The sequence below is a fragment of the Salvelinus namaycush genome, chromosome 37 (assembly GCF_016432855.1).
Source record: "Salvelinus namaycush isolate Seneca chromosome 37, SaNama_1.0, whole genome shotgun sequence".
Taxonomy (NCBI): domain Eukaryota; kingdom Metazoa; phylum Chordata; class Actinopteri; order Salmoniformes; family Salmonidae; genus Salvelinus; species Salvelinus namaycush.
In genome coordinates this window covers 24,231,387-24,289,253 of record NC_052343.1, presented here as the reverse complement: position 1 = coordinate 24,289,253, position 57,867 = coordinate 24,231,387, and the positions used below count along the sequence as shown (strand labels likewise).

The 57,867-nt window shown below is 43.4% G+C and overlaps 1 protein-coding gene across 1 annotated transcript; it reads right to left on the bottom strand.

Moving 5' to 3' along the window:
• Nucleotides 1-9,042: 9,042 nt before the first annotated feature.
• Nucleotides 9,043-34,785, bottom strand: LOC120031421 (solute carrier family 2, facilitated glucose transporter member 3-like). The gene is made up of 11 exons (XM_038977162.1): nt 34,658-34,785; nt 33,962-34,136; nt 14,043-14,147; nt 13,499-13,659; nt 12,742-12,982; nt 12,336-12,498; nt 11,151-11,338; nt 10,071-10,175; nt 9,831-9,932; nt 9,480-9,683; nt 9,043-9,295 (listed from the first exon to the last, which is right to left on the bottom strand). The coding sequence occupies exons 2-11, from the start codon at nt 33,983-33,985 to the stop codon at nt 9,062-9,064; spliced, it is 1,527 nt and encodes a 508-aa protein (XP_038833090.1). The 5' UTR covers nt 33,986-34,136; nt 34,658-34,785; the 3' UTR covers nt 9,043-9,061.
• Between the last annotated feature and the right edge of the window lie 23,082 nt (nt 34,786-57,867).

Below are 57,867 nucleotides of genomic sequence, written 5' to 3'. Positions count from 1 at the left end.
ACGCCTGCTGGTCAGGACTGGTTACTACAGCTTGTTGACGCCTGCTGGTCAGGACTGGTTACTACAGCTTGTTGACGCCTGCTGGTCAGGACTGGTTACTACAGCTTGTTGACGCCTGCTAGTCAGGACTGGTTACTACAGCTTGTTGACGCCTGCTGGTCAGGACTGGTTACTACAGCTTGTTGACGCCTGCTGGTCAGGACTGGTTACTACAGCTTGTTGACGCCTGCTAGTCAGGACTGGTTACTACAGCTTGTTGACGCCTGCTGGTCAGGACTGGTTACTACAGCTTGTTGACGCCTGCTGGTCAGGACTGGTTACTACAGCTTGTTGACGCCTGCTGGTCAGGACTGGTTACTACAGCTAGCTTGGGTACTACAGCTTGTTGACGCCTGCGTGTCAGGACTGGTTACTACAGCTTGTTGACGCCTGCTGGTCAGGACTGGTTACTACAGCTTGTTGACGCCTGCGTGTCAGGACTGGTTACTACAGCTTGTTGACGCCTGCTGGTCAGGACTGGTTACTACAGCTTGTTGACGCCTGCTGGTCAGGACTGGTTACTACAGCTTGTTGACGCCTGCTGGTCAGGACTGGTTACTACAGCTTGTTGACGCCTGCTGGTCAGGACTGGTTACTACAGCTTGTTGACGCCTGCGTGTCAGGCCTGGTTACTACAGCTTGTTGACGCCTGCTGGTCAGGACTGGTTACTACAGCTTGTTGACACCTGCTGGTCAGGACTGGTTACTACAGCTTGTTGACGCCTGCGTGTCAGGCCTGGTTACTACAGCCTGTTGATGCTCAAATCAAATCACATTTTAATGGTCACATACATGTGATTAGCTGATGTTATTCCAGGTGTAGCAAAATGCTTGTGCTTCTAGCTCCGACAGTGTAGTAATATCTAACAAGTAATATCTAACAAATTACACAACATATACCCAATACACACAAATCTAAGTAGGAATGAATTAAGACTACATACATATGGATGAGCGATGTCAGAGCGGGACGGAGTAAGATATCGTAGAATAGTATAGAATACAGTATATACATATGAGATGACTAACGCCAGATATGTAAACATTATTAAAGTGACTAGTGTTCTATTCCTTAAAGTAGTTAGTGATTCCAAGTCTATGCCTATAGGCAGCAGCCTCTCTATGTTAGTGATGGCTGTTTAACAGTCTGGTGGCCTTGAGATAGAAGTTGTTTTTCAGTCTCTCGGTCCCAGCTTTGATGCACCTGTACTGACCTCGCCTTCTGGATGATAGCGGGTGAACAGGAAGTGGCTCGGGTGGTTTATGTCCTTGATGATTTTTTTGGCCTTATTGTGACATCGGGTGCTGTAGGTGTCTTGGAGGACGGGTAGTTTGCGTTGGGAAGACCGCACCACCCTCTGGAGAGCCTTGCGGTTGTGGGCGGTGCAGTTGCCGTACCAGGCGGTGATACAGCCCGACAGGATGCTTTCAATTGTGCATCTGACTTTCATGCGACAATTCTCTGCAGTGACTAAACGTTCAGTAGATTTTCCATGGAAAGGAAAGGGAAAGGGGGATAAGCATTCAACTGAAATGTGTCTTCCGCATTTAACCCAACCCCTCAGAGAGTGGAGAAGTATCTGCTGAACTGTGATCCTCATTAAGGGAGGCAGAGACAGGAAGAAATGTAATCCATCTAACCTAGGCTACAGTAACAGTAGACCTCTGACTAATGCAACGGCTTGGCACTGTTGTAAATGTGTGTACTAAACCAGAACATGCAGACACTGTATCAGGAGAATCAGGAGTATCAGGAGAAAATTACAAATAATTGAATGAGGACTGGTGATGTGCACTGCACTTATCACATGTGCTGCACTAACTGGGAGTTGAGTGTTGGACTGTACAAGGAATCAGCACTCACCACTTGGTATGGTCACTAGTGGCTTTATTTCCAGGTCAAACGTCAAACATCATTACGTTGTTACAGTGTTCAGTGAGTTCTACAAGGCAGAGGAGGTTTTGTGTTGTATCGTGGGAAATATAGTTTCCACCAGGCAGCATGTGTTACCAAGATATAGTGTTACATAAACACAGAAAGAACCACAGAATAAACCACACAGAATACATACAGTGAGGTTGATATACACACATAGAATACATACAGTGAGGTTGATATACACACACAGAATACATACAGTGAGGTTGATATACACACACAGAATACATACAGTGAGGTTGATATACACACAGAATACATACAGTGAGGTTGATATACACACACAGAATACATACAGTGAGGTTGATATACACACACAGAATACATACAGTGAGGTTGATATACACACACAGATACATACAGTGAGGTTGATATACACACACAGAATACATACAGTGAGGTTGATATACACACACAGAATACATACAGTGAGGTTGATATACACACACAGAATACATACAGTGAGGTTGATATACACACACAGATACATACAGTGAGGTTGATATACACACACAGAATACATACAGTGAGGTTGATATACACACACAGAATACATACAGTGAGGTTGATATACACACACAGATACATACAGTGAGGTTGATATACACACACAGAATACATACAGTGAGGTTGATATACACACACAGAATACATACAGTAAGGTTGATATACACACACAGAATACATACAGTGAGGTTGATATACACACACAGAATACATACAGTGAGGTTGATATACACACACAGAATACATACAGTGAGGTTGATATACACACACAGAATACATACAGTGAGGTTGATATACACACACAGAATACATACAGTGAGGTTGATATACACACACAGAATACATACAGTGAGGTTGATATACACACACAGATACATACAGTGAGGTTGATATACACACACAGAATACATACAGTGAGGTTGATATACACACACAGAATACATACAGTGAGGTTGATATACACACACAGAATACATACAGTGAGGTTGATATACACACACAGAATACATACAGTGAGGTTGATATACACACACAGAATACATACAGTGAGGTTGATATACACACACAGAATACATACAGTGAGGTTGATATACACACACAGAATACATACAGTGAGGTTGATATACACACACAGAATACATACAGTGAGGTTGATATACACACACAGAATACATACAGTGAGGTTGATATACACACACAGAATACATACAGTGAGGTTGATATACACACACAGAATACATACAGTGAGGTTGATATACACACACAGAATACATACAGTGAGGTTGATATACACACACAGAATACATACAGTGAGGTTGATATACACACACAGAATACATACAGTGAGGTTGATATACACACACAGAATACATACAGTGAGGTTGATATACACACACAGAATACATACAGTGTGGTTGATATACACACACAGAATACATACAGTGAGGTTGATATACACACACAGAATACATACAGTGAGGTTGATATACACACACAGAATACATACAGTGAGGTTGATATACACACACAGAATACATACAGTGAGGTTGATATACACACACAGATACATACAGTGAGGTTGATATACACACACAGAATACATACAGTGAGGTTGATATACACACACAGAATACATACAGTGAGGTTGATATACACACACAGAATACATACAGTGAGGTTGATATACACACACAGAATACATACAGTGAGGTTGATATACACACACAGATACATACAGTGAGGTTGATATACACACACAGAATACATACAGTGAGGTTGATATACACACACAGAATACATACAGTGAGGTTGATATACACACAGAATACATACAGTGAGGTTGATATACACACAGAATACATACAGTGAGGTTGATATACACACACAGAATACATACAGTGAGGTTGATATACACACACAGATACATACAGTGAGGTTGATATACACACACAGAATACATACAGTGAGGTTGATATACACACACAGAATACATACAGTGAGGTTGATATACACACACAGAATACATACAGTGAGGTTGATATACACACACAGAATACATACAGTGAGGTTGATATACACACACAGAATACATACAGTGAGGTTGATATACACACACAGAATACATACAGTGAGGTTGATATACACACACAGAATACATACAGTGAGGTTGATATACACACACAGAATACATACAGTGAGGTTGATATACACACACAAAATACATACAGTGAGGTTGATATACACACACAGAATACATACAGTGAGGTTGATATACACACACAGAATACATACAGTGAGGTTGATATACACACACAGAATACATACAGTGAGGTTGATATACACACACAGAATACATACAGTGAGGTTGATATACACACACAGAATACATACAGTGAGGTTGATATACACACACAGAATACATACAGTGAGGTTGATATACACACACAGAATACATACAGTGAGGTTGATATACACACACAAAATACATACAGTGAGGTTGATATACACACACAGAATACATACAGTGAGGTTGATATACACACACAGAATACATACAGTGAGGTTGATATACACACACAGAATACATACAGTGAGGTTGATATACACACACAGAATACATACAGTGAGGTTGATATACACACACAGAATACATACAGTGAGGTTGATATACACACACAGAATACATACAGTGAGGTTGATATACACACACAGATACATACAGTGAGGTTGATAGACACACACAGAATACATACAGTGAGGTTGATATACACACACAGAATACATACAGTGAGGTTGATATACACACACAGAATACATACAGTGAGGTTGATATACACACACAGATACATACAGTGAGGTTGATATACACACACAGATACATACAGTGAGGTTGATATACACACACAGATACATACAGTGAGGTTGATATACACACACAGAATACATACAGTGAGGTTGATATACACACACAGATACAAGGAAAGTGTAAAGACGAATGTTGTTGTTTTATGACGAGCATTACAAAGACAGAGCACAAAACATTCTCGAAAAAAACCTACTGAGAATATCAGACTTCTGGTTTTTCAATGGTACAAAAATTCACAGATTCCCTTTAAAATAAAAACATATTTATAGGGCTTGAGTGACTCTTTATTACAACATAATAGAACAATAATTATACAGTAGTCTCTCTCTCTCTCTCTCCTCTCTCCCCTCTCTCTTCTCTCTCTCTCTCTCTCTCTCTCTCTCTCTCTCTCTCTCTCTCTCTCTCTCTCTCTCTCTCTCTCTCTCTCTCTCTCTCTCTCTCTCTCTCTCTCTGGGGGTTTTGTAGGGGTGTGGGGCGTCAGGTTTTTTTATGTACAGTGGATGAGGAGGGCGGCTTGTCTTTAACTATCTAGGTTGTTAAAATGAAAAGAATGTTGTAATGATTAATTATTGGGCCAATAAAGGTCATTTTTAAAGAAATAAAAATCTCCTGTACAGTGGAACATTTACATACTAAATTTTTTTATTAATACACAAGAGCGCCCATTGAACCACTGCATTCATAATATACACATTAACATCATGTTAGCACAATATGTATGGCAGAGAATGGTAGAGTACATCACCATAGCAACATTCAGTAGTATGTGCAGAGTGCAAGCAGCAGTGCCAGAAACATTATGAAATGAGTTATGAAAGCTATGAGGAAAGCTATCATAACAGGAATGTATTTTGTAACAGACACATATTAACATACTGTATATGTACACACCACATTCACAACCGACAAAGAAAAGCCAGATTGCCAAAGTGATGATAGGTCAAATGTTGTTTTAGGCCAAAAGGTAGAAAAGTGCTCAGTTATCAATGAGTAACAACATCACATGAGTAATAATACAACAGAAAAGTATTAGTAGATACTGTATGAGACACAGAGAAGATATTTGCCACCATTATGGAATGTACACTAGCTACAATATAGTAGAAATAACTTACAGCCATGTATAACAACAACTAACCTGGTCAAAACCTACACAAGACTCCACAATCACAATACTATATTACACCACTGAAGTTTCAAGATTTTTAGACACTTTTAGCATGTTGTTGTCACAATAAATACTATTACTTTAGGGTTGGTATATACTCTCATTTAACGGTAGACACCTTGTTGGAACAACTATTTTCAGGATGTTCCTAACAAATCTATGTTCCTAGAAAATCATATATCGTCTTCTACTGTGATCATATACTTCACACTTGGTAAGTTGTGAAAATGACTAGAAATTCACTCTTAGAAACGGTCTGATTAAAAATATAAAGGTTAGATCTAGTCTATGATAAATTCTATTTGGTAGAGGGCTTAATTCTATGATATATAGAATATATAGAAGTCTTCACACACAAAGCAATCACAGCTCATGTTACACACAGTTGTCTTTAGTAGATTGTGAGATCTCACTCCAAAAACTGTGTAGCCACTATACATCATACTGAGGTCAATGTAGACTTTCCAAGTACTAGTAGTGGATGAATGTCATTGTTCCATAGAGGTCGAATGGCTTTGCTCCATATATTGCCTCTACCCCTATCTGATACATGAATTAGAGTACATCTGAGATTCTTCAAAGTTCCTCCACACATTCTCTCAATCTAACTGTCTTGAAGAAACTGTTATCATGCTGTCAAATAATTCTACTATCATACTGGCCAAACCCAGAATCTATGTTTCATGTACTATTTGGAGACTTGAAGAAATGTTACTACTGAACTCCTCATTAGCATAGCTATGATAGGCCAGCCAGGCATTGTGAGCCTGTACTGTATGTAGTCTGATGAGGCAGACAGAAGCCACAGATGTGGGTGAGCCATGCCAGTGTTCTAGCTGACTCAGTGTTCAGGGAGAGACACGTCCGTGCTGCTGAGTCTCTGTGACAGTTCAAGGTCAGTCTCCAGAGACGTAAAAGCTAGGTTAGGATACACCAGGCAGAAAGACAGATAGGCTAGGTTAGGATACACCAGGCAGAGAGACAGATAGGCTAGGTTAGGATACACCAGGCAAAGAGACAGATAGACTAGGTTAGGGTACACCAGGCAGAGAGACAGATAGGTTAGGTTAGGATACACCAGGCAGAGAGACAGTTAGGCTAGGTTAGGATACACCAGGCAGAAAGACAGATAGGCTAGGTTAGGATACACCAGGCAAAGAGACAGATAGGCTAGTTTAGGATACACCAGGAAGAGAGACAGATAGGCCAGGTTAGGATACACCAGGAAGAGAGACAGATAGCCTAGGTTAGGATACACCAGGCAGAAAGACAGATAGGCCAGGTTAGGATACACCAGGCAGAAAGACAGATAGGCTAGGTTAGGATACACCAGGAAGAGAGACAGATAGGCTAGGTTAGGATACACCAGGAAGAGAGACAGATAGGCTAGGTTAGGATACACCAGGAAGAGAGACAGATAGGCTAGGTTAGGATACACCAGGCAGAAAGACAGATAGGCCAGGTTAGGATACACCAGGCAGAGAGACAGATAGACTAGGTTAGGATACACCAGGCAGAAAGACAGATAGGCCAGGTTAGGATACACCAGGAAGAGAGACAGATAGGCTAGGTTAGGATACACCAGGAAGAGAGACAGATAGGCTAGGTTAGGATACACCAGGCAGAAAGACAGATAGGTTAGGTTAGGATACACCAGGAAGAGAGACAGATAGGCTAGGTTAGGATACACCAGGAAGAGAGACAGATAGGCCAGGTTAGGATACACCAGGCAGAAAGACAGATAGGCTAGGTTAGGATACACCAGGCAGAAAGACAGATAGGTTAGGTTAGGATACACCAGGAAGAGAGACAGATAGGCTAGGTTAGGATACACCAGGAAGAGAGACAGATAGGCCAGGTTAGGATACACCAGGCAGAAAGACAGATAGGCCAGGTTAGGATACACCAGGAAGAGAGACAGATAGACTAGGTTAGGATACACCAGGAAGAGAGACAGATAGGCTAGGTTAGGATACACCAGGAAGAGAGACAGATAGGCTAGGTTAGGATACACCAGGAAGAGAGACAGATAGGCCAGGTTAGGATACACCAGGAAGAGAGACAGATAGGCCAGGTTAGGATACACCAGGAAGAGAGACAGATAGGCCAGGTTAGGATACACCAGGAAGAGAGACAGATAGGCTAGGTTAGGATACACCAGGAAGAGAGACAGATAGGCTAGGTTAGGATACACCAGGAAGAGAGACAGATAGGCTAGGTTAGGATACACCAGGAAGAGAGACAGATAGGCTAGGTTAGGATACACCAGGCAGAGAGACAGATAGGCCAGGTTAGGATACACCAGGAAGAGAGACAGATAGGCCAGCTTAGGATACACCAGGCAGAGAGGATTTTTAGGTTCCCGTACTGTACTACCAAACCCACTGACCTCAGTACACATCAACCCAAATCCTATTCCCATTTTAACCCAAGTGAAGGACAATACGGGAAGTTTATTACTGAACATATTTGTTGGAATGTTTATCCTCATAAATGCTAATATTATAAAGGTTTTTACTTGTAATGTCAATCATTAAAAAGTAGTAGTAAAAATGGTCATTGATTAACTAATGATTGGCGTCTATGAGTTAAGTCAGCTAAAAATAAATGTCATAAATTACTTGGGCATTGCTAAAAGCTAATTACAAATGATCATTAATAACTTACAGTAATAAATACTTTAGGCAGTTTAAATGAAAATGACTGAAGGCACACACACATGCACACACTGACACACAGTAAACATAACTCCTCTTTGACACGCACTCTCATGATGCCTGCATGATCATCCCCAACCCTATTCCCAACACACACTATACACACACCCAAACACCAAGCTGCTATTTCATATGGAAGCTCCTCTCCACAACAGTGCATATCTCTAGTCCTGCACTTTAAAAGTCCAATTCAACCTCAAATGGACAATAAAGTTTTGTTTTAAACTCCCTACACTACAGTATCTATGCACAAGGGGCTTGTCTAACCCTGTAACCCTGTTCTCTAACTGTTACACTATCTACGGATTCGCTGACGATCACTTCTTTTATTTCTCTTCCGTCGGAAACTCAACCATTGGGACTTTCTCCGTCGTCGGGGAGACGGGCAGGGTGACCATGCCCTCTGGGGGAGGAGATTGTGCTCCTGCAGTGCCGGCGAATCCTTTGGCAATGTCGTCAAAGGTCCGCCCCTTGGTCTCCGGAACTTTGAAGTAGGTGAAGACGAAGAAGAATATGAGGAAGATCATGAAGATGATGAAGACGTAAGGACCACACAGCTCCTGTAAAGGAGAGAGAGAGAGGAGGTTAGAGAGTAACACAATCTAAGCTGTAAAGTTTGTCTGATGTTTTGGTCTTATAACGGTGCCAATCCCATTCATTCAGCTTTGAGGCCTGCAAATTTATCTTGATACATATACATAGGTGTCTGTAGTAAGAGGGGTAGGATGAGGAAGAAGAACCAACCTCCAGTTTGGGGAAGCCCAGCCCGACCAGGAAGTTGGCGGTCCAGTTGGAGCAGCCGGCGACGGCCATAGCTGCAGGCCGAGGCCCCTGGGAGAACAACTCAGCAACTATGAACCATGGGATAGGACCTGGACCCATCTCAAAACTGGCCACGAAGGCAAACACCGCCACGATGGCCAGGTAGCTCAGAGACGGGTTGGTCTTCTACTCAGAGAGGAGGGAAGGAATGGAGGGATCAAACATATTAAGCAGTGGAATAAAATCCAGTCAAGGATATTTATGGTGTGAAAAGAATAGTTATTGTCGGGTTCTTGACAATTGAAATGATGGACAGCCGAGATTGAAACTCACCACCAATGAGAGAGAGATGGTCATGAGCAGAGCACTGACAGCCATTCCAGCCAATCCGATGAGGTGCAGGGTCCTTCGTCCCGCCCTCTCCACCAGGAAGAGCTGTGAATCAAACAAGGAAGTGCTTAGAATGTGTCCAAGGGTATCACATTTCATATAGTCTGGTCCAAGGTAGTGCACTATCAAACTGTACTATTTCTGTATTATTATACGTGACCAGATATGTGTTAAAATACTTACAGATACCACTGTGAATAGAGTGTTGACCACCCCAGCTCCTATAGTGGCGTAGATGGGCTGGGTCACCCCGGCAGTGTCAAATATACCTGTCGAATAGTAGAATACCTGAGGAGGAAGTAGGAGAGAGGGAGAGGTTGCTTACTACATTCATAACCAATATGAGGATATGCATCTAGTTAAATCTAGTTGTTGTTGACCCATGTTTACTCCTACAGACAGAGAGAGGGCTGTTGTTTCACTGTGTTCTGTGGCCATCTGGGTTTGATTGATGCTGGATTTATAATTGTTTTATGTAACCTTTATTTAAGAAGGGAGTCATGCTGAGACCACTGTCTCTTTAGCAGATGAGCCCTGCATGAACACATCAATAAACAACAGTTTCACTATACATATCTATATACACATCAATTACAAAATACATGAAAAGCAAACAAAACACGAAAAGCAAAACACAATCATATGAAACAAACACATTGTTCAGTAAAAGTGCCCTCTAACATCCATCTGAATTAGGCCCAGTCTAAAGACCATTGCGCCATCTCCATTAGATCTTAGGGTGATCATCTCGCTAGCCAATCATGTTATTATGCTACATCCATTCCACTTAATCAAACGCTTCCTTCCTCAGCCTCTGGGCTGAAGAGGAGGTGGTGCCTTGACAGTCTCTGTATGTTGGCATCTCTTCACTGAATCATTTAGTTTCAGTATTCTAACGTTGAACTGTAACTTCTGTAGAACTGTGAGAGTTGCAACATTACACGTCCTACTACATATGCCTATACTCAATAACTTTATCTAGAAAGGCGCATTGTGAACTTATTATTTTGAAATCTGTGGCTATGCTTCTCTTTCCTCATCTCCTTTCCTTCATTACTAATTTATAAAAGGGCTGGATAGGTTTCCACCATATTGCTTCCACCTGTCATGTATTGTTAGATCAGGGGTCATGGATTAAGAGAAGGAAAAACTCTCTGTCCTTCTTAAAGGCTTTTCCCTGATGTTTTACTTAGTTCAATTATGTAGTATGGAATAACTCCTGGCCCTAATTATGTTGCATTGTGGGAGTTGTAGTCTACTCACCGCGTTGATGCCAGAAAGCTGCTGGGAGAGCTGCAAGATGATGGCAATGATAATTGGTTGACGGTAGGATGGTGAGCGGAAGAGTTCTGGAATAGTGACCTTCTTCTCCATGGCCATCTTCATCCCTTCTTCCTTCATCTCCTGGATGTCATCACTTACGTCCTCACAGCCACGCAGACGCACCAGGGCTGGAGGGAGGGAGAGAGATTTTTTAAATACTAGGTACTTTCGGATACTAATGAATCCCAAATAAACAACAGAGTAATTGTCATGTAATTACTTTTACACCACATAGTTTCTAAGTAAACAGTCAAATAAAAAAGTCCCCTAAATGAGTGCTGTGCAATATGATCAGTAACATCTCCTTTATTTAATATGATCAGTAACATCTCCTTTATTTAATATGATCAGTAACATATCCTTTATTTAATATGATCAGTAACATATCTTATGTGTAATATGATCAGTAACATATCTTATGTGTAATATGATCAGTAACATATCCTAGGTTTAATATGATCAGTAACATCTCCTTTATTTATAATGATCAATAACATATCCTATGTGTAATATGATCAGTAGCATCTCCTATGTGTAATATGATCAGTTACACCTCCTATGTGTAATATGATCAGTAACATATCCTATGTGTAATATGATCAGTAACATCTCCTGTGTAATATGATCAGTAACATCTCCTGTGTAATATGATCAGTAACATATCCTATGTGTAATATGATCAGTAACATATCCTATGTGTAATATGATCAGTAACATCTCCTATGTGTAATATGATCAGTAACACCTCCTATGTGTAATATGATCAGTAACACCTCCTATGTGTAATATGATCAGTAACATCTTCTTTATTTAATATGATCAGTAACATCTCCTTTATTTAATATTATCAGTAACATCTCCTATGTGTAATATGATCAGTAACATCTCATATGTGTAATATGATCAGTAACATCTCCTATGTGTAATATGATCAGTAACATCTCCTATGTGTAATATGATCAATAACATCTCATATGTGTAATATGATCAGTAACATCTCCTATGTGTAATATGATCAGTAATATCTCCTTTATTTAATATGATCAGTAACACCTCCTATGTGTAATATGATCAGTAACATCTCCTATGTGTAATATGATCAGTAACATGTCTCCTCTCCCTGACCTTTGCGAGCCTCCTCCTCCTGGTTGAGGCTGATGAGGAGGTAGCGGGGGCTCTCTGGGCAGAAGGGCAACATGATGCTCTGCACCACAGCAGGGATGGCCGTCAGGGACAGCAGGAGGGGCCACAGGGAGTCTGACCCCAGCAGAAACTCCAGACCAAAGACCTACAGAGCAGAGAGAGGGACAACAGGATGGCCAGGGTTAAAGCTTAAGGTAGTAGAAAAGTCATGCTCAAACTAAAACAGATTTAACTGACTTGATTGTACAGAAAAAGGAGATCGGTCAATTACATTCAGTGAAATGAACAGCATCAATAACATAACCTCATTAACATTAAGTTCAATTAATTACAATAAACAAAATAGCCTAAATGAAAGTGAACCAGTGCCTGGTCCTCTCTGTGGTACCTGTGCCACCAGGATGCCAATGACCACTCCCAGCTGGTGGAGGGTGCCGAAGGCCCCCCTGAGGTGCGTGGGGGCCAGCTCTCCCACGTACATGGGCGTCAGTCCCGTACACAGGCCACAGAACACGCCAATGACCAGCCTGCCAATGATGACCATCTCAAAGGACTTACACAGGCTGGACAGACCCATCAGAGTTCCACCCAGAAGGGCCAGCACGTTGGCCAGGAGCATGGACTTACGCCTGGGGGGGGGGGGGGGGGGGGGGGGGGGGGGGGGGGAGAGAGAGAGAGAGAGAGAGAGAGAGAGAGAGAGAGAGAGAGAGAGAGAGAGAGAGAGAGAGAGAGAGAGAGAGAGAGAGAGAGGAGGATAGGAAAAGGGGAAAGAAAAGAAAGAAAGTGGGAGGGAAAAAAATGTGTGGTGGTTAGAAAGATGGAGGGAAGCCATTTAGTCCAGTGCCCTGCCAGAGACCATGAATTGCCTGCTAAATAAACAGTGATGAAGTGAGGTGAGAGTAGGCCAGGTTAGGAGGTAAGACCTCAATTAAAATTACAGCCTCAATTAACATTACAGCACCGAATCGACTAAGGGCCCTTGGTTGATCTTTGAGAGCAGATATTTACATGCCGCACACCTCTCATTGTGGTGCTGGGAATAAAATAAAATAAAACACTACAAAGTCATTACAGATACAAAACCACTTCCACACACACATTTACTGTACATCTGCATTGCTTTGTATCATTAGTCCTTAACTCACCTCCCAAACTTGTCCACCATGACCCCCACAGACAAGGACCCAACCATGCCCCCCACACTGAAGATGGCCACAGCGAAGCTCCAAACCATGGTGTTAGTCCCAGAGGAGAAGGGGTCTCCATAACGATCCATAGACACATTCTGGAAGAACCGTCGCAGTTTCTGAGAGTGGAGATGACAGACTTAGAACCTTCAGAGGTTAAAGGGTGGGAATATCACTGAGGATTTAGACAAGTGGTCTAAAATCCTAGTCCTGGAGATGTACAGAGGGTGCAGGCATTTGTTCCAGCACCGTTCCAGCCCTGACTGTTATAGTCAATACACATGAGTACTGCCACTGACTGTCCACAAGAGGGAGACAAAGTTGAAAACAGCAGCACATCCATCCAACTCACACACACACACACACACACACACACACACACACACACACACACACACACACACACACACACACACACACACACACACACACACACACACACACACACACACACACACACACACACACACACACACACACACACACACACACACACACACACCTGCTCAGGGGCATTGATGACTCCAGTGTTGTATCCGAACTGCAGGGAGCCGATGACCGCTGTAGTGATGCAGTAGAGGAGGTAACAGGTCACTCCCTTCTTCTTCTGGGGATGGAGGAGATAGAGGGAGGAAGAGAGAGAGGGAGAGGGAAATCAGGGAGAGAAAAGGGGGTGATGGAGGGAGAGGGGTGTTAAAATAATAGAAAGAGAGAACAGATAAGAACAAGAAAGTGACAGAGAAAGGGATAGCGCGCGCGCGCGAGAGAGAGAGAGAGAGAGAGAAACAGGAAATTAGATATCCACTGGTCTAATGCATATGGATGGAGATGTAGTGTACAATAATTCTGTCATTGTCATCATAGCCAGTGTCTTAGCCCACAAAGCTCTTGTTGTTCCCAGTGACAGTAGAAAATACACAATGAACCATTCTGTTTGTGATTGTTCTCCCTCTCTTCTGCTTTCTCTCTGAGCATTCACAAGCTGTCACTGTCTACACTGCCACGCTAGCCTAAGTGTTACAAAACAGTGGAAATGGAACCATCTTTCACAATCCTGATCGACCCGGAGTCGATCAGGATTGTGAGGATGGACTGTGAGAAGAATAGAGACTCTATGCTACTATGGATTTATGCTACTTTATTCTACTGTTGAGGCCTATTGTATGGGGTTCGGCTGTTATACCAGTCCAATATGCGTTAATATGCTAATACTAACTACTACTTAAACAAATACCAAGTGAAATCATCTGGCATGAAGATTTTTTCTTTTTAGCTGTGGCTTTTTGGTGAATGCTAGTCAGTTGTCCTTCCAGACATTAAGCATCTCCAATCCAAAATTACATCTAGAATCGGCTTCCTATTTCGCAACAAAGCATCCTTCACTCATGCTGCCAAACATACCCTCATAAAACTGACTATCCTACCGATCCTTGACTTCGGCGATGTAATTTACAAAATAGCCTCCAACACTACTCAATAAATTGGATGCAGTCTATCACAGTGCCATCTGTTTTGTCACCAAAGCCCCATATACTACCCACCACTGCGACCTGTATGCTCCCGTTGGCTGGCCCTCACTACATATTCATCGCCAAACCCACTGGCTCCAGGTCATCTATACGTTTTTGATAGGTAAAGCCCCGCCTTATCTCAGCTCACTGGTCACCATAGCAACACCCACCCATAGCACGCGCTCCAGCAGGTATATCTCACTGGTCATCCCCAAAGCCAATTCCTCCTTTGACTGCCTTTCCTTCCAGTTCTCTGCTGCCAATGACTGGAACAAATTGCAAAAATCACTTCTATCTCCCTCTCTAACTTTAAGCATCAGCTGTCAGAGCAGCTTACCAATCACTGTACCTGTACACAGCCAATCTGTAAATAGTGCACCCAACTACCTCATCCCCATATTGTTATTTATCCTCTTGCTCTTTCGCACCCCGGTATCTCTACTTGCACATCATCATCTACACATCTATCACTCCAGTGTTAATGCTAAATTGTAATTATTTCACCTCTATGGCCTATTTATTTCCTTACCTCCCTACTCTTCTACATTTGCACACACTGTACATAGATTTTTCTATTGTGTTATTGACTGTACGTTTGTTTATGTGTAACTCTGTGTTGTTGTTTTTGTCACACTGCTTTGCTTTATCTTGGCCAGGTCGCAGTTGCAAAGGCCTACCTGGTTAAATAAATGTTAAATATTTATTTAATTTAAAGCTGGGCAACATAGCAGCACCAAGCTGATTGGTTATAATGAAAGTCTGCTATACAAAGCCCTGGGCCAGACCAGTGAAAGAAACCCTGTTTGATGTGGTCTCTTTTAAAGGACCAAAACCTACTCATCTGAAATACCACATCACTTTACAGAGAATGTAGGCTATAGGAAAGTGACATGACAGTATCAGTTATTATTACACAAAGGTAGGCTACTCTTTATGACACACACTATTACACATAGATGGGTCAAAGACGAGACATTTACATTTGGTGTCCGAAGGCCATTCATTCAACATAAAAAGAGAAATATGTATAAATATAATATTAAATCACTCAACTCTTACCCTTCTTTTGACCCATAAATATTTGTGTTGCAAACTATTAAACTAAGGGAGTTGTGTCAAAATGTCCTTCAGTGTAACTTTCCGGGTTCAAATTCTAATGACAATAGTGTTTTTAAAATTTAGAAATTCATTCTAAAAATATAAATGAACACCCATGGCATAATTGTTTTTGTGTTTGCAACAATATATAGAATAATGGGCAACATACAGTATCTAAAAAATATTTTAAAACTTGAATAACCTTTGTCTGGACTTTTGCCCTTCATCAATGTCATTCAGTATCACAAAGGTAAAAAGCAATTTTAAAGCATATCACATGATGGTAATCATGTGACAGTGTGTGACATCACAAAGAAGACCTATTGAAGACCCTCTATCAATGTGATGAGGTGAGTAAATCTCTCTGAAATATTTGATGATTTCACCTTTTCAACCTCTAGTAACCTTTGTACCAAAAACGCATGTCTTTCAGTACAACACAGAAAACATACTTTTAATGTTACTATTTTATAAAAAAGCTATATTAAATATGAAAAGTAAGGATAATCTTTATAGGTCAAGGTCATTACTTTATATACAGTTGAAGTCGGAAGTTTAGATACTCCTAAGCCAAATACATTTAAACTCAGTTTCTCACAATTCCTGACATTTAATCCTAGTAAAAATTCCCTGTCTTAGGTCAGTTAGGAGCACTTTATTTTAAGATTGTGAAATGTCAGAATAATAGTAGAGAGAATGATTTATTTCAGCTTTATTTCTTTCATCACATTCCCAGTGGGTCAGAAGTTTACATACACTCAATTAGTATTTGGTAGCATTGCCTTTAAATTGTTTAACTTGGGTCAAACGTTTTGGGTAGCCTTCCACAAGCTTCCCACAATAAGTTGAATTTTGGCCCATTCCTCCTGACAGAGCTGGTATAAATGAGTCAGGTTTGTAGGACTCCTTGCTCGCACACGCTTTTTAAGTTCTGCCCACACATTTTCTATAGGATTGAGGTCAGGGCTTTGTGATGGCCACTCCACTACCTTTGTTGTCCTTAAGCCATTTTGCCACAACTTTGGAAGTATGCTTGGGGTCATTGTCCATTTGGAAGACCTCATTTGCGACCAAGCTTTAACTCCCTGACTGATGTCTTGAGATGTTGCTTCAATATAGCCACAAAATGTTCTATCTAATTTTCCTGCCTCATGATGCCATCTATTTTGTGAAGTGCACCAGCCCCTCCTGCAGCAAAGCACCCCATAACATGATGCTGCCACCCCCGTGCTTCATGGTTGGGATGGTGTTCTTCGGCTTGCAAGCATCCCTCTTTTTCCTCCAAACATAACGATGGTCATTATGGCCAAACAGTTCTATTTTTGTTTCATCAGACCAGAGGGCATTTCTCCAAAAAGTACAATCTTTGTCCCCATGTGCAGTTGCAAACCGTAGTCTGGCTTATTTATTGCGGTTTTGAAGCAGTGGCTTCTTCCTTGCTGAGCGGCCTTTCAGGTTAGGTTTCCTCCAGCATCTTCACAAGGTCCTTTGCTGTTGTTCTGCGATTGATTTGCACTTTTCGCACCAAAGTACGTGTCAGAGTCGTGTGTATAGGTGGCAGGGAAGTCAGGCGCAGGAGAGTCAAACGGAGTGTAAAATGGAGTCTTTTAATGAAAGTCCAAATACATGCTCCATAACACTAATAAGAAACGAACAAACAAATATGGGTACGAAGACCCGTTGCGCACCTATACACATAAAAAACAATACTAACAAGAATCAATCTCTGACAAAGACATGAGGGGAAACAGAGGGTTAAATACACAAGAGGTAATGGATGGGATTGAAAACAGGTGTGTGGGAAGACAAGACAAAACCAATGGAAAATGAAAAATGGATCGATGATGGCTAGAAGACCGGTGACGTCGACCGCCGAACACCGCCCGAACAAGGAGAGGCAACGACTTCGGCAGAAGTCGTGACAGTACCCCCCCTGACGCGCGGCTCCAGCAGCGCGTCGACACCGGCCTCGGGGACGACCTGGAGGGCGAGGTGCAGGGCGATCCGGATGGAGGCGGTGGAATTCTTTTAACATAGAAGGATCTAAAACGTCCTCCACCGGAACCCAGCATCTCTCCTCCGGCCCGTACCCCTCCCAGTCCACGAGGTACTGAAGGCCCCTCGCCCGACGTCTCGAATCCAAAATGGATCGAACAGAGTACGCCTGGACCCCCTCGATGTCAAGAGGAGGCGGAGGAACTTCACGCACTTCAGCCTCCTGGAGCGGGCCAGCCACCACCGGCCTGAGGAGAGACACATGGAACGAGGGGTTAATACGGTAATTAGTGGGCAGTTGTAACCTATAACATACCTCGTTCACTCTCCTCAGGACTTTAAACGGCCCCACAAACCGCGGACCCAGCTTCCGGCAGAGCAGGCGGAGGGGCAGGTTTCGGGTCGAGAGCCAGACCCTGTCCCCTGGTGCGAACACCGGGGCCTCACTGCGGCGACGGTCTGCGCCAATTTTCTGGCGCCTTATGGCGCGCTGAAGGTGGACGTGGGCTGCCTCCCAGGTTTCCTCAGCGCGCCGAAACCAATTGTCCACCGCAGGAGCCTCGGTCTGGCTCTGATGCCAAGGAGCCAGAACCGGCTGATACCCTAATACACATTGAAAAGGAGTGAGGTTAGTGGAGGAGTGACGTAGCGAGTTCTGGGCCATCTCTGCCCAGGGCAGAGTGTGTGCCCACTCCCCCGGCCGGTCCTGGCAATAGGACCGCAAAAACCTGCCCACATCCTGGTTAACTCTCTCCACCTGCCCATTACTCTCGGGGTGAAAACCTGAGGTAAGACTAACCGAGATCCCCAGACGTTCCATGAACGCCTTCCAGACCCTTGATGTGAACTGGGGACCCCGATCAGACACTATATCCTCAGGCACCCCATAGTGCCGGAAAACGTGTGTAAACAGGGCCTCTGCAGTTTGTAAGGCCGTAGGGAGACCGGGCAAAGGGAGGAGACGACAGGACTTCGAAAACCGATCCACAACGACCAGGATCGTGGTGTAACCCTGTGAAGGTGGAAGATCAGTCAAAAAATCCACCGACAGGTGCGACCACGGCCGTTGAGGAACGGGTAAAGGTTGAAGCTTACCTCTGGGCAGGTGTCTAGGAGCCTTGCACTGGGCGCACACCGAGCAGGAGGAAACGTAAATCCTCACGTCCTTGGCTAAAGTGGGCCACCAGTACCTCCCATCAAGACAGCGCATCGTCCGACCTATCCCAGGATGACCAGAGGAGGGTGACGTGTGAGCCCAATAGATCAATCGGTCGCGGACAGCAGACGGAACGTACAGACGACCAGCTGGACACTCAGGAGGAGAGGGCTCTGCACGTGACGCCCGCTCAATGTCCGCGTCCAGCTCCCACACTACTGGCGCCACCAAACACGAAGCTGGGAGTATGGGAGTGGGATCCATGGACTGCTCCTCTGTGTCATACAGCCGAGACAATGCGTCTGCCTTGACGTTCTGGGAGCCTGGTCTGTAAGTAAGGGTAAACACAAAACGAGTGAAAAACATGGCCCACCTTGCCTGGCGAGGATTCAGTCTCTTCGCCTGCCGGATGTACTCCAGATTGCGGTGGTCAGTCCAGATGAGAAAAGGGTGTTTAGCCCCCTCAAGCCAATGCCTCCACGCCTTCAAGGCTTGTACGACAGCTAACAGCTCTCGGTCCCCCACATCATAGTTTCGCTCCGCCGAGCTGAGCTTCTTCGAAAAGAAAGCACAGGGGCGAAGCTTCAGTGGCACACCCGAACGCTGAGAGAGCACTGCTCCTATCCCAGCTTCGGATGCGTCCACCTCCACTATGAATGGCAAAGAGGGATCCGGATGAGCCAACACAGGCACCGAGGTAAACAGAGTCTTCAGGTGTCCAAAAGCCGTGTCGCCTCAGCCGACCACTGCAAGCGCACCGGGCCCCCCTTTAGCAGTGAGGTAATGGGAGCAGCCACCTGACCAAAACCCCGGATAAACCTCCGGTAGTAATTGGCAAACCCTAAAAAACGCTGCACCTCCTTTACCGTGGTTGGAGTCGGCCAATTACGCACGGCTGTAATGCGGTCGCTCTCCATTTCCACTCCTGAAGTGGAAATCCGATGCCCTAGGAAGGAGATGGATTGTTGGAAGAACAAGCATTTCTCAGCCTTGACATATAGATCATGCTCCAACAGGCGACCAAGCACCCTGCGCACCAGGGACACATGCTCGGCGCGTGTAGCGGAGTATATCAGAATATCATCGATATACACCACTACACCCTGCCCATGCAGGTCCCTGAAGATCTCATCTACAAATGATTGGAAGACTGATGGAGCATTCATCAACCCATATGGCATGACAAGGTACTCATAATGACCTGAGGTGGTGCTAAATGCCGTCTTCCACTCATCACCCTTCCGAATACGCACCAGATTGTACGCACTCCTGAGATCCAATTTTGTGAAGAAGCGTGCCCCGTTCATTGACTCAATAACTGTATTTATCAGAGGTAACGGGTAACTATATTTCACCGTGATTTTATTGAGACATCGATAATCAATGCACGGGCGTAAACCGCCATCCTTCTTCTTCACAAAAAAGAAACTCGAAGAGGCTGGTGAAATGGATGGCTGAATGAACCCCTGACGCAGGGATTCAGAGATATATGTATCCATAGCCACCGTCTCCGCTTGCGACAGGGGATACACGTGACTCCTGGGATATGCAGCGTCTACCAGGAGGTCTATCGCACAATCCCCCCGTCGATGGGGTGGTAATTGAGTCGCCTTCTTTTTACAGAAGGCGAGAGCCAAATCGGCATATTCGGGGGGAATGCGCACGGTGGAGACCTGGTCTGGACTTTCCACCGTAGTAGCACCAACGGAAACCCCTAAACACCTACCTGAGCACTCTCGCGACCACCCTGTGAGAGCCCTCTGTGGCCAAGAAACAGTGGGGTTATGACAAGTTAACCAGGGTAGGCCTAGCACCACAGAATACGCAGGAGAATCAATAAGGAAAAGACTAATCTTCTCCTTGTGACCCTCCTGCGTTATCATACACAAAGGTGCGGTGACCTCCCTGATAAACCCTGAACCTAATGGTCGACTATCTAAGGCATGAATAGGGAAAGGCATATCCACAGAAACAATAGGGATCCTAAATCTTTATTAATGAAATTCCCAGCTGCCCCTGAATCTACTAGCGCCTTATACTGGGAATGCAGGGAAAAATCCGGAAAAGTGACAGAGACAAACATTAGTGCAACAGAGGGCTCTGGATGAGAATGGTGCCTACTCACCTGGGGTGATGCCAGAGTGCCCTGCCTGCCTTCTCTATTCCCAGAGGAACCAACCCGGCACCGACCAGCAGTGTGATCTCTGCGACCAGAGATGGTGCTCGAGCGGGAGCCCCCTCCGGTCTCCCTGCGCACCATCCCTCCCAATTCCATAGGTTCGGGAGAGAGGGTGCGGGAGGATGGAACAACCAGACCCCGATCTAGACGTCCACGAGTAGCCAGCATGTTGTCCAGCCTGATGGACATGTCCACCAGCTGGTCGAAGTTGAGGGTGGTGTCTCTACAGGCCAGCTCCCGACGGACGTCCTCGCGTAGACTACAGCGGTAATGGTCGATCAGGGCCCTGTCGCTCCATCCAGCGCCGGCAGCCAAGGTTCTAAACTCCAAAGCAAACTCCTGTGCACTCCTCGTCTCCTGCCTCAGATGATAGAGGTGCTCACCCGCCGCTTTGTCTTCGGATGGGTGGTCGAATACCATCCGGAAATGGCGGATGAACTCCTCAAAATGGTCCAACGCCGCATCCTCCTCTCTACACACAGCGCTGGCCCACTCCCGGGCTTTCCTGGTGAGGCATGAGACGAGGGCGCAACTCTTCTCACGGTCCGATGGTACTGGGGAGACCGTGGCCAGATACAACTTAAGTTTAAGGAGGAAACCCTGGCAGCCGGCAGTATCTCCGTTGTATCCAATGGGTAGGCAGTATCTCCGTTGTATCCAATGGGTAGGGGTAAATGGATTTTGTTCGGTTCAGGAGGGGAAAAAGTGTTCAAGGAATACCCTGGTTGTGGGAGTGGAGGCGCTGGAGAAACTCCCTGTCTCTCCCAGCGGTCCATATTCTGGACAATGCGATCCATGACTGCGGTCAAACATTCAATCTCCTCCGTTTGTTTCCGGACGCGTTCCTCCACCTCCATGAGCGTAGTGTCCTCTCCTGCTGACTTCATATTATGGTCAGAGATTCTGTCTGAGTCGTGTGTATAGGTGGCAGGGAAGTCAGGCGCAGGAGAGTCAAATGGAGTGTAAAATGGAGTCTTTTAATGAAAGTCCAAATACATGCTCCATAACACTAATAAGAAACGAACAAACAAATATGGGTACGAAGACCCGTCGCGCACCTATACACATAAAAAACAATACTAACAAGAAACAATCTCTGACAAAGACATGAGGGGAAACAGAGGGTTAAATACACAAGAGGTAATGGATGGGATTGAAAACAGGTGTGTGGGAAGACAAGACAAAACCAATGGAAAATGAAAAATGGATCGATGATGGCTAGAAGACCGGTGACGTCGACCGCCGAACACCGCCCGAACAAGGAGAGGCAACGACTTCGGCAGAAGTCGTGACAGTACGTTCATCTCTAGGAGACAGAACGTGTCTCCTTCCTGAGCGGTATGATGGCTGCGTGGTCCCATTGTGTTTATACTTGTGTACTATTGTTTGTACAGATGGATGATGTCAATTAGCCTATCAGAAGCTTCTAAAGCCATGACATAATTTTCTGGAATTTTCCAAGCTGTTTAAAGGCACAGTCAACTTAGCGTATGCAAACTTCTGACCCACTGGAATTGTGATACAGTGAATTATAAGTGAAATAATCTGTCTGTAAACAATTGTTGGAAATTTTACTTGTGTCATGCACAAAGTAGATGTCCTAACCGACTTGCCAAAACTATAGTTTGTTAACAATAAATTTGTGGAGTGGTTGAAAAATTAGTTTTAATGACTCCATCCTAAGTGCATGTAAACTTCTGACTTCAACTGTAGGTGGCTAAGGAACTGCTTGTTAAATATGTTTATGTATGAAATCCATCCTTCAGTATCATGCTCTTGTCCTTCAGCACAACAAAAGTTTCATGTTATACCACAATATCACCGGTTATTCTGAATGACAGTAGCTTTGTTACCCCATGTTTTCACTAGTTTACAACATTGAATCATTTAATTGAATTAATATTTAATTAATATTTACTTGTTGTATTAATACTGAATATTATCATTTTAAACTATTTTACGGCATTTTAAGGTATTTTCAAGGCACATTATCTTTATACTGTAGATGCCGTTGTCTAATAAGGAGAAGACTGCACGACACAGACAAAAGATTAACGCAGACCCAGTTGCTAGGGAGGAAAGACTAGCCAGAAGAAAAGCAAGGTATTGTTTTCATGGTTTCATGCTACTGTCAGCAACACTGTAGTTAATGTTATATTGCACTGCAGTTAAGGTAATACTGATGGATTATATTAGTTCATATAATATTACACACACACACACAATTATGGATTAAAAATGGATTATGATTTCTATTAGTTAATAGCTGCTTCATATTTGGGGCACTTTATGAAAAATCAAGACCGTACAAGTTTGAATTGAAGTAGTTTGATGGGCATTTTATGTAGCTATTTTGTGTAGGCATCTTGAAATTGCATTTGTGTACCTGCATTGAATAGAAATGTACCAGTTACAGTGTAACAATGCATAAATACAACATTAACTATCATGTAATAATCGTGTAATAATGTAACTTAATGCAACGTAAAGTGTTGCCGCAGGCTCAAATTATAGTTAAGTGATTATTATTAACATTAGCAAGGAAATAGTAACAAAACATGTTTGAGAGAGAAAGGGAGAGGGAGTTAATTTAACTTTTAAACTTTGATTAAGTGTTATCATTGTATAGCCTACTATTAATAGACTACTAATAACATTTAATGGATGCGAATCCTATTCTGTTCCAGTGTATTCAGGATAACAAAATATTGTCATACCGTATAACACCAGTATTTCATATTAAAATACAATAACTTTGTTTTGTTGACTCAGGGAGACAAAAACTAATCTCAAAGGATGAAGTTAAAGGTATTTTCATCGATTTTAGAATATGATTTTAGAATTTGTCCAATGAACATAAAAAAGCCTTTTAGGGAATTTGTAATTGCTGTTTAATTTTTTTGCTACTTTGAAAAACCTTATACGTCTTTGAACCAGACACTAATATATCAATTTCCTACATAAACATTTACATTTACATTTACATTTAAGTCATTTAGCAGACGCTCTTATCCAGAGCGACTTACAAATTGGTGCATTCACCTTATGATATCCAGTGGAACAGCCACTTTACAATAGTGCATCTAACTCTTTTAAGGGGGGGGGGGGGGGGGGGGGGTTAGAAGGATTACTTTATCCTATCCTAGGTATTCCTTAAAGAGGTGGGGTTTCAGGTGTCTCCGGAAGGTGGTGATTGACTCCGCTGACCTGGCGTCGTGAGGGAGTTTGTTCCACCATTGGGGTGCCAGAGCAGCGAACAGTTTTGACTGGGCTGAGCGGGAACTGTACTTCCTCAGAGGTAGGGAGGTGAGCAGGCCAGAGGTGGATGAACGCAGTGCCCTTGTTTGGGTGTAGGGCCTGATCAGAGCCTGAAGGTACGGAGGTGCCGTTCCCCTCACAGCTCCGTAGGCAAGCACCATGGTCTTGTAGCGGATGCGAGCTTCAACTGGAAGCCAGTGGAGAGAGCGGAGGAGCGGGGTGACGTGAGAGAACTTGGGAAGGTTGAACACCAGACGGGCTGCGGCGTTCTGGATGAGTTGTAGGGGTTTAATGGCACAGGCAGGGAGCCCAGCCAACAGTGAGTTGCAGTAATCCAGACGGGAGATGACAAGTGCCTGGATTAGGACCTGCGCCGCTTCCTGTGTGAGGCAGGGTCGTACTCTGCGAATGTTGTAGAGCATGAACCTACAGGAACGGGCCACCGCCTTGATGTTAGTTGAGAACGACAGGGTGTTGTCCAGGATCACGCCAAGGTTCTTAGCGCTCTGGGAGGAGGACACAATGGAGTTGTCAACCGTGAACACATAAACACAGCATAAGGCAGTGATGTCAAATATCCAGCGGCTCCACATAACAGACTTTCATTATAACCAATCAATGGGTGTTGTTTAGTCCAGTGATTCTCAACTGGTGGGTCCTGACCCAAATTTGGGTCACGGGAGATTGGGTTGTGGGTGTCTGAGTGGGTTGCGGGTGGTTTTTTTAAATGAAGAAATTCTCCAGTCTAAAATTAAACAACTTAAACCAGATGTAGGCTGTAGAAATTATAATGAATTTACATTTGTAAATAATTTCATCTCCTAACCTAACTTTCTTCAATCACAGTATTATCAATATACAGATTAGCAGCACTATTTTGGTTGATTTTATGGTCTCAAGCCAGTGAGTTTATTAACATTCTTCATCAAGAATTTGTGCAAAATGTAATTAATGACAATGAAAGAGGTGGGAATATTGTTCTCTTGTCATATACAAGATATACTTGTCATATACATTTACCTTTAATATAGCATTAAAAAAGTTATAGATTATATATTGCCGATTCTTTTTTGCGATGCAAATATTGGGTCGCAACTGAGACAACCTGGTTCAATTTGGGTTCCGAGGTAGCATCAGTTGAGAACCCCTGGTTTAGTCTGTATGTCTGCTACAGGAGACACAGTGAGCTTCCTCTCAGGAGAGCAGTATTATGTCATATGGTCTCTGTCCACCACGTCACCAGACTTAATATCTACATATTTCACCAAAATGACACAATAACACGGCATGGCAGTATCAATTACATTATCACACACAGGCTCAGTGAACCTGCACAGGACATTGATAGATTGATATGAGGGAACAGTGGGCATACTGGTAACTGCCAAAATAAAGGAAACACTTCAGTAAATTAAGGTTCTGGGCTGGCGGCTCTGTTATGGTGTGGAGGTGCATTTTCCTAGCATGGTTTAGGTCCACTCAATCCCATAGAGGGCAAGGTAAACACCAATAAATACCCAGCCTTTCTGAGTGATCACCTTCAACCTACGGTGAATCATTTCTAACCTGATGGGAGTGGTCTCTTCCAGGATGACAGTACCCCCATCCAATTGAACACTTACGGGAGGTTCTGGAGAGGTGCCTGAGTTTTTCTCCACCATCAGCAAAACACCAAATTATGGAATTTTTCGTGGAAGAATGGTGTCCAGACACTTGTAGAATATATGCCAAGGTTCATTGAAACTGTTCTGGCTTGAGGTGACCCAATGCCTTGTTAAGACACTTTATGTTGGTGTTTCCTTTATTTTGGCAGTTCCCTTTATATCACAGTGTGAAAGCAGTGTCACCAAGACAGAGTGCTTTGTGTTGTATTGTCCTGGACTGAACAGTCTGTTCTTGTACTGATATGTGTAACTCTGGTTCTTTGACTGGCCAGACTGTTTCTGTCAGGCAATAGAATTGTCATAGTTTAACACAATGGGTACAAATAAAACAATTAGTTTTGAAGATTGAAAACAGTCTTGTAATCAACTCAATTCAAATCAAATTGTATTTGTCACATGTGCCGAATACAACCTTACAGTGAAATGCTTAGTTACAAGACCTTAACCAACAATAAAGTGTTAAGAAAGTATTTACTCAAATAAACTGAAGTAAAAAATGTAGAAATAAAACAATAAATACAAATTTAAAGAGAAAAAAAAAGAATAATTAAAGAGCAACAATAAAATAACAGTAGAGAGGCTATATACAGAGGGTACCGGTACAGAGTCAATGTGTGGGGGCACAGGTTAGTTGAGATAATTGAGGTAGTATGTACATGAAGGTAGAGGTCAATGCAAGTAGTCCGGATAGCCATTTGATTAGCTGTTCAGCAGTCTTATGGCTTGGGGGTAGAAGCTGTTAAGAAGCCTTTTGGACCTAGACTTGGCGCTCCGGTACCGCTTGCCTTGCTGTAGCAGAGAGAACAGTCTATGACTAGGGTGGCTGGAGTCTTTGACCATTTTTAGGTCCTTCCTCTGACACCGCCTGGCATAGAGGTCCTGGATGGCAGGAAGCTTGGCCCCAGTGATGTACTGGGCCGTACGCACTATCCACTGTAGTGCCTTGCGGTCGGAAGCCAAGAAGTTGCCATACCAGGCAGTGATGTAACCAGTAAGGATGCTGTTGATGGTGCAGCTGTATAACTTTTTGAAGATCTGAGGACCCATGCCAAATATTTTCAGTCTCCTGAGGGGGAATAGGCTTTATTGTGCCCTCTTCACGACTGTCTTGGTGTGTTTAGACCATGATAGTTCGTTGGTGATGTGGACACCAAGGAACTTGAAGCTCTCAATCTGCTCCACTACAGCCCTATCGATGAGAATTCTCAGCCCTCCTTTTCTTGTAGTCCACGATCATCTCCTTTGTCTTAATGTTATGAGCTATAGGCTACGTGTGTACAGGAACGTAAAATCATAACGGTCCTAATATACAGTACCAGTCAAAAGTTTGGACAAAAGTTTGCATTTTTGCTATTTTCTACATTGTAGAATAATAGTGAAGACATCAAAACTATGAAATAACACATGGAATCATGTAGTAACCAAAAAAACAAATCTATTTTATATTTTAGATTCTACAAAGTAGCCACCCTTTGCCTCGATGACAGCTTTGAACACTCTTGACATTTTTTCAACCAGCTTCACCTGGAATGCTTTTCCAACAGTCTTGAAGGAGTTCCCACATTTGCCGAGCACTTGTTGGCTGCTTTTCCTTTACTATGCGGTCCTACTCATCCCAAACCATCTCAATTGGGTTGAGGTCGGGTGATTGTGGAGGCCAGGTCATCTGATGCAGCACTCCATCACTCTCCTTCTTAGTCAAATAGCCCTTACACAGCCTGGAGGAGTGTTGGGTCATTGTCCAACTAAGCGCAAACCAGGGATGGCGTATCGCTGCAGAATGCTGTGGTAGCCATGCTGGTTAAGTGTGCCTTGAATTCTAAATAAATCACAGACAGTGTCACCAGCAAAGCACCCCCACACCATCCCACCTCCTCCATGCTTCACGGTGAGACAGTGTGTGGAGATCATCTGTTTACCTACTCTGCGTCTCACAAAGACCAAGCGGTTGGAATCAAAAATCTCAAATTTGGAGTCATCAGACCCAAGGACAGATTTCCACCGGTCTAATGTCCATTGCTCATGTTTCTTGGCCCAAGCAAGTCTCTTATTATTATTGGTGTCCTTTAGTTGTGGTTTCTTTGCAGGAATTCAACCATGAAGGCTTGATTCACGCAGTCTATTCTGAACAGTTGATGTTGAGATGTGTCTGTTACTTGAACTCTGTGAAGCATTTATTTGGGCTGCAATCTGAGGTGCAGTTAACTCTAATGAATTCATCCTCCTCAGCAGAGGTATCTCTGGGTCTTCCTTTCCTGTGGCGGTCATCATGAGAGCCAGTTTCATCATAGCGCTTGATGGTTTTTGTGACTGCACTTGAAGAAACTTTAAAAGTTCTTGAAATTTTCCAGATTGACTAACCTTCAGGTCTTAAAGTAATGATGGACTGTTGTTTCTCTTTGCTTATTTGAGCTGTTCTTACCATAATATGGACTTTTACCAAACTAGGCTATCTTCTGGATACCACCACTACCTTGTCACAACACAACTGATTGGCTCAAACGCATTAAGAAGGAAAGAAATTCCACAAATTAACTTTTACCAAGGCACACCTGTTAATTGAAATTCATTCCAGGTGAATGATTATGATTATAGTACAAATAGAACAAATAAAATAGTACAAAATAGTACAAATACATTTAAAAAACTGAATGAGTAGGTGTGTCCAAACTTTTGACTGGTACTGTATGTGTAGGAGGCAGAACTTAAAGGCCTTGTTCTGGAACATATTTCAAATCAAAGACCAACTGACACAGAATGACTACATACGGAGGTAACCTGGGCTAACACTAAAAACACAGATGCCGGTGCCATAAGAATAAAATGCTCTAAGGGTTTCATTACCCAAGTTACACTGATAAAAGTGTTATGTTCTGTGATAGTACTAATCAGGCATATTGTATATCTCTAGGAAGGACACTCTGGCCTTGTGACATTACAATACCCAGTCATCTAAAACAAGCTGAAAACTGAATAAATAGGCCTACTACAAGTGAAGTAAGATATGTAAAGACGGTGAAACAGGGTCCCCTTCAAAATAATAATCCCCATGAGATTATGTAAATCTTTATAGATTTGTGTAAAACAGATGTTGTGTAAGTCACCAAGTTTTGACTGTCTCCATAGGTACGGTCTGGAGGACAGACTGGTGAGTGTGTTTTGACTGTCTCCAGAGGTACGGGCTAGAGGACAGGCTGGTGAGTGTGTTTTGACTGTCTCCAGAGGTACGGTCTGGGGGACAGGCTGGTGAGTGTGTTTTGACTGTCTCCAGAGGTACGGTCTGGAGGACAGGCTGGTGAGTGTGTTTTGGACCGTCTCCAGAGGTACGGTCTGGGGGACAGGCTGGTGAGTGTGTTTTGGACCGTCTCCAGAGGTACGGGCTGGAGGACAGGCTGGTGAGTGTGTTTTGACTGTTGCCAGAGGTATGGGCTGGAGGACAGGCTGGTGAGTGTGCTTTGACTGTTGCCAGAGGTATGGGCTGGAGGACAGGCTGGGGGGTGTTTTGACTGTTGCCAGAGGTACAGACTGGAGGACAGGATGGTGAGTGTGTTTTGACTGACGCCAGAGGTACGGACTGGTTGACATATTGTGTTTCTACCATGCTGTGTTGTCATGTGTTGCTGCTATGCTGTGTTGTTGTCTTAGGTCTCTCTTTATGTAGTGTTGTGGTGTCTCTCTTGTCGTGATGTATGTTTTGTCCTACATTTTTATTTTTAATCCCAGTCCCCGTACCCTGCAGGAGGCCTTATGCCTTTTTGTAGGCCGTCATCATAAATAAGAATTTGTTCTTAATTTACTTTCTAGTTAAATAAAAGTTAAATAAAAATAAATAAAAAGGGGCATCGCCCAACGTGGTAAAAACATTTAAGTACCTAATCTGCTGTTCTATCACTGCAATGATGTCTGAGGGAAAAAATACAGTGTTCGTTGTTTCCAGTAACTTCTTTGTTGTTGTGATAGCCCAAACTGACGTGGCAGTTTGACCATTAAGGATTCCAGCTTTAATGTTGAGTGTCACGCCCTGATCTGTTTCACCTGTCCTTGTGAATGTCTCCACCCCCTCCAGGTGTCGCTGATTTTCCCCAGTGTATTTATCCCTGTGTTTCCTGTCTCTCTGTGCCAGTTTGTCTTGTATGTTTTTCCAAGTCAACCAGCGGTTTTCCCGTTCTCCTGCTTTTTGCTATTCTCCTTTTTCTAGTCCTCCCGGTTTTGACCCTTGCCTGTTTCTGGACTTTGTACCCGCCTGCCTGACCATTCTGCCTGACTTGACCCCGAGCCTGTCTGCCACTCTGTACCTCCTGGACTCTGATCTGGTTTAGACCTTTTTGCCTGTCCACGACCATTCTCTTGCCTACCCCTTTGGAACACTGTAAGACTCCAACCGTCTGCATCTGGGTCTCGCCTTGTGTCATGATAGTTGAGTAAGATAGCAAGAAAGAGTGTGTGAGCACATCATTTACCGTACTGAATACCGTCACAGTTCATAACATGACTAAATAAGGGAGTGGCTGAGTGAGTAAGGAGCACAGTGTGTGACAGTACATAATACTACAGTATGTGTGTGTCTAATCAAATGTATTTGTCACATGCGCTGAATACAATAGGTGTAGACCTTACTGTGAAATGCTTACTTACAAGCCCTTAACCAACAATGCAGTTTTAAGAGAAAAGAATTGTTAAGAAAAGATTTACTAAATAAACTAAAGTAAAAAATAAAAGAGCAACAATAAAATAACAGTAACAAGGCTATATACAGGGGGTAACGGTACCGAGTCAATGTGTGGGGGTATAGGTTAGTCGAGGTAATTGAGGTAATATGTACATGTAGGTTGGGGTAAAGTGACTCATAGATAATAAACAGCAAGTAGCATGGTTGAGTGTGTGTATACCATACATACTGTACTATACTAAAAAGCCTGTAAAGCTTGTTGACAAGCACAACATGTCTTACACAAACCATATATCAACATGTGCATTTATGTCAATGTGTGCCTGCCTGCTGTGTGTGTGCATGTGTGTGTGTGTTTGTCACATGACCGGAAAAATGATTTCTGATGTATAATGAAGTCCTTCTGTTTCTCATCCTATTATCTGTCCATCTGATTCTCTGTCTCTCTATTCCTCATTTCATCTTTCTGCAAGTGCTGGATTTTCACCCACAGTGGCCAATCCACCATTCATTCTGATTTTAACTCCAACCCTCCAATGTCCACAGACTAACACTTCTTTCCCAGTATAATACCGTTTTGCTATTTCCTTTTGCAATACATCCCTCCATTTTACTGTGATGTCTTACGAGAGTCTTGAACCTCCCTATTTGTAACATTTCTCATTTCCCATCAGTGCTGTTAGTCAATATACACTACATATACAAAAGTATGTGGACACCCCTTCAAATGAGTATATTTGGCTATTTCAGCCACACTCGTTGCTGACAGGTGTATAAAATCGAGCACATCGCCATGCAATCTCTGTAGACAAACATTGGCAGTAGAATGTCCTTACTGAAGAGCTCAGTGACATTCAACGTGGCACCGTCATAAGATGCCACTTTTCCAACAAGTCAGTTTGTCAAATTTCTGCCCTACTAGAGCTGTCAACTGTAAGTGCTGTTATTGTGAAGTGGAAACGTCTAGGAGCAACAAGGGCTCAGCCGCGAAGTGGTAGGCCACACAAGCTCACAGAACGGGACCGCTGAGTGCTGAAGCTCCTAGCATGTAAAAATTGTCTGTCCTCGGTTGCCACACTCACTACCGAGTTCCAAACTGCCTCTGAAAGCAACGTCAGCACAATAACTGATCGTCGGGAGCTTCATGAAATGGGTTTCCATGGCGGAGCAGTCACACACGCCTAAGATCACCATGCGCAATGCCAAGTGTCGGCTGGAGTGGTGTGAAGCTAGCAGCCATTGGACTCTGGAGCAGTGGAAACACGTTCTCTGGAGTGATGAATCATGCTTTACCATCTGCCAGTCCAACGGATTAATCTGGGTTTGGCGCATGCCAGGAGAACGCTACCTGCCTGAATGCAGAGTGCCAACTGTAAAGTTTGGTGGAGGACGAATAATGGTCTGGGGCTGTTTTTCATGGTTCGGGCTAGGCCCCTTAGTTCCAGAGAAGGGAAATCTTAACACTACAGCATACAATGACATTCTAGACGATTCTATGCTTTCAACTTTGTGGTAACAGTTTGGGGAAGGCCCTTTCCTGTTTCAGAATTTCACATCAACGGTTGGTAGGAAAGTCTCATTGCCTAACAGCCACAAAGAAGAGAAAGACAACCAACAGTGTGCAACCTGTTTCAAAAGACAAGCCATGTTGTAGATAGACAACCATATGAAGAAGCATCTGGTAACAATAAGCATCCAATCCATCTGTATTTTAGAGTGGTTAAGAGTGTAATCATGACTAGGTTAGCAGTGTTGTTAGGGGCTCTTTATGTAAGTGACAGAGAGTAAGAAAGCCTTGTGTTGCTAAGTCAATGTATGGAGATCTGTCACAGGGTTCATCATTGGGTGTCTGATGGCCAATCTAGGCCTAATGGATAATCTCCACATAGCTACTGTTTACAAGGGCTTATAACTCTATCCCTCTGTCACACTATTACTATTACTATTGCTCCCTCTATCATATGACTCTTTCTCTCACCTCACACATAATTTCCTAAACCCCCCCTTACTACATATCACTCTCTCTTCCCTCATTCTGTCTGTCTCTCCTAGTCCTACATGCAGGTACAGGCCAGAGAATAAAACAGACCCGCTCAAGTTCAGACACGCCACCTGTATCTGTAGCATCCGCCAATCCCCTTTCTCCTTCTCTATCCCCCCTCTCTCTCTTTCCTCTCTCTCCCTCTTTCCTCTCTCCTCTCCCACTTCCCTTCCACCCCAGCCCCTGTTCTTCTACATGCCAGAGAGGAAAAGTAGTGTTCACCCGTCTCCTTCTCGTAAATACCATTCTCTGACTGACTCATTAAAGGTAGGGAGACAAAGACAGGGAGGGAAAAAAACATTGCTCTACTCTTCCCCAGGAAACAGTGCTGGTGGATGAGGATTGTTTATGAAATAGTCACCAGAGATAAATTAATGTATAATGTACAAAGAGGTGGAGGAGAAGAGTAGTAGTAGAAATACTGTTGCACAACTGGTGTGACGGTAGAGTAACTAATGTGGTTCAAATGGTGATGTAATTCAATTGCATTGTTATGTTGTGGAAGGAAACATTAACTGTAATTGCAACAACAACAAAAAGAAGCAACATGAATAAATGAATAAAATCATATGATGTAATCAGTAACTCTGTGAGAAGACCAGTACTCGACTTGGGCAGTAGCTCACCAGAGCTGAGTACCAGCATCTCAAAATTACTACTGCTTGAGTTCCTGCACCTTTTATAGAATATTAGCTCAAAAGTATTGTGGAGTTCCTGCATCTAAATATAAATAGTACCAGCACCAAAAATGAGTACCGGCACCTATTTCAGTCCAAGTCAAGCACGGGAGAATACTAGATGTGAGAAGATGTGAGAAAAGAGATGATGACAGACCTAATGTGTTGCTTACCTTCCCATCTTCCATATTCTCCATCTTGAATTATGTTTCACTGTCTGACTTCCTCAGGAAAGATCAAATAACTCCAAGTTAAATACTTTGTTAGAGTTTCTCCTTCCAAAACTAGGCTCTCATTTGCAAGGTAAACAATGTAGGCAGTCCAAACAGCAGTTTGCAGAGGAACCACCTGCAGAGAAAGATAAAAACAGAAGCATTCTAATACATTACAAGTGATGAACTAAAACACCTGAAACACATCAAGCCTAGCAGCTGCACAGACAGCAGAGTATATTTTACCTGTGGATGCACAAATTCAACCTCTACTGCACAGTAGACTATCTGGCTTGAGCAGCAAAAGATATGATGATAAAACCCTCCCTCTTCTTCTTCCTTCCTCCCTCATCTCACTATCAGTTTCAACTCAAATTTTCAAATGAGAAAGAAATCAACGTTTCCCTAGATTGATATTGACATTATGATGTATTTTAGAAAGTGGTGATGATACAGGTTTCATTTTCATGCATACATTACATTTCATCCTATTCTATTCTATACCCCACTAATTCTGACAGAGCGTCCTCCTGTTGACTACTATTGACTAACGTCTATAAATAAATATATGTCTACAAACACATCCCTTCTCATTCTAAATGAACAAATACAAATGTTGGCTAACTTCACAATAGTAAAATGATATAGGCTATTTACCGTAATTCCTGTTTGGTGCCAAATAGGTTATCGTATCTCCCTTTGGTGTCGAACTGAACTGTATGCTAAGAAGAATGTTCAGCACTTGTTCCCCTCCCTCTCTCGTCGCCGATTTATATACGATAGTGGCACAAGTCTGTCCGCACGTTCCCTAGCTTTGCCGACATCCTACGCGCCCTGGTCATCTCTGGTCATGCTTGCTCCTACACGTAAAAGCGCACGCAGTTTTTTACCAAATCATTGCGCTCGTGGGGCATTTAAGCCCTGAACAGCGCCTGGCAGGCAATTTGATCCTTTCTGAAAGAACATTCGAAGAGAGTAGGCTGGTTGGGAGTTGTGCAACTGCTCATTCTCTCAAAATGTCGGCGCCTGTAGAAGACACGTTTTCGAGTTGAACAGGATGATTATGAGATGGAGTTACATCGGGATGCCACCGGGCCGCTAGCAAAGCCAGGAGGAGAAAAATATTGGGACAGGGACACGGAAAGGTGGATTTCGAAGGAGGAATGGAGGAGGAAAAAGAGGAAGAAGAGGTCGAAGAGAATGAGGAAAGCAGAGGCTGAATTGGAATTTGATGAAGATGAAGATGGTGTGTAGAAGAAATCTGGGGTCAAGTACAAACAGGGTGCGCTGTCCACCAGACCGAGTTCTGGAGGTGAAATGCTGGCCTTGCTGCTGTTCCAGTTTCAACTGTTCTGCCTGCGGCCATTTTATTTTATTTTTTTATTTTTTTATTTATCCTTTATTTTACCAGGTAAGTTGACTGAGAACACGTTCTCATTTGCAGCAACGACCTGGGGAATAGTTACAGGGGACAGGAGGGGGATGAATGAGCCAATTGTAAACTGGGGATTATTAGGTGACCGTGATGGTTTGAGGGCCAGATTGGGAAATTAGCTATGGAACCCTGACCTGTTCACCGGACGTGCTACCTGTCCCAGACCTGCTGTTTTCAACTCTCTGGAGACAGCAGGAGCGGTAGAGATACTCTGAATGATCGGCTATGAAAAGCCTACTGACATTTACTCCTGAGGTGCTGACTTGTTGCACCCTCAACAACCACTGTGATTATTATTATTTGACCCTGCTGGTCATCTATGAACATTTGAACATCTTGGCCATGTTCTGTTATAATCTCCATCCGGGACAGCCAGAAGAGGACTGGCCACCCCTCATAGCCTGGTTCCTCTCTAGGTTTCTTCCTAAGTTCTGACCTTTCTAGGGAGTTTTTCTTAGCCACCGTGCTTCTACACCTGCATTGCTTGCTGTTTGGGGTTTTAGGCTGGGTTTCTGTACAGCACTTTGTGACATCAGCTGATGTAAGAAGGGCTTTATAAATAAATTTGATTTGATTTGAAATGGAAGTGAACGAGGGAGATTTAAGTGAGGTGGAAGGTGTGGTGAGGATCTCGGAACCTGAGCCTTGTATTGATGGACATGGTTATGATAAAGATGAGTTTCGACAGTTTTTCTCACACTGGTACTGCAGATGGATATATCCTCCAATACAGGACTATTAAAGGCCCTGTGCACAAATTTTGTGGACCAAAAAAAAGTTACATGCCTGTGAGTAGTAGATCTGTGCCAGCACAGAGGAATAGGCCAATGAGTAATATATGCTTCAGTAAGGTGGGCTTCTTAGCGTTCATAGCAATGGTTATCAACTGTACCTCAGAAATGGAATGTCAATCACAGAAAATAGATGTTGTGTTGGCAGCAGCAGTATTTGGGTGTACGTGATTTGACTTCTGAAGAGTTAGAGAGTGTGTTGAGAGATGATGTCCTGTCCTCCCAGACCGTTGGCATGGTGCAGGAGCAGATAGGGTCAAATTAGTAGAATTGGGTAGTCAGAAGGGTGTATTATTATAAAAATGTTGGTATATATCTTTGGGGTATCACAAAGTATAATGGATTTATACTATAGTCCAGTTGGGGGCATTAATGCAACATATTAGATGCCTACAGCCGTTAAACCCCACCGAAGAAGATGAAGAAGAAGACATGCAGCACTCTCTCACAGGCTGCATGTCGCCCCCAAGACCAGAACCAATCGCATGCAGGGAACAATGAGTCATCAAAGCCACATTCAAACAGAGCCAGAAAGCTGAAGCCTAGAGGAAAAAGGTAATATAGCTAGCATCTTTCAAAATGAAGGCAACTTTATACTGATATATCACTGATATATCAGACTGGTTTGTTATAGATTAGCAATCTTTTTATATTTGTTAGCTAGCTTGCTAGTAGGGCTGCTTAGCAAGCTCATTTAGCTAGGTAGTATTTTTAGCTAGCTAGCTAGTCATCTGTGCTGGTTGTTAGCTTGTATAACTGATATGTGTATACTTATAAGGGACACATCATGTTTTGTGGATAATATAAAAATATACAGTGCTCCATTCCTGACAGGCTGATCAGATTATCTTTCAGCCTCAGAGCTTGATCAGATTCAATAGCAGCCTCAGAGGCTGATAAATCAGGATGCTGTCTTGTAGGCTGTTTCATGAGCAATTCTCCTTGCAGGCATATTAGTGGTCAAGGTGCCTTATAGGCTGATACATATGATCCAGTGGGTGAGCTCTACTCCTACCAGGCTGATCAGATTCAATAGCAACCTCAGAGACTCAGTCAAGATGCTGCCTTTAAATTGGTTTCATGAGCACATTTTGTCTACAGTATCAATATGAATCGGGTTAAGAATGCTACCTGACCTTAATTGTAGTCATTCTTCAATCAATGATTGGGTGCACTATTTTGTTTCACAACATATTTTGTCTTATAGATGTGTGATGTTTGACGGTGACATGAAAGGAATAAAGACAAATCAGTTGTCCCTCATTCTGCAGTGTTACTTTTCTGGTTCCATGTGCTACAAGTAAGTTTAATGAAAGTATCTGACAGCCTCCTTTCAAAATTCAGTGCCACAATGATTAATTGACATATTTACATATATATGCTTGCCAGGCTAATTGGTTTACATAGGACTACAGTGATTGCAAGTTGAAAGCAATTGGAACGGTCATTTAGTCCAAAGAAAGGTAGGAATAACAAGAAAAAGTAAGAAGAGTCTAAAATAACAGAAAAGTAATTTTCTCTCTCAGGTAGTACATCATTGGCTAATAAGACAAGATGTAGGAAATCTTAGTGATTCATCAGCAAGGAACGCTGTGATAAGAGGAATGGTGTCTCTGAAGCATTGCAGTTACGCATCTGATATTGTGTAACATAATATTGTTTCAACTTAATGGTGCACTCCATAGTCCTAATGGAAACATAAATGGTAGCCTTGCCACATAATGCTGAAGAATGACGTAGGAGAAATGTTTACTCTCTCAAATTCATAGTCATAGTACCCTCTCATGATCATGCTGAACTCACGAGCTTCCACTCTGGTTCACTTGTGGATTCAAACTGTAGGCAGAACGGTGGAAGCTCTGGAGATTTCAGGATGGTCTCACGAGGCTATAGACACCCCCCCCCCCCCCCTCCCATATTTCAGTTTTAAAGCAAGTTTGCTGCACATCTACAGATTTTGCCATGGGGCAGAGAGAAAGGTTTTGCAATTTTATAACTAATTTCCTGCAATTCTACTAATTTTGCTATGGGACGGAGAGGAACATTTGCAGTTTTACAGCTAATTACCTGCAATTCTATACAAATTTACAATAGGATGGAGAGAAATGTCTTGCAGTTTTTTTATTTGATATCTGAGTGAGACGAACAAAATCAACAGAGGCCCCCTGGCTGGTAATTCAACCATGTTAACAAGTTTATATAGCTGGCCGCTAAACTACAGTCGTGGCCAAAAGTTTTGAGAATGACACAAATATTAATTTTCACAAAGTCTGCTGCCTCAGTTTGTATGATGGCAATTTGCATATACTCCAGAATGTTATGAAGGGTGATGAGATGAATTTCAATTAATTGCAAAGTCCCTATTTGCCATGCAAATGAACTGAATCCCCCAAAAACATTTCCACTGCATTTCAACCCTGCCACTGTAACAGTATAACTTTAAACCGTCCCCTCGCCCCGACCCGGGCGCGAACCAGGGACCCTCTGCACACATCAACAACTGACACCCACGAAGCGTCGTTACCCATCGCTCCACAAAAGCAGCGGCCCTTGCAGAGCAAGGTGCAACACTACTTCTAGGTTTCAGAGCAAGTGACGTAACTGATTGAAACGCTAGTAGCGCGTACCCGCTAACTAGCTAGCCATTTCACATCCGTTACACTCACCCCCCTTTCAACCTCCTCCTTTTCCGCAGCAACCAGTGATCCGGGTCAACAGCATCAATGTAACAGTATAACTTTAGACCGTCCCCTCGCCCCGACCTCGGGCGCGAACCAGGGACCTTCTGCACACATCAACAACTGACACCCACGAAGCATCGTTACCCATCGCTCCACAAAAGCCGCGGCCCTTGCAGAGCAAGGTGCAACACTACTTCTAGGTTTCAGAGCAAGTGACGTAACTGATTGAAACGCTAGTAGCGCGTACCCGCTAACTAGCTAGCCATTTCACATCCGTTACACCACAAAAGGATCAGCTGACATCATGTCAGTGATTCTCTCATTAACACAGGTGTGAGTGTTGACGAGGACAAGGCTGGAGATCACTCTGTCATGCTGATTGAGTTCGAATAACATACTGGAAGCTTCAAAAGGAGGGTGGTGCTTGGAATCATTGTTCTTCCTCTGTCAACCATGGTTACCTGCGAAACACATGCCGTCATCATTGCTTTGCACAAAAAGGGCTTCACAGGCAAGGATATTGCTGCCAGTAAGATTGCACCTAAATCAACCATTTATCGGATCATCAAGAACTTCAAGGAGAGCGGTTCAATTGTTGTGAAGAAGGCATCAGGGCGCCCAAGAAAGTCCAGCAAGCGCCAGGACCGTCTCCTAAAGTTGATTCAGCTGCGGGATCGGGGCACCACCAGTACAGAGCTTGCTCAGGAATGGCAGCAGGCAGGTGTGAGTGCATCTGTACGCACAGTGAGGCGAAGACTTTTGGAGGATGGCCTGGTGTCAAGAAGGGCAGCAAAGAAGCCACTTCTCTCCAGGAAAAACATCAGGGACAGACTGATATTCTGCAAAAGGTACAGGGATTGGACTGCTGAGGACTGGGGTAAAGTCATTTTCTCTGATGAATTCCCTTTCCGATTGTTTGGGGCATCCGGAAAAAAGCACTTTTACTTTCACTTTGTTTTGCATTATTTAAACCAAATTAAACAAACATGTTTCATTATTTTATTTGAGACTATATTTTATTGATGTGTTCATTGTTCATTCAGTATTGTTGTAATTGTCATTATTACAAATATATATATAAAAATCGGACGATTAATCGGTATCGGCTTTTTTGGTCCTCCAATAATCGGTATTGGCGTTGAAAAATCATAGTCGGTCGACCTCTACTTTAAAGTATACAAAACATTAAGAACACCTGCTCTTTCCATGACATATACAGACCAGGTGAACACAGGTAAAAGCTATGATCCCTTATTGATGTCACTTGTTAAATCCACTTCAATCAGTGTAGATGTGGGGGGGGTCCAGGTTGTCTCTGTATGAGTAGAAGGCCCTGCAGGAGCTGAGTCGGCCCTGCAGGAGCTGAGTCGGCCCTGCAGGAGCTGAGTCGGCCCTGCAGGAGCTGAGTCGGCCCTGCAGGAGCTGAGTCGGCCCTGCAGGAGCTGAGTCGGCCCTGCAGGAGCTGAGTCGGCCCTGCAGGAGCTGAGTCACAGCAAGGTGCCCTCCTATCCCCTAACACCACTTACTGTATGTCTGTTGTGATTCTCTCCAGGATTATGTCCCAAACCCAAACCACCCTGCGGACTTCCTGCCTTAGCTGTGGAGACATGAGTTCTCTTACCAAGACTACAAACGATTCCCCCTGTTTACATTTGCCTCCTGGTGAAATGGGTTGCACTTTAACTCTTATTTAAGCACTGCTGTTTGTTGTTTTGCTATTATATTCCAACACACAGGTTCTCTTCCCGGCGTGCGTTCTGATAGAAGCACTGTGGAGGCAATGTTCAATTAGACCAGTGACAATCAATGCGCTGTTGAAGATGATGGCTTGTCTCGTCTTACTTTGTTCCTTATTAAGGACACGACAGACCAACACTAACGTCGACCTTGCACAGCCTCAGACCATAGAATATTGTGATAAAAAAAAAAAATCCCAATGATTCTAAATGTTGGATGGCCACCGTTCGTCGACACCAAGCAGGTGATCTAGTGCGCACGGCTGACGTTAGTGTTGGTCTGGTTTGTCATTTACACGCTTGAGTCTTACCAGTTACAGTTAGGGGTGTTCTACATTACATCCTTCAGTGGTGACTTCATATGCAGTACATCGAGCTCCAAAAGTATTGGGACAGTGACAGAAATTTTGATGTTTTGACTCCGTACTCTAGCACTTTTGGATTTGAAATGATACAGCTTTCATTTGAGGGTATTTTCATTCATATCAGGTGAACCGTTTAGAAATTACAGAACTTTTGCACATATTCACCCCATTTTAGGGGACCAAAAGTATTGGGACAAATGCATTCGGAAAGTACTCAGACCCCTTGACTTTTTCCACATTTTGTTACTTTACAGCCTTATTCTATAATGGATTAAATATTTTTTCCCCTCATCAGTCTACACACAATCCCCATAACGACAAAGCGAAAACTGTAAATAAATAAATAATTATAAAACAGAAATATCTTATTTACATAAGTATTCAGACCCTTTGCTATGAGACTCAAAATTGAGCTCAGGTGCCTCCTGTTTCCTTTGATCACCCTTGAGATGTTTCTACAACTGTATCCATCTGTGGTAAATTCAATTGATTGGACATGATTTGGAAAGGCACACACCTGTCTATATAAGGTCCTAAGCCATGAGGTCGAAGGAATTTTCTGTAGAGCTCCGAGACAGGATTGTGTCGAGGCACAGATCTGGGGAAGGGTACCAAAAACTTTCTGCAGCATTTAACGGCCCCAAGAACACAGTGGCCTCCGTCATTCTTGAATGGAAGAAGTTTAAAACCACCAAGAATCTTCCTAGATCTGGCCGCCTAGCCAAACTGAGCAATCGGGGGAGAAGAGCCTTGGTCAGGGAGATGACCAAGAACCCGATGGTCACTCTGACAGAGCTCCAGAGTTTCTCTGTGGAGATGGGAGAACATTCCAGAAGGACAACCATATCTGAAGCACTCCACCAATCAGGCCTTTATGGTAGAGTGGCCAGACAGAAGCCACTCCTCAGTAAAACACACATGACAACCCACTTGGAGTTTGCCAAAAGGCACCTAAAGGACTCTCAGACCTTGAGAAAAAAGATCACGTCACATCTGGAGGAAACCTGGCACCATCCCTACAGTGAAGAATGGTGGTGGCAGGATCATGCTGTGGGGATGTTCTTCAGTGGCAAGGACTGGGAGACTAGTCAGGATTGAGGGAAAGATGAACGGAGCAGACTACAGAGAGATCCTTGATAAAAACCTGCTCCACAGCGCTCAGGACCACAGACTGGGGGTGAAGGTTCACCTTCCAACAGGACAATGACCCTAAGCACACAGCCAAGAGTGACAGGACAAGTGTCTGAATGTCCTTGAGTGGCCCAGCCAAAGCCCGGACTTGAACCAGATCGAACATCTCTGGAAAGACCTGAATGTACTGTAGCTGTGCAGCGACGCTCCCCATCCAACCTGACAGAGCTTGAGAGGATCTGCAGAGAAGAATGGGAGAAACTCCCCAAATACAGGTGTGCCAAGCTTGTAGCGCCATACCCAAGAGGACTCAAGGCTGTAATCGCTGCCAACGGTGCTTCAACATAGTACTGAGTAAAGGGTCTGAAAACTTATTTAAATGTGACATTTCAGTTTTGTGTTTTTAATAAGTTTGCAAAATAAAATAAAAAAATGTTTTTTCTTTGTCATTATGGGGTATTGTGTGTCGATTGATGAGGGCAAAAAAACACAATTTAATCAATTTTAGAATAAGACTGTAACGTAACAAAATGTGGAAAAGTCAATGGGTGCGAATGTACTGTATGAGCATGTACTACATGCTACATTAATGTGGATGCTACCATGACTATGGATAGTCCTGAATGAATCGTGAATAATGATGAGTGAGCGTTAGACGCACAAATAGCATACTCCCAAGACATGCTAACCCAAACATTTTTGGGTGGTATAATAATTATGCATATGTAACTTTCTCACTCATCATTATTCAGGATTCATTCAGGACTACCCGTAAAGAAATTGCCCACGCTACAGACGGCTATATCTGTCCTCTAGTAAAGGCAGGACTAGTAAAGGCCCAGTGCACTACTTTTGTGTAAAATGTTTTTCTTATTCTGAATTCTCAGCAGGTGATGCAGTACCCTCAGCACCCCTACTTCCTGCAGCTATGCTGCTATAGTCCATAGCTATTTAGTGCATGATAATCATGAATGAGATGAGGTCCCTTTAGGATCATCTGGTATGTAAGACGGATTACTATCTGACAGTATGGTTTATCAAAACAAGTACAAAAATATTTACAAAGCACAAATTAATTAGGGCATATTAAGTGAAACACAACATGCAGAATGCCGATAGAAATACTGTAAGAATGTACAATGTGGACTAACCATCTATTATTCAAGAGGGTGGCATCGTATATTATTCTATGCATTACATTTCTATCTGCAACATTCTGAAAGCATACCCCCTAGAGTAGACATCGAGCTTGTTCTAGAGGGCTGACTTGAGATGGACTTTTCATGGTTTCATCTGCAAAACACCTCAACTCCCAAACAACTGGGCTTGACCTGATTAAGACATCTGAGCGGTGCCTATCTCAGAAGGACCTTCATCAACAATGACCTGATTAAGACATCTGAGCGGTGCCTATCTCAGAAGGACCTTCATCAACAATGACCTGATTAAGACATCTGAGCGGTGCCTATCTCAGAAGGACCTTCATCAACAATGACCTGATTAAGACATCTGAGCGGTGCCTATCTCAGAAGGACCTTCATCAACAATGACCTGATTAAGACATCTGAGCGGTGCCTATCTCAGAAGGACCTTCATCAACAATGACCTGATTAAGACATCTGAGCGGTGCCTATCTCAGAAGGACCTTCATCAACAAGCAGATTGACATGTTAGTCTTCCGGTTCAGGATCAGTCTTGGTTGTCATGGCATCCTTCTACTACATAAACATGCCGGCAATGAGTATGTACATCTGAAATGGCACTCTATTCCCACTAACAATGGCCAGGACTAGCAGTGAAATATGCAGGGAATGTTATACTTTTGTTAAATGATATAAACAGGGAAATATATTTTTTTTGAAGTGTGTTATGATAAAAAGGGTTGGCAGATTAATTCCAAAATAACCGAACATGGTTTACATCTTAATCTGTTATGTGGAGTGGAACAGGGGAACCTAAGAGCAGACTGAGATGAGGTATTGATTGAAACACAGGGAAGATGGAAGGCAGGTCAGCGGAATCTCGGGCGGGTTGCTGGAAACCAGGTGTGGCGGCTGAGGCTGGAGCGAGAGGGGTTGAGACAGGGTGAGCAGGTCCGGAGGGGAATCCAACGGATTAGTAGAGTGGGGAATCCAGGACAGAGTAGCAGGATGACAAGACGTGGGACTGGAGACAGGGACCAGAGTCAGAGTGGGCAGAACTGTAGTGGAAAACAGCATCAGGCAAGGAAAACAGGCACAACAGGATAACAGGATCTGAATAGTAACAAATGGCTAGAAACATTGACTGAGCAGAAATTACGATCTGGCAGTGTGGAAGAGGCATGACTGAGTATTTGTAGAGGTCTTGATTATGGAACATGTTGCAGCTGGTGGGGATCTGTTCTGACTCCAGCACGCCTGTCTCCGCCCACACAATCTCACACACACACACACACACGGAGAGGGAGAGAGCACTGGGGGAGTGGCAGCAGGTCAAGGAGACACCGGATGAGCACTAGAGGGCGTGGCAGGAGCAGATGTGACATAATCATCAGATTTCCTCATCAACATCATCCGTAAATCAACAATTGACTGGACTGGTTCAAATAAAATGAACCCAGTCCCTCTTTTAGGAAATGAAAACAAAATCTAATTTTGCAAGAGCTGTAAATAGATTGGATTCCCGTAGGACTCCTTTAGAATTCCGGAACCCCAGACTCAGTGAAGTAGAGGAGCTCTAGCTTTTGGTATGGAGTGACTGAAGGGACAAAATGCACACAGTTACACCCAGGCAGAGAGAAATGGGACATACAGGTCATACACAGCTAAACCTAAATAATAATACTACGTTGTCTTTTCATTAACTTCTTTGATATAGGGGGCAGCATTTTCACTTTTGGATGAATTGCATGCCCATAGTGAACTGCATCCTACTCTGTCCCAGATGCTAATATATGCATATTATTATTACTATTGGATAGAAAACACTCTGAAGTTTCTAAAACTGTTTGAATGATGTCTGTGAGTATAACAGAACTCATATGGCAGGCAAAAACCTGAGAAGAAATCCAAACAGGCAGTGAGAATTCTGAGACTGGTCGATGTTAAAGTCATCGCCTATTCAATTCCCTGTAATATATGGATCTGTTTGCACTTCCTACGCCTTTCACTAGATGTCAACAGTCTGTAGAACGCTGAATGAAGCCTCTAGTGTGATGTGGGGCCGGATGGGAGGTGTTTCAGTCATTGATCTGGCAGATTACCAGTTCTTGGTCACGTGCTTTCCTCATGATATCGCCTTGCGTTCCATAACTTCTACAGACATGAAGGAATGCTCCGGTTGGAACGTTATTGGATATATATGATAACAACATCCTGAAGATTGATTCTCTACTAAGTTTGACCAGTTTATTCGACTTGTAATATAACTTTTTGAAGTTTTCGTCCAACGTTTGCCTGCATCTGCGCGAGCGTTTGGACACGTGTACTACACATGCTAGCAAAAGTAGCTAATTGGACATAAGTAATGGACATTATCGAACAAAACAACGATTTATTGTGGAACTAGGATTCCTGGCAGTGCATTCTGATGAACATAATCAAAGGTAAGGGAATATTTATGATGTAATTTCGTATTTCTGTTGACTCCAACATGGCGGAGAAAGGTTGTTAAATCTGAGCGCTGTCTCAGATTATTGCATGGTGTGCTTTTTACGTAAAGTTTTTTTTCAATCTGACACAGTGGTTGCATTAAGAACAAGTGTATCTTTAGTTCTGTGTAAAACATGTATCTTTCATCAAAGTTTATGATGAGTATTTCTGTTATTTGACATGGCTCTCTGCAATTACTCCGGATATTTTGGAGGCATTTCTGAACATGGCGCCAATGTAAACCGAGATTTGTGGATATAAATATGCACATTATCGAACAAAACATAAATGTATTGTGTAACATGATGTCCTATGAGTGTCATCTGATGAAGATCATCAAAGGTTAGTGAATAATTTTATCTCTATTTCTGCTTTTTGTGACTACTATCTTTTGCTGAGAAATGGCTGTGTTTCTCTGTGGCTATGTACTGAGCTAACATAATTGTTTGGTATACTTTCCCCGTAAATCCTTTTTGAAATCAGACATGTTGGCTGGATTCACAACATGTGTAGCTTTAAGTTGGTGTCTTTCATGTGTGATTTCAGGAAAGATTGATTTTTATAGTAATATATTTGAATTTGGCGCGCTACATTTTTTCTGGATTTTGGCCAAGTGGGACGCTATCGTCCCACCTATCCCAGAGAAGTTAAAGACCCTAAAGAGGGATTAAGAATGACACAATATCCAAGAGTTTACTACGGCAGAGAGGAGGGATGTGGTTGATTGAGTCAACATGAAACCATAAATGGCAGCATCATGATTTATGAGCCTCTGAGGCTGCTATTGAATCTGATCAGCCTGGCAGGAATAGAGCTCACCCACTCATATCATATGTATGTATCAGCCTATAAGGCACTTGGACTGCTAATATGTCTCCATTACTCATGAAACAGCCTACAAATCAGCATCCTGATTTATCAGCCTCTGAGGCTACTATTAAATCTGATAAAGCTCTGAGGCTGAAAGATAATCCAATGAGTGTCCTGCGGTTCCGGATTTTCACACAAAATGCTGCTAGTTTTGTCCCAATGCAATGTGTAGATTTTGTGTGTAGACTGTGTCTTGCTTGTGCTATGGCAATATCCGTAACAGACAGATAGCCTTAATATACACTGCTCCAAAAAATAAAGGGAACACTTAAACAACACAATGTAACTCCAAGTCAATCACACTTCTGTGAAATCAAACTGTCCACTTAGGAAGCAACACTGATTGACAATAAATGTCACATGCTGTTGTGCAAATGGAATAGACAACAGGTGGAAATTATAGGCAATTAGCAAGACACCCCCAATAAAGGAGTGGTTCTGCAGGTGGTGACCACAGAGCACTTCTCAGTTCCTATGCTTCCTGGCTGATGTTTTGGTCACTTTTGAATGCTGGCGGTGCTTTCACTCTAGTGGTAGCATGAGACGGAGTCTACAACCCACACAAGTGGCTCAGGTAGTGCAGCTCATCCAGGATGGCACATCAATGCGAGCTGTGGCAAGAAGGTTTTCTGTGTCTGTCAGCGTAGTGTCCAGAGCATGGAGGCGCTACCAGGAGACAGGCCAGTACATCAGGAGACGTGGAGGAGGCCGTAGGAGGGCAACAACCCAGCAGCAGGACCGCTACCTCCGCCTTTGTGCAAGGAGGAGCAGGAGGAGCACTGCCAGAGCCCTGCAAAATGACCTCCAGCAGGCCACAAATGTGCATGTGTCTGCTCAAACGGTCAGAAACAGAGTCCATGAGGGTGGTATGAGGGCCCGACGTCCACAGGTGGGGGTTGTGCTTACAGCCCAACACCGTGCAGGACGTTTGGCATTTGCCAGAGAACACCAAGATTGGCAAATTCGCCACTGGCGCCCTGTGCTCTTCACAGATGAAAGCAGGTTCACACTGAGCACATGTGACAGACGTGACAGAGTCTGGAGACGCCGTGGAGAACGTTCTGCTGCCTGCAACATCCTCCAGCATGACCGGTTTGGCGGTGGGTCAGTCATGGTGTGGGGTGGCATTTCTTTGGGGGGCCGCACAGCCCTCCATGTGCTCGCCAGAGGTAGCCTGACTGCCATTAGGTACCGAGATGAGATCCTCAGACCCCTTGTGAGACCATATGCTGGTGCGGTTGGCCCTGGGTTCCTCCTAATGCAAGACAATGCTAGACCTCATGTGGCTGGAGTGTGTCAGCAGTTCCTGCAAGAGGAAGGCATTGATGCTATGGACTGGCCCGCCCGTTCCCCAGACCTGAATCTAATTGAGCACATCTGGGACATCATGTCTCGCTCCATCCACCAACGCCACGTTGCACCACAGACTGTCCAGGAGTTGGCGGATGCTTTAGTCCAGGTCTGGGAGGTGATCCCTCAGGAGACCATCCGCCACCTCATCAGGAGCATGCCCAGGCGTTGTAGGGAGGTCATACAGGCACGTGGAGGCCACACACACTACTGAGCCTCATTTTGACTTGTTTTAAGGACATTACATCAAAGTTGGATCAGCCTGTAGTGTGGTTTTCCACTTTAATTTTGAGTGTGACTCCAAATCCAGACCTCCATGGGTTGATACATTTGATTTCCATTGATCATTTTTGTGTGATTTTGTTGTCAGCACATTCAACTATGTAAAGAAAAAAGTATTTAATAAGAATATTTCATTCATTCAGATCTAGGATGTGTTATTTTAGTGTTCCCTTTATTTTTTTGAGCAGTGTATATATATACAGTACCAGTCAAAAGTTTGGACACACCTACTCATTCAAGGGTTTTCTTTATTTTTACTATTTTATACATTGTAGATGGCACGACAACACCTTTTCCCCCTCAGGAGACTGAAAAGATTTGGCATGGGTCCTCAGATTCTCAAAAATGTCTACAACTGCACCATCGAGAGCATCCTGACCGGTTGCATCACTGCCTGGCATGGTAACTGCTCGATATCTGACCGTAAGGCGCTACAGAGGGTAGTGCGTATGGCCCAGTACATCACTGGGGGCAAGCTTCCTGCCATCCAGGACCTCTATACTAGGAGATGTCAGAGGAAGGCCCATAAAATTGTCAGAGACTCCAGTCACCCAAGTCATAGACTGTTTTCTCTGCTACTGCACGGAAAGCGGTACCGGAGTGCCAAGTCTAGAACCAAACGCCTCCTTAACAGCTTCTACCCCCAAGCCATAGGACTGATGAACAATTAATCAAATGGCCACCGGACTATTATATTGACTACCCCTCCATTTTTTTGTACACTGCTGCTACTCGCTGTTTATTATCTATGCATAGTCACTTCACCCCTACCTACAGTGGCTTGCGAAAGTATTCACCCCCCTTGGCATTATTCCTATTCTGTTGCCTTACAACCTGGAATTAAAATAGATTTTTGGGGGGGGTTGTATCATTTGATTTACACAACATGCCTACCACTTTGAAGATGCAAAATATTTTTTCTTGTGAAACAAACAAGAAATATGACAAAAGAAACAGAAAACCTGAGCATACATAACTATTCACCCCCCCAAAGTCAATACTTTGTAGAGCCACCTTTTGCAGCAATTACAGCTACAAGTCTCTTGGGGTATGTCTCTATAAGCTTGGAACATCTAGACGCTGGGATTTTTGCCCATACTTCAAGGCAAAACTGCTCCAGCTCCTTCAAGTTGGATGGGTTCCGCTGGTGTACAGCAATCTTTAAGTCATACCACAGATTCTCGTTTGGATTGAGGTCTGGGCTTTGACTAGAACATTCCAAGACATTTAAATGTTTCCCCTTAAACCACTCGAGTGTTGCTTTAGCAGTATGCTTAGGGTCATTGTCCTGCTGGAAGGTGAACCTTCGTCCCAGTTTCAAATCTCTGGAAGACTGAAACAGGTTTCCCTCAAGAATTTCCCTGTATTTAGCGCCATCCATCATTCCTTCAATTCTGACCAGTTTCCCAGTCCCTGCAGATGAAAAACATCACCACAGCATGATGCTGCCACCACCATGCTTCACAGTGGGGATGGTGTTCTCGGAGTGATGAGAGGTGTTGGGTTTGTGCCAGACATAGCGTTTTCCTTGATAGCCAAAAAGCTACATTTTAGTCTCATCTGACCAGAGTACCTTCTTCCATATGTTTGGGGAGTCTCCAACATGCCTTTTGGCGAACACCAAACGTGTTTGCAAAAATTTTTCTTGAAGCAATGGCTTTTTTCTGCCCACTCATCCGTAAAGCCCAGCTCTGTGGAGTGTACAGCTTAAAGTGGTCCTATGGACAGTTACTCCAATCTCCTCTGTGGAGCTTTGCAGCTTCTTCATGTTTATCTTTGGTCTCTTTGTTGCCTCTCTGATTAATGCTCTCCTTGCCTGGTCCGTGAGTTTTTGTGGGCGGCCCTCTCGGCAGGTTTGTTGTGGTGCCATATTCTTTCCATTTTTTAATAATGGATTTAATGGTGCTCCGTGGGATGTTCAAAGTTTCTGATATTTTTTTATAATAATCCCTGATCTGTACTTCTCCACAACTTTGTCCCTGACCTGTTTAGAGAGCTCCTTGGTCTTCATGGTGCCGCTTGCTTGGTGGTGCCCCTTGCTTAGTAAAGTTGCAGACTCTGGGGCCTTTCAGAACAGGTGTATATATAATGAGATCATGTGACAGATCATGTGACACTTAGATTGCACACAGGTGGACTTTATTTAACTAATTATGTGACTTCTGAAGGTAATTGGTTGCACCAGATCTTATTTAGGGGCTTCATAGCAAAGGGGGTGAATACATATGCATCCACCACTTTTCCGTTTTTTTTTTTTTTTTTTTTTCAACAAGTCATTTTTTTCATTTCACTTAACCAATTTGGACTATTTTGTGTATGTCCATTACACGAAATCCAAATAAAAATCTATTTAAATTGCAGGTTGTAATGCAACAAAATAGGAAAAACGCCAAGGGGGATGAATACTTTTGCAAGGCACTGTACATGTACAAATTACTTCTAACCTGTACCCCCGCACACTCACTCAGTACCAGTACCCCCTGTATATAGCCTCATTATTGTTATGCTATTGTGTTACTTTTTATAACTTTTTACTTTAGTTTATTTGGTAAATATTTTCTTAACTCTTCTTGAACTACACTGTTGGTTAAGGGCTTGTTAGTAAGCATTTCACGGTAAGGTCTACACTTGTTGTATTCGGCACTTGTGACAAATAATGTTTGATTTTTTGAGAATAAGAGACTTGCTTGGGCCAAGAAACACAAGCAATGGACACTGGTCTGTCATTTGGTCTGATGAGTCCAAATTTGAAATTAATGGCTCCAACCGCTGTGTCTTTGTGAGACACAGAGTAGGTGAACGGATGATCTCCGCATGTGTGGTTCCCACCCTGAAGCATGGAGGAGGAGGTGTGATGGTGTGCTTGCTGGTGACACTGCCAGTGATTTACTTATAATTCAAGGCACACTTAACCAGTATGGCTACCACAAATTTCTGCAGTGATACACCATCCCGTCTTGTTTGCGTTTAGTGGGACTAACATTTGTTTTTCAACAGGACAATGACACAAAACACACCTCCAGGCTGTGTAAGGGCTATTTGACCAAGAAGGAGAGTGATGGAATGCTGCATCAGATGACCTGGCCTCCACAATCACTTAACCTCAACCCAATTGAGATGGTTTGGGATGAGTTGGACCGCAGAGTGAAGGAAAAACAGCCAACAAGTGTTCAGCATATGTGGGAACTCCTTCAAAAGTGTTGGAAAAGCATTCCAGGTGAAGCTGGTTGAGAGAATGCCAAGAGTGTGCAAAGCTGTCATCAAGGCAAAGCGTGGCTACTTTGAAGAATCTCAAATATAAAACATATTTACATTTGTTTAATGCTTTTTTGGTTACTTCATGATTCCATATGTGTTATTTCATAGTTTTGATGTCTTCACTATTATTGTACAATGTAAAAAATAGTAAAATAAAGAAAAACCCTTGAATCAGTAGGTGTGTCCAAACTTTTTAATGGTATTGTATGTTTTGGAATGTTTGTTCAAATCACCACATAGTTTTTATTTCAGCTGTTCAGAAATATGAGGCAGAGACAGATGCTAACTATATTACCTTTTTTCCTCTCGGCATCAGCTTTCTGGCGCTGTTGTGGCTCGATGGTTCACTGTTCCTTGCATGCGATTGCTCTGGTGTTGGGCAGACCCATTTCCAGGATAAGGGGGTAGTTGAAATCATCAAGAGGGCAACATTTTTGGGGGTTCTTGCATTGAAATGATATTGAATTGAACTATACCACAATAAACAAAGTTAAAATTACGAGACTCTGAGATCATTGAGTGCTTTTGGAGTGACAGTGAGGTTGGCGCAAAATCTGTAGTCTATCTCAGCGGACAGAACAAAACAGAGGTACCAAGTAGTAGGCATAGTAAACTAAATATCAGATCAATTAAGGCATGACCTAATCTACTAAACAAAAATATAAATGCAACATGTAAGGTGTTAGTCCCATGTTTCATGAGCTGAAATTAATAAAGGTCTCAGAAATTTTCCATATGCACAAAAAGCTTACTTTTCTCAAATTTTGTTCACAAATTTGTTTACATCCCTGTAAGTGAGCATTTCTCCTTTTTCAAGATAATCCATCAACCTGGCAACCTGTGGCATATCAAGAAGCTGATTGAACAGCATTATCATTATACAGGTGCACCTTGTGTTGGGGACAATAAAAGGCCACTCTAAAATGTGCAGTTTTGTCACACAACACAATGCTGGCAAATTTTGAGAGAGCTTGCAATTGGCATGCTGACAGCAGGAATGTCCACCAGAGCTGTTGCCAGATAATTTAATGTTGATTTCTCTACCATGTCGTTTTCGAGAATTTGGCAGTACGTCCGACCGGCCACCCAACCGCAGACCACGTGTACCCACGTCAGCCCAGGACCTCCATATCCGGCTTCTTCACCTGCGTTATCATCGGAGACCAGCCACTTGGACAGCTGATGGTACTGAGGAGTATTTCTGTCGTAAAATAAAGCCCTTTTGTAGGGAAAAACTCATTCTGATTGGCTGGACCTGGCTCCCCAGTGGCTGTGCCCCTGCCCAGTCATGTGAAATCCATGGATTAGAGCCTAATGAATTGATTTCAGTTGACTGATTTCCTTATTTGAACTGGAACTCGACTTTTCTGAACACTTGCAGCCTCATTGATGCTCTGTGGAACTTCCTGAGTAATCGATCATTCCATTCTCTCCAAAACATTTTGTAAGATCCCCCTCAAATGTGAGTTGAATTAGTTAAGCTTTCATTCGGTGTAGCATGCTTCTTCCCTGCTGACTGAACACGTTTCTCTAAGTGGAAAATTAGTTCTCGCACATAGCTTCCTCAGTGACAATCCCACTAATAAACCCTATGATTTCATTTAGAATAATGTGTGATGTGTATGTGGCATTGTGGGGTGTGGTGCTAAACACCTTGGCAAGTTCCTTGTCTTTTCAGAGTATATTCCATCATAGACAGAAAAAAGTCCACTGCCCCCTCGCCTCTTGACTCTATTGCGTCCAATGTCCCCCTCAGTATAACTTTAGACCGTCCCCTCGCCCCGACCTCGGGCGCGAACCAGGGACCTTCTGCACACATCAACAACTGACACCCACGAAGCATCGTTACCCATCGCTCCACAAAAGCCGCGGCCCTTGCAGAGCAAGGTGCAACACTACTTCTAGGTTTCAGAGCAAGTGACGTAACTGATTGAAACGCTAGTAGCGCGTACCCGCTAACTAGCTAGCCATTTCACATCCGTTACACCACAAAAGGATCAGCTGACATCATGTCAGTGATTCTCTCATTAACACAGGTGTGAGTGTTGACGAGGACAAGGCTGGAGATCACTCTGTCATGCTGATTGAGTTCGAATAACATACTGGAAGCTTCAAAAGGAGGGTGGTGCTTGGAATCATTGTTCTTCCTCTGTCAACCATGGTTACCTGCGAAACACATGCCGTCATCATTGCTTTGCACAAAAAGGGCTTCACAGGCAAGGATATTGCTGCCAGTAAGATTGCACCTAAATCAACCATTTATCGGATCATCAAGAACTTCAAGGAGAGCGGTTCAATTGTTGTGAAGAAGGCATCAGGGCGCCCAAGAAAGTCCAGCAAGCGCCAGGACCGTCTCCTAAAGTTGATTCAGCTGCGGGATCGGGGCACCACCAGTACAGAGCTTGCTCAGGAATGGCAGCAGGCAGGTGTGAGTGCATCTGTACGCACAGTGAGGCGAAGACTTTTGGAGGATGGCCTGGTGTCAAGAAGGGCAGCAAAGAAGCCACTTCTCTCCAGGAAAAACATCAGGGACAGACTGATATTCTGCAAAAGGTACAGGGATTGGACTGCTGAGGACTGGGGTAAAGTCATTTTCTCTGATGAATTCCCTTTCCGATTGTTTGGGGCATCCGGAAAAAAGCACTTTTACTTTCACTTTGTTTTGCATTATTTAAACCAAATTAAACAAACATGTTTCATTATTTTATTTGAGACTATATTTTATTGATGTGTTCATTGTTCATTCAGTATTGTTGTAATTGTCATTATTACAAATATATATATAAAAATCGGACGATTAATCGGTATCGGCTTTTTTGGTCCTCCAATAATCGGTATTGGCGTTGAAAAATCATAGTCGGTCGACCTCTACTTTAAAGTATACAAAACATTAAGAACACCTGCTCTTTCCATGACATATACAGACCAGGTGAACACAGGTAAAAGCTATGATCCCTTATTGATGTCACTTGTTAAATCCACTTCAATCAGTGTAGATGTGGGGGGGGTCCAGGTTGTCTCTGTATGAGTAGAAGGCCCTGCAGGAGCTGAGTCGGCCCTGCAGGAGCTGAGTCGGCCCTGCAGGAGCTGAGTCGGCCCTGCAGGAGCTGAGTCGGCCCTGCAGGAGCTGAGTCGGCCCTGCAGGAGCTGAGTCGGCCCTGCAGGAGCTGAGTCAGCCCTGCAGGAGCTGAGTCACAGCAAGGTGCCCTCCTATCCCCTAACACCACTTACTGTATGTCTGTTGTGATTCTCTCCAGGATTATGTCCCAAACCCAAACCACCCTGCGGACTTCCTGCCTTAGCTGTGGAGACATGAGTTCTCTTACCAAGACTACAAACGATTCCCCCTGTTTACATTTGCCTCCTGGTGAAATGGGTTGCACTTTAACTCTTATTTAAGCACTGCTGTTTGTTGTTTTGCTATTATATTCCAACACACAGGTTCTCTTCCCGGCGTGCGTTCTGATAGAAGCACTGTGGAGGCAATGTTCAATTAGACCAGTGACAATCAATGCGCTGTTGAAGATGATGGCTTGTCTCGTCTTACTTTGTTCCTTATTAAGGACACGACAGACCAACACTAACGTCGACCTTGCACAGCCTCAGACCATAGAATATTGTGATAAAAAAAAAAAAATCCCAATGATTCTAAATGTTGGATGGCCACCGTTCGTCGACACCAAGCAGGTGATCTAGTGCGCACGGCTGACGTTAGTGTTGGTCTGGTTTGTCATTTACACGCTTGAGTCTTACCAGTTACAGTTAGGGGTGTTCTACATTACATCCTTCAGTGGTGACTTCATATGCAGTACATCGAGCTCCAAAAGTATTGGGACAGTGACAGAAATTTTGATGTTTTGACTCCGTACTCTAGCACTTTTGGATTTGAAATGATACAGCTTTCATTTGAGGGTATTTTCATTCATATCAGGTGAACCGTTTAGAAATTACAGAACTTTTGCACATATTCACCCCATTTTAGGGGACCAAAAGTATTGGGACAAATGCATTCGGAAAGTACTCAGACCCCTTGACTTTTTCCACATTTTGTTACTTTACAGCCTTATTCTATAATGGATTAAATATTTTTTCCCCTCATCAGTCTACACACAATCCCCATAACGACAAAGCGAAAACTGTAAATAAATAAATAATTATAAAACAGAAATATCTTATTTACATAAGTATTCAGACCCTTTGCTATGAGACTCAAAATTGAGCTCAGGTGCCTCCTGTTTCCTTTGATCACCCTTGAGATGTTTCTACAACTGTATCCATCTGTGGTAAATTCAATTGATTGGACATGATTTGGAAAGGCACACACCTGTCTATATAAGGTCCTAAGCCATGAGGTCGAAGGAATTTTCTGTAGAGCTCCGAGACAGGATTGTGTCGAGGCACAGATCTGGGGAAGGGTACCAAAAACTTTCTGCAGCATTTAACGGCCCCAAGAACACAGTGGCCTCCGTCATTCTTGAATGGAAGAAGTTTAAAACCACCAAGAATCTTCCTAGATCTGGCCGCCTAGCCAAACTGAGCAATCGGGGGAGAAGAGCCTTGGTCAGGGAGATGACCAAGAACCCGATGGTCACTCTGACAGAGCTCCAGAGTTTCTCTGTGGAGATGGGAGAACATTCCAGAAGGACAACCATATCTGAAGCACTCCACCAATCAGGCCTTTATGGTAGAGTGGCCAGACAGAAGCCACTCCTCAGTAAAACACACATGACAACCCACTTGGAGTTTGCCAAAAGGCACCTAAAGGACTCTCAGACCTTGAGAAAAAAGATCACGTCACATCTGGAGGAAACCTGGCACCATCCCTACAGTGAAGAATGGTGGTGGCAGGATCATGCTGTGGGGATGTTCTTCAGTGGCAAGGACTGGGAGACTAGTCAGGATTGAGGGAAAGATGAACGGAGCAGAGTACAGAGAGATCCTTGATAAAAACCTGCTCCACAGCGCTCAGGACCACAGACTGGGGGTGAAGGTTCACCTTCCAACAGGACAATGACCCTAAGCACACAGCCAAGAGTGGCTTCGGGACAAGTGTCTGAATGTCCTTGAGTGGCCCAGCCAAAGCCCGGACTTGAACCAGATCGAACATCTCTGGAAAGACCTGAATGTACTGTAGCTGTGCAGCGACGCTCCCCATCCAACCTGACAGAGCTTGAGAGGATCTGCAGAGAAGAATGGGAGAAACTCCCCAAATACAGGTGTGCCAAGCTTGTAGCGCCATACCCAAGAGGACTCAAGGCTGTAATCGCTGCCAACGGTGCTTCAACATAGTACTGAGTAAAGGGTCTGAAAACTTATTTAAATGTGACATTTCAGTTTTGTGTTTTTAATAAGTTTGCAAAATAAAATAAAAAAATGTTTTTTCTTTGTCATTATGGGGTATTGTGTGTCGATTGATGAGGGCAAAAAAACACAATTTAATCAATTTTAGAATAAGACTGTAACGTAACAAAATGTGGAAAAGTCAATGGGTGCGAATGTACTGTATGAGCATGTACTACATGCTACATTAATGTGGATGCTACCATGACTATGGATAGTCCTGAATGAATCGTGAATAATGATGAGTGAGCGTTAGACGCACAAATAGCATACTCCCAAGACATGCTAACCCAAACATTTTTGGGTGGTATAATAATTATGCATATGTAACTTTCTCACTCATCATTATTCAGGATTCATTCAGGACTACCCGTAAAGAAATTGCCCACGCTACAGACGGCTATATCTGTCCTCTAGTAAAGGCAGGACTAGTAAAGGCCCAGTGCACTACTTTTGTGTAAAATGTTTTTCTTATTCTGAATTCTCAGCAGGTGATGCAGTACCCTCAGCACCCCTACTTCCTGCAGCTATGCTGCTATAGTCCATAGCTATTTAGTGCATGATAATCATGAATGAGATGAGGTCCCTTTAGGATCATCTGGTATGTAAGACGGATTACTATCTGACAGTATGGTTTATCAAAACAAGTACAAAAATATTTACAAAGCACAAATTAATTAGGGCATATTAAGTGAAACACAACATGCAGAATGCCGATAGAAATACTGTAAGAATGTACAATGTGGACTAACCATCTATTATTCAAGAGGGTGGCATCGTATATTATTCTATGCATTACATTTCTATCTGCAACATTCTGAAAGCATACCCCCTAGAGTAGACATCGAGCTTGTTCTAGAGGGCTGACTTGAGATGGACTTTTCATGGTTTCATCTGCAAAACACCTCAACTCCCAAACAACTGGGCTTGACCTGATTAAGACATCTGAGCGGTGCCTATCTCAGAAGGACCTTCATCAACAATGACCTGATTAAG

What these genes read in the sequence shown, in the direction of transcription:
- LOC120031421 (XM_038977162.1), bottom strand. Translation starts at nt 33,985, where the DNA reads ATGGAGAATATGGAAGATGGGAAG. An exon ending in TCATCAATGCCCCTGAGCAG is followed by an intron (nt 13,660 to 14,042) that starts GTGTGTGTGTGT and finishes CTCCACTCTCAG; the next exon opens with AAACTGCGACGGTTCTTCCA. An exon ending in AGCTTTCTGGCATCAACGCG is followed by an intron (nt 10,176 to 11,150) that starts GTGAGTAGACTA and finishes CTTCCTCCTCAG; the next exon opens with GTATTCTACTATTCGACAGG.